Raw genomic sequence first — 71,509 nt, 5'->3', positions numbered from 1 at the left:
GGGGATGATAGGTATAGTAGTCTGAGGTTTCACGTCATTATATATATATAATGTGTGTGTGTGTGTGTGTATGTATATATATATATATATAAATAAATATCTCCAGACCTTATTCCTACTTAATAATAAGGTCATTAGGAAGTTAACTAATTGAAATCAAGGCCAGGCTTACCAAGGAACCATGAGAAGCTCAGCCACTGGACTCATGTAAAGAAACATCTCTTTGAAGGCAGTATCTTTATCTGGAAAAGAGAATGAGAGATGAACATGTTTATATACACTCTGAAATCTGATGTGATATGGGTGATAGAAAAAGATTTAAACTAAATTACATGTTCCAAAGATTGAAATCTACATGGTAGTTAGCCAGCTTCATTAAATGGATCGTGTCCTTTTTTAAAAAAATGGCTATTGTTTGTTGAGCCATTTTCCAAAACATGACACCCAAATGACACCTAGCCAAGCTTAACCAAGCTTTTCCTGTTAGAGACACTTTTTTGCCTTTAAATCAGAGTTGACTCCTGGCGATTGCCTAGACTAGTCCCTGCAGTTGCGCTTGGCAAGGCTTTTCAGCAGTGGTTTGCCCTGGCCTCCTTCATTCTAGGGCTGAGAGAGGGGGACTGGCCCAAGGTCCCCCAGCTGGCTTTGTGCCTAGGTGGGACTTGCACTCATAGTTCCCGGTTTCTAGCCTGATTCTTAACCCCTAGACCAAACTAGCTCTCTAGAGACACTTTATAAAAGAATAATATTTATAAGTCCTTACTTTCTAGTGTCAGTATAAGTCCTTACCTTCATATATCTGGAAAAGAGGAGAAAAACTGACAAGCAAAGAAAGCCTGCTCCAGATTTAGGGGGGGGGGTCATTTAGGTTCCTTTATCATCTATGCTGCTTTATTAGGGTGTTTTTTTCCTGATGGAAAAGGAATGGCTAGTATGAAGGGTATACCCTGGGGAGTTTTGTCCTCCGGCACCAGCTGCCTTGGACCTGTCTGCTGGGCCTGCTGCTGCACAGGGTGAGTTGATGTGAAAGGAAACAACAAATGCAGTAAATTCACAGGGGTTTTCGACAGCATACCTGTATCATTTGATGGAGGGGGAGCAAGTTTCTCTCTGAAGCGAATGCCTACCTTCAGAAGGCTTTTCTCCCTGCCAAACAAGTTTGATCTTTCAGTTCTGAAGAATCTCTCATGTCTTATTCCCTAAGAGAAACTCTGCCACCAGGGCAGCGGCTCTCTTTTCCCCAGGGGACCCACTTTTAACTACTTCATAAATCCATTGTTTTCTTATGTATGCTTGACCTGGGACACATGTCATACTAAGTCATGATTGTTTCATTGCACTCTTTACTAAATGTGCCACAGGGGCTCTGGTTATTTAACAGTCCAAACCAAAACCAACTCAACCCAGCCACATTGCAGCTAAGCAGAGGGTGTGAAGTCAGGCTTTGTAGTGCTTTCTGTCCATCCCACCATTCCAACATCCTTCTGTCCCCCTTAGAAGCAAAAGAAATGGAAATGAAGAGGGGAAGGATGGCTGGTTAGATTATTGGTAGAGAATCCATTCTGCATGCCCTATGCATCCTCAGTCGGGCTTTCCCAACCTGATGACCTCTAGAATTGTTGGTCATGAAGCATGCTAGCTGGGAAGGCTGGGAGATATAGTCCCAGCACTTGAAAACATATCATATTGAGGAAGGCTGATCCAAGCCCACTTAGTGACAATCTCTATGCAAAGTTCTTTTGCCCAAGGAAGACCTTCCTGAAAATTCATCATATATAATAATGATAATCAATATAGAGAGGAATTAACCAAAGAAGGAAGGTCCAACCATTAGTGTCAGTGTAACACAGATCAGGAGAAAATATTCTCAAATATGTCTGCTGATTAAGTCAATGTTGTCATTTCTGGTCAGGCCCTGGTAGCATGATGGCTATGGAAAAGTAGCTTAACTAGGCTGGCTGAAGAAATGAATGCCTGCACAGGCAATCAACACTGATGCATTATTTTCTGCAACCAGCCTACCTGGGTGACGAAAGGAAACTCAGGGCTGAGTCTCAATTTTTGAAATGTATTTGCTCAAGGGAGTCAAGTACCTATAGGATCTCCTTTTTTCACCTTTTCTTAGTTTCTTTCTCTTTCCTGCAGGATATGCCTGGCCCTTTGAGAAGAAGAGACTTGCTGGACAAGTACAATTGTTGGCTTTATATTCTATTTTCTCAGCATTCAGCAGTGTAGGCCACCGGAGAGACACTGGTTTGAATCTATTAAAATATTAACTATAAAGTAGACAGCACAAACAGGGGCTGGTGTGTGTTTGTGTGTGTGTGTGTGTGTGTGTGTGTGTGAGAGAGAGAGAGAGAGAGAGAGACCATCATTTGCATGCAGATAATTCCTGGTTCAACCTATGGCATTTCAGTTGAGTTAAAGAAGCTTTCTGGGATTTAATCCCAAGAAGACAGGATTTAGAAGGGGAAACTTACTGAGTTAGATAAAATAATTAATCTGGCATTGGTAGAGTTGGAGTCTTTCAGAAGGATAAGCCTGAGGCCTGGGGTTTATCCCCAATAGATTGCACTTTGGGGAAGTACAGGTAGTGCCAATAACTAGATTATCTTGTACCAATTCATCTGATTCCTCATTTGCAACTTTACCTAGGAAAAGCAGATTTGGTTTCAGTTGCACCTTCTCTAGCTGCAAACTGACTAGTCCAGTGTTTCTCAACCTTGGCCACTTGAAGAGGTGTGGTCTTCAACTCCCAGAAGGCTGGCTGGGGAATTCTGGAAGTTGAAGTCCACACCTCTTCAAGTGGCCAAGGTTGAGAAACACTGGACTAGACTTTTGTTATGAGTCCTACATGGGGCTGCATATATCCCAAAGGCATTTTTAGACAATAGAAGTGAAAGGAGACTGCAGCCCAGAGTCTTCTTTGGAACCCCATCCCACTTGTTGGGGAGTGTTTTGTGACTGGCCACACCTCTCATGACAGCCATCTTGGGAGAGAGAGCACCCCTAAGTAGCAGTTAAGATTCCCTAGGTATCCAGGGATTGAAAAATATGGATTCTTTGCTTTGGAAAAAAAAAATGTTTGGCTCCAGTTATTACAGGATTGCGTTCAACTATTTGAATCTGAGTTTTAAGATTCCCATTACTAAGGCTGGTATGGTTTCCTGGGATGAAGGAGAAGAGTCCTAGTGGTGGCCCTTTTAATCCCCTGCTGAAAGGACGAGCAGGTAGCTTGATCTCTAATTGAAAAGTGTAGCTCTAGACATTGCTGAGTGACATCCTTATCAGTGGCCATGTTGGATGCTTGTTGCTCAGCAGTACCTGAAAGGCCACAGGCTCCCTACCTGTGAGGAATAAGCTGCAAAATAGGGACCATCAGAGAAAAGCCTTCTTTCTCATAGTAGGGAAGCATGTAATGAGTATGGTTGGGCAGATTGAATCTCTATTTTGGTAGACTTTGATTTTAGCCCTCTGACTGACTTAGGACTTGAATCCAGAATTTATAGACTCTAAATCTGTTGGACCTAGACTGAAAAGGCCCTGGACCTTGTTAGGGAGGTTTTTTTCTTCTTACAATCAACATAGAGCAGTGAACTCAGTACTACAAAAACTTAGACTGTTTTTAAAAAGATAATACAAATGTATGGGACACTATTTGTACCTACTAATCAAATGAAACCTCCATGTTCAGAGTCTGTATTCCTTTGAGTAACAGTTGCTATAGGTCAGTAAATGGTGGAAGCCTAAAATTACCATAACGTTTGTGCTGATTGGGACATCCTGGTGATGGAAATGGAAAATAGACTAGATTCATTCTTGGTCTAATCAAATGTCATTCTTATGTTCTGCTAACTGAATGGCACTTTTCCTTCTAAGCTTCTCTTGGTCTGATGGGAAAAAAATCAGATACAAAACCATCTGAATGTGATGTGAAACTTCCCAGCAGCTAGATGTTGAGTAAGGAGAGACATGTCAGGTTAAATGTCCTGGGAGCTTCTCTGTGTGATGATGATGATGATGATGATGATGATGATGATGATGATGATGATGATGATGATAGAATTAAACTAGTATGTTGCCCAACTCTCAATGACTCTGGGCAGCTCACAACAATCAAAGGAATTACATAAATAATACATCAAAAATAAAGATAAAAGATGGCAAGTGCAATGAAGTGGAGGGTCTTCACGGCCCTTCTAAACACTAGCAGGGTGGGGGCCATCCGGATCTTGGGGGGAACCTTGTTCCAGAGGGCAGGTGCTGCTACTGAGAAGGTGTGCTTCCTGGGTCCTGATAGATGACATTGTTTAACTGAAGGAACCCGGAGTGCACCAACCATGCAGGATCAAATCAGCTGGGCAGATGTTGTCAGAGACAGGGGGTCCCTCAAGTAACCAGGCCGTATGCCATGTAGGGCCTTATAGGTAACAACCAACAGTTTGAATCACACCCAGAAGCAAATCTGCAACTATGACTTGAACTATCACATATGTCACATATGTCAAATGGAAAAGCAGTGGTGTAGCAGGCTGTACCAGCTGTATTTCAGCAACTTATACTTCAGCTAAAGGCACAATCTCTCTTAAGAAACAAACTGGCAAAGCTATTTGCGGTTGGCTGTAGTCTGAGTATGCTGACATCCAAACTAGCACACTCAGACTTACGAATGTAAGTAGTTCCTTAAATAATCCTCTGCATCTATTGAATCTAAGTTATCAGGTCACGTCTTTGTAGCATGTTTGATGCTTATATCAAATGGGGCATTTGAAGAAAGGACCAGGAGGGGAATACATTTGCCAATTTCTCTAGGCTTGGAAAGTGGTAGAGGGGGAGCAACATCTGCATCAGTCTATAAATAAATTACCCTCCCATGTAGTCCTTAGAAATATTGCTGCAGTTGGGCTGCTGTGCAGTTTGAGCATCAACTGAACCAATCTGGTCTGCTCTCTGTCCTGTGCCCCTTCCTGTATTTGGGGGGCAATTAGAACTACGGCACAGTGACATATGGACTTTCATTGCACTCTGGCACACTCTCAAGACTCGGAGTATGGTGGTTTGTAACGAATGGTCTTTCTCCTTCTATTTTTTCCCAAGTCCTAGTCTAGAATGAGAAAGGCTTTACCCTGTTGATATGTTTTTAATCCCCCAGGAAGATCAGAGATAGAAAAATATAAAATAATTTAGAAACTCTTAGAAAATTGGGAGGGGGGGGGTTCCTTTTTCATTATTGCAGAGGTTAAATTCTCAGCAAGATACAGGATGACCCTTCATTAGCTGGTGCTGCAAATCCCTTACAGTTTTGCAGCGAGCTGATATTAAGTCATCCGTTCTTCATAATCACTGGGTAAATTAGCCCAATCTTGTAATGGCATTAATAGTTAAAGAGTTATCACATTTCCCTTAATGAGATAAATAGCTGCTGTTGCCTCATTACCTACAATGCAAAATAGGTATAGCAGTGTAATTTTGTGCGCATTTACACTGTAAACACAGTGCACTGTGTTTAGTGGGGCTTGATTCCAGATAAGCATGCATAAGATTGAAGGTCAAATCAGAAGCAGCTACCAAGAAATTTTTTTCTCTCCTGCTCTTCATGCCAATAATAAGCTACCAGATATAAAATAAGAATTTATTGTGTGATTTCCAGGCTCACTGTGGCTTATATTTTGTCCTTGTCCATATGGCTTAAATTTATAAGTGTACATATCTCTCAACAATTGGAACAGTAGTTCTAGCCCTGGTTGTAGATTTGCCTAAAACTAGGAACACCAGAGCTACAGAGTTTACATAATCTCCAATTTCCATTTAATGAAATATAAAGGCTATGAACTGGTTTAGCACACTGATCGAGAAATTAAGCCATTAGGTGGCCTTAGAAAAGCTACTTCTTCTAAGTCTCATCCCCCACCTTACAGTGGTAGGGAAATTATAATGCTGAGGCCTTTTAGAGGTTTATTGTAAGAACAATAATGCATGCAAAGTGCTTTGAAAATGGAAAATTCTGCCGAAATCACTTCTTATTTGTGGAATTTTTTATGATGTAACTATAGAGGCATTCTTTATTATGATGTTTATAGAGATAGGGGATGACAGCCCTGGGGTAAGGGCGTCTATTGTGGGGATGAATGTTGCACAAAGGAAGTGTCTTCACAGGTCTGATAGCCTGAGGACACATTTCACTTTTTGTAGCATTTCTATCTGGAAACTGCATGTCTGTGTTACAGAGAGAGCACCCCTTCCCGGTTCTGCAGGGAAGGGATTGGGCTGTGTGCTGTCTGTTGTGGAAGGGCAATTGTCAGGGTGTGGAGACAGGCCTGGTTTCTCCATGGTGGCCCTCATTCTCTGGCTTCTCTGCTGGCTTTCTGGCATGAATGTGGAAATTTTTTTGCAGTGGCTGATGGCAGCAGAATGGCAAGTGGATCTCTCACTGACTATAATTGTTCAGTGGTACCTCTAGTTACGAACTTAATCCGTTCTGTGACTCTGGTTGCAACTCGAGTTGGTCGCAACTCGAGGTAAATTTTCCCATAAGGTTCAATGTAAATACATACGGTTAAACAGTTCTGAAACATATGCATTTTATTTTTAAACCACAAAAACATGAAAATAGTCGAGATGGTCGACTTCGCCATCTTGTACTCCAAGGCCAGATCAGTCACACGAATACCACGATCATGCTTTTCTATAATGTCCTTCTTAAGTTCGATCGTCACTTTTTTCTTCAAAGCCTTATTCTTGCCAAGCCTGCTCTGCATTTTCTTTGGAGCCATGCTGACAAGCACACCAAACACCTTCCAAATGCCACAAAACACACCACAAGCCTCACCGAACGTCTCCTTGCTACCACGATCTCGCCCACAGGAAGCCGCGATCGCGTGGCAGCAGGGAAAATGGCTGCGGATCCGGTTCGTAACTCAAGGCAGAGTTCGCAAGTTGAGGTAAATTTTTGGGGCCAGAGCTGGTCGTATCTTGAAAAGTTCGTAAGGAGGGGCGTTCATAACTCGAGGTACCACTGTACTTAAGAGAGCCAGTTTGGTGTAGTGGTTAAGGCATCAGGCTAGAAACCGGGAGACCATGAGTTCTAGTCCCACCTAGGCATAAAGCCAGCCGTTACTTGGGCCTGTCATTTTCTCTCAGCCCTAGGAAGGAAGCAATGGCAAGCCACTTCTGAAAAACCTTGCCAAGAAAACTGCAGGGACTTGTCCAGGCAGTCTCTGAGAACTGGACATAATTGAATGGATAAAATAATAATAATAATAATAATAATAATAATAATAATAATAATAATAATAGTACTTATATTGTGATTTGGGAGGAGAGAGCAGACACACAGAAATCTTTAAGTCTGTGTCTAATTCAACAGCTTGATGGATTTACTATTATGATTAGTTTTATTTCTTAATCATGTTCTACATGTGTTTTGGGTGCCATCAGGTTGGTGGAGAAAAGAACTTGTCATGAAGGGCTTGAAAGGGGGGGGGGATAACATGCTTGTCACCATTCACATTTAATGACATGAATGTATGACATCATAATAGAGTAATACAAAGTAGATACCTGTTGCTTCTAAAGAATTACATCTTGCATCTGCTGCTGAAAGGTGCCAGGGTGCCAAGTTTCAGAAACATCCTATCTGTAATTTCTTGCTGCTTCAGCATTCAAGAAGAGATACCAATTGCCCCTAAAGCAGAACAAGTCATAATCCACGAGTCATTTCAGCAACATTCCTGTACCCACTTATCTATAATGAAGCCCTGGATTGAACTGGATGGGACTAGGTTTGGAATAGATGTGCAAAGGATTGCATTGTTAGCATTGCTGGATGAGGATGGCTACACATAGTTCAGTGATATCCAAAAGAGCTTTGTGTGTATGTTAGGCAAATCTGCATATATTTTTTTTGAGTGTGTACTCAAGTCTGTTTCCAGAATGGCCTCTTTTGCTGAGTAGGGATGAATGCTTAAGCACACCCTTGGCGGGAAGCTTCCTGTAATTGTTTGGTGTGAAATGGCCACAGTCTTGGCCATTTGGAGTCAAATTTTATTTCCTATCTACAGCCCTGATTGTTCCTTCCACTGGAAAATATATTTTACCAGAGAAGGCTAGGGTCTCACATTGATTCCTGGGGGTGAGGGCATAGGAAGTGAGGCAAAGACACAAAGAGAGCGTTGCTGAATTGTACCTGTGGGTAGGCTGGGATTTTCCATTTTTTGAGGGTTTTTTTTTTCTTTATGTCTGTGTGTGTTTTTCTGGCAGCGTGATCAGAATAATTTAGGGATGGGAGACTGTTAAAATGCTTTGGGAGCTGCAGATTTCTTACTCCTGCCTGTGTTATAGGCTGCTTATAAATAGGGGGAAATGTTATAAATCAATTGGTCAAGAGCATTTTCTTTAAGAAGGCTAGAGGTCTGTATCTGAGCTATTCTAGGCTGTGTGTGGGAAGCTTACAGGGGTCCACCATTTCTCATATACAAATATTTTTTTAAAGTCCCTGCAAGTAGGAAAGTGCTACATCAGAGACAAGGCTAATGTAAAATGTGCATTTTCTATGTCCATGTATTATTTATTTTTTACATAGAGGAGCATTAAGTTCTGTGAGTCTACATCTGTTATGTGAAATTGTATAATTTGCAGGCAGGTTTGCCACCTGATCTGCTGTTAAGGTAAGGCTGAGCAGTTATGCTCTTTGTTCCCTTCCTTTCTCATGCTCTGGATCATCCCCATATCTGGTTCCAAGATAGCCTTTCCCTTTTGTTAGGTGAGCTGATGCCACTGAGAGTAGCTTGTTTTGCCTGCACTCCTGATATCTGGTACAGTTAACCTGCTTGAGAGCTGTCATGCTTTCAGCTGGTGCCTGCTGGGTGTTTAAAAAGCAAAAAATAACAACCCATATGGTTTCACTGATGTTCCCTATTACACAGAAGAGCAGCTTCTCTTCTTCTAAAAGTAAGGTTGTCAAGTGAGTCTTCCTGGAAGAGCTTGGACAGTTGCTCCCTCCAATGACTTACAGGGTCAGTCAGTTAGCATGTGGCTGACTATATTTAAGTGAGATATCAGTTAAAAGCCTATCCTTTGGCCCTTTCCACACGGCCCTGGCTTCATCTCCTGATTCTAAGCAGCAATCTCACAGTGCTTCACAATTGTCCTCTCCTTCTCCTCTTTCTTGGAACTGCCATGGGAAGGAGACCCAGAAACAGCAACTAACTGATGCCCCACCTCCTTCCTTGCTCTTCCCTTGCCGTCATTTTTATGGTGAAGGGGGAAAAAAATGAAATCCAATCCACCACTGTGCATATGAAGCAGCAAAGTTGCCTCTTGGTACGAGTGGAGAGAACGAGGAGATGGAGGCGCAGGGCGGAAATCCCAGAAGCTGTGGGTGTAGTGCCCTGGAATTGCAGAGGATGCCCCGCAAAACTGTCCACTCGTGTTCCTCTGAACATACTCAGCTTCCCAAGCCTACAGAAGCCCCCGTGGCTTCATGGGGACACTGAAAGGTGACACATCTGAGATTAGAGCCAATTCTCCATAATAGTTAGGTAGCAATACTGGAACGAATCACAGTGGGGCTGATTGCAGAGTCAACACATGTAAAAAGGGTAGTCTCCTTCAGGTTAAACTCAATTACTGGTAACTTCATAGACATGTCTTTCTTGGCAGTAATATGACAGGACTATAATTGTGCTCCTACGAAAGGGGCTTTTTCAGTGAAGGCTCCACTGTTTCAAAAAGCCCTTCCTAGGAAATATTATTAGTTTGTGTTAGTTTCTATCTTGTTGAAAAGCTTTAATAAAATTATATTAAAAACAAAAAACAAAAAGCTCTTCCTAGGAAAGTGGCCATTCACACGGTTATCCTTTTTGACACCATGCCAAGTTTTTAAAAAAGAAATCCTAGACTTTCTTCACCACCCCAGATTGGTTATTTAGTCCTGTAGTTTTTGCTTCTGTATCTGTTGATTATTTCTGCATTCTGCATTTTAATTTATTGTGCTATGTAGTCTTGCTTAATGGGGTTTTATTATGCTTTCCCAGATTTTAATGATTCTTTTAACTTGTATTGTTGTTAGGTTTTTCAGTTGTGTATGGTGTTGTGGGACCTTAACATTCTCATTCTAGGTTCTGCTCAAGTCTTACATCACAGAATGAGAATGCTAAGGTCCCACAACACCATACACAACTGAAAAACCTAACAATAATCCAATACAATTAGAAGAAATCACTAAAATCTGGGGAAACATGATAAAACATAATTCAATTCCCTAATTAGGAACCTGGGAACCAGCTACCTGTAATTCCCAACTTGGAACCTTCCAGTTGTCTTGAGATTCCAATTCACAGAACCTCTGCTATCTGGGAATTCTGGGATTTGCAGTCCTAACACATCTGGAGGGCTTCACTCTGGGAAAGGCGAAGCTAGATCAAAGGCATCTGAAGAGACTTTACCACAGTGACATCAGAGGATCAGCCACATAGCATTCAACACAAATTAACAGCATACTAATTGGCATTCTTTGTGGCTAGAGACTGTGTGTGTGTGTTAAGAATATATACTCCCCCAAAAGTCACAGTTTTGGAGTATGCATGCACCTCTACCTTTGCAGGTTTTCTGCAAAGATCTAAATACATATATGATATATTTCTGTAACAGAGTAGATTGTATTTGCTGTATTTAGATACTTTTAAGTTCAGCCAAATCCGTGGTACTGCATAAGTTTAAGTATTTCCCTCATGTAATTTTTCTGAAAGTCTTGCTAACTTGAATGAAGCTGGAAAAAATGTATGAATTTATTCATTTATTCACCACCATCATTATAGAATATCACAGCTTTGAATATATTGAATGAAAGCTTACCTCAGCCTTCTTCAACTTGACCATGGTGCTTGAAAATTATGGGGGTTGCAATCCAACATTTCTGGTGGAAGCAGTTTGGGGAAGACTGACTTTGAACATTAAGTGACAGACAAAACAAAGCTTTCCTATCATACCTTCCCTCCTCAGTCCTTTAACCACCAACATGAATACTGAGGGCTGAGTGTAACTCTAGAACAAAGTGGACATGATTACTGCTACAGGAAATGGGAGTTATTGAAAAATGGGGAATTTCAGGCACAAATATGTGTGCCTTTGAATCCAACCATAGCTATGTTGTGTGGTGTGTTCATGTTCAAGATGCTTTATATCACTATACAGTATGTGTGAATATATGCACATACTTCCATGTGACAGATTATTAAGACAGGGACTAAAATCCTGTCCAACGTTAATGGCTACTATCTCAGTTTTAACAATAATTCCTCAACAGTTATTCCAAGTCTCTAAGAGGCACCAATTCTGTTACGTGCAAGCTTTTTTAGTCTTCAGAATTCTTCATTAGGCAAGAAGGCAAATAAAGGGAAAGGGGAGAAGAAAAGTGGCTGATATTCAAGTGATGAGTTCTTCATTTAGTTACAACTATAAGATGGAATGTGGGAATAGGTTGCAGATGTTTAAATTAGACTTTCTTGGTTGCTGAAATGGTGTCAGGTTGCTTGCTGTTCATGCAGCTGAGGTTGCCTTCATTGTTAACAATGCACTGCTTATATTTTATTTTAAAAATGAATCTCTGTGAAAGGTGAGCTGCTTCGAGGAATAAAACCAGAAGTGTGAGAAAAGACATTTTCTTCCTGAATCAAACTTACGCAAAATTATCTTAGCTCAGTAAAGCGACAGTAACGCATTCAGGACCCTGGACAGCTCCACGCTGACATTAGAACTTGCCCTTGGGGAAGACGCAACGGAAAGACTGTTTTCACCACATTCTATTTTGCAAGTACTATTCACAATATAGAGTTAAGTTCTGGTGTTTTATAGAGTGTAAGAGATGACTATTAAGGTTAAATCAGTTAAGTCAGTACAATAATCAAATAAAACAAAAGCTGACTAAATTGGTAGAAGCCAATTTTAGTTGCGAAAGGGAATCTTAACTACTGGAGCTCACATTTAAGGCCACGCTTGCTTATTTCTGAGGCTATTTTGGTAACATAACGTTTGCTACAATATGGAGTGGAAAGGAAAAATGTTAAAGATTGTCTTTTTTTATTACTGAGCTTTCATGTGTTAAATGCAAGTTATTTTTGCATCCTTTACTATATGAAAAAACGCAGTGGTGTTGACTGTGGCAGTAGACTAGTATAAAACATTGTATAAAATAATATACATTCAATTAAATCCATTAAAAGGCAGATGATACAATATAATATTTAAATGTAATCAATTAAATAGCAGCTAAATTATTGTCCTAATCTTAAGGATCATCCTGACGACTCTTACCCTGGGAGTTAAGGACACTGATTCATTCCCCCATGATTCAGACATGTTAGCACATGTTGATACCCAGCAGTTGACATGTTTTGCATTGCTTTTGGTGGGCTGGGTGTTTTAAGAAAAAGTGATATCTACTTTTCCTGGCAATGCTTTCTACACTTTTATTGGTACAAATATTGTATCACTACCGTGGGAAGCAGTTATTTGGAAAAGTCTTTAGTGAAGACCCTTGTTCTTATGCATCTTCATGGAAATTGAGGCTTTAGGCTGTAATATTTACAGTGGTAAATGAATTGGGTTATGCTAAAAAAGTCATTTAGGTTATCCAATGGAATTTGTGGATAAATATTCTTTAATCAAAGTATCTCCACTGTTATTTCACATTTGCAAATGGGTCAGATAGCTAAAGAAATTTGCTATTTGGTTTTAACTTTTTTTTTCTGCATACAACTAAAAGCCTAGTATATTTGGGCTATGGCATCCCCAAAAGAACATTTCAGGAAAAAAAGCAGGGACTGCTGGTGATAAATATTTCATGATATTTTCACATTCTTTTTTTTTTCTTCATACACCACTGAGAAGATGACAGGGTATTAATACAAACACTCTCTCTCTCTCTCTCTCTCTCTCTCTGTGTGTGTGTGTGTGTTTGTGTGAGCAAGCACCCTGTCTCTGCCAATTGGATGGGGGAAATTTATCATGATCTAGGCAGTCAGAGTTCTCTAAAGGGTTTCTTAATTAGTGGTAGTGTGGCAAGCTACCTCAAATATTTTCTGTATGTCATTTAGAGGAATTATAATACTAACTAATGGCAGTAGTTTAACCTAAAAGGAGAAACCTTCATTTACTTCAGACACTGTTAATGGCAGTAGAAGATGTGCACAGATAAATTAATGTGCTGCATGGAGTTTGTTCATGCAGCTTACCAATGCATTTGTGTAAAGCACTTTATTCCTCTATAATTTTAAGACACAATGCACTTAATAAACTAAAATTAGCAGACCTAAAGTTATCGTGTGATATGTTTGTTGAGGAAATATACTAATTTGTATATCCTACAATGTGAATCTGAATTTGAATCCAACTAACATTTGTCCCAGTGTTTTATTCAAGCTTGAGACACTTTCAGACAAGGAAGGCACATCCCTACACTGTGTTACAGCCAAGCCTTAATGCTGAAATTGACTTCCAGGTTTGAGACTTTGACCATCTAATACTCTGCTCACACCTCTTTTGAAGCATAGGATGCGTGCTCTGTTTCGTGCTCCTCAGTGGTGTGCCTCCCTCCCTTAGCAGTGCTGAGATGTGCCCATCTCTTCTGGCTGGCCCCAAAGCCATATCCTCCCCCACCTTCCCTACGCTGAGCTCAGGGCACTCCGGTGCTCTGACATGTACATTCCCTTCTTGCACAACCACAGCCCAACCCACCAGTGGCAACTGCTCCTTTGAGTTGCACCCTCAGTCTGATTACTTTTCCTGAGTAGGCGAAAGGAGCCAAAGTGCTAGGCAGGAGCACACAGTGTCCTGGTGTATAAATAACTCCAGCCGTGAGTTGTAACAATAGCTGTGCCACCAGCGGTGGGAATAAGTTGCCTGTTTTTGGCAGGGGGATTAGTCTTGGTTCTCCCTATCTAACTGATGTGGACTTACCCCCCAGTTTATTGAGGGGGCTCAGAAGGAATGCTTTTTCTTTCCCTTCCAAGTTGCATAGTTCTGCATTGCCCATTATGCCCACTACTTGGGATCCTGCCCAGAGTACACCTAAAGGGCAATGACCTGAGATGGACTCTGCTTTCTGGAGTCTAGAGCATTTAGCAGAAGGTACTATGTCTGGAAAACAGAGCGAGGAAACACTAACTGCCAGCCCAGCACCAAATACTGTAGCTGCACTTACCAGCAACGCAAATACAATTAGTCACCCTTCTTCTTAAAGCCTATTGCTGCCCTAAGGCTGTGCCTGGACTTCAGTTAAATGGGCTTATCCTGCTCCTTCCATTGCATCCTTTGAAATCTTCCTATAACTCCAAATATGGTGACTTCTTCCTTCTTCATCAGGCTATTTTAAAAAACAAACAAACATTAAGGTGGAAAGGGATGTCCTGAATGGAAACTGATAGATAGAGAGAAAGTTGGCAATTTACCACCTCCAGTCTCTCACCATATTTCAAAGAAATTCCAGGTAGCATATAACGATTGTGTAACTTGACAGATATACAGCATTAGACTTCCTTACATAGGCATTACTTTTAAAATGTATTTGTTAAATGTTCATCTCACCTTTCTCCAGACACTAAAATCAGTGTACCTAATACTCCTTCCAACTGTCCTCTGAGGTAACAACACCTTGAGGTCCAGAGGGAATTCTTTGATCCACTGGGAACTTGAACCCTGGTTCTTGTCCAATGCCTGAGTCTCTACACCACACTGGCTCTCTAAAACCGTTTCCCTGTGATAGCTTACATTCCTTAGCTTTTGCCCTGAACTCACTCTTTGACTCCAGTAGTAATGTATGGCTGTGAGAGCTGGATCATAAAGAAGGCTGAGCGCCGAAGAATTGATGCCTTTGAACTGTGGTCCTGGAGAAGACTCTTAAGACTGGACTGCTAGGAGGTCAAACCAGTCAATCTTAAAGGAAATCAACCCTGATTGCTCATTGGAAGGACTGATAATGAAGCTCAAGCTCAGATACTTTGGTCACCTAATGCGAAGAGAGGAGTCTTTGGAAAAGACCCTGATGCTGGGAAAGATTGAAGGCAAAAGGAGAAGAGGACGGCAGAGGATGAGATGGTTAGATAGCATCACTGAAGCAATGACCATGAAACTGAGCAAACTCAGGGAGGCAGTGAAGGACAGGAAGGCCTGGCGCAATATGGTTTATGGGGTCACGAAGAGTCGGACACGACTTAGCGACTGAACAACAACAACAACACTCTTTGACAAATCTGTACAGTATAATCGGTTGTATTTAAAGGTTGTTAGATGTGTGTGTGATGGCTGCTCTAAAAGTGGCTCTTATACAACATATTTCTTTATCTGATTAGAAGCTTCCCTTGAAAAAGAGTAGAGTTTCCATCCTTCGGTTTCTATGATAGATGTGTGATGTATGACTGTTGGGGCTAACAGATTTTATATTCCAATTGAATAGCTTTGAATGCAGAATCAAAATCTCCAATTGATGTATTAACAGTCCTTCTACACCAGTTTCATGCTACATGATGCAAATAATGTTGATGTATTCATTTGTGCAGATGTGATTATAAAGTAGCATGGTGCATAGAGTTGTGGCAGGGTAGAGAAAAATCAAGGCTTAGACTGAAGCTTGACAAATGAGGCAGTGTACTAGAAGAGAACCAGGGAACAAAAGTCAGCCATTGTGGAGACTGAGAGTCAGAGAGGAGCAGCAGAGAAGGACGTGACTTCATATGTAAGGGTTGGGGGGATAGAGGATAGCGTAACAGAAACTAGACAAGACTGGGCTGTCAGCTCTGCATGCAGCCATGTTTTTGACTCTCCAAGGCTACAGGCCACTAATTTTCTCTTGCCATTTTGTTGCCTACTGTGCCTGGGTCTGCAAAAATGAGGATTGTCGAGCACATGGCAAACAGGCTCCCATACCTGGCCAGCTGATTGGCTTGGGGACCTGCCCAGGAAGATGCAGGCCTGCGTGACCCACCTTTGTCCCTTTGCCTCTTTCTCTCCTGCATTTAGCCAGATGACTTCACAAGGATCCCACCAGCAATCGGCTGCTCTATAAATACCTAACCCACCCCACATTGCTAATAGTGAGTAACAGCAGCAGGCAAATTACAGAGCAGGTCTCAGAGCTCTCGTAGGCACCAAGTCAAGCAGATCTAACGGATGCACGCAGAGCCTGAAAGCTGCTGTCACCCTGGGTATAATTAGAGGGTAGTGAGGAGCTGGGAAGTGCAGTTTAAACAGGCAGCAGAAAGCGGGGGCTTCTGCCTACCCCCCATATTTTAATTGCCTTTTAATTTCAACGAGCTGCATCATGGCTCAGAATGATGTACAACAAAGCAGTGGGGAGCAAGGGCTTCAAGACAGCTTGGCTCAAACTAGACTTTCTTTGGGGGAGTGGCCTGTTTGTAGGGTCAGTTCTGCAATTAAGAACTCAGAGATGGATGGGAAGGAAGGAAGGAAGGAAGGAAGGAAGGAAGGAAGGAAGGAAGGAAGGAAGGAAGGAAGGGCTTGAAAAGAGCAGCTGCAGGACTGCTGCTACCATAGCAAGCTAACTTGGTTTGGGGAGATATCCTTTCACCTGAAGAAAAGGCTCCTTCCTGGCTTACACTACTGTTGCCCTTTCATTTGGAAGGCTGTTTGCAAGTACAGAAAATGCATTCAGTGATGTTGGGCATAGACCTTCCTCCCTTCCTCCCGCTTAGTTTGAAAAATGCATGGGTAACACCTGCCTAAATGTCTAGAAGTGGAGCAAATTTTCCATTAGTTCAGGAGGTGGAATTTCCATCCTTCTTGTCCCCTTCCTCTAACTGGTAGAAGGGGAACAAATGATTGAGAACAGGCATCTTTTTGTGACTGTTCTTTCGCTTGATCAGTGTAAGTCACATGGGTTGCAAACTGCAGCTTTTCCTGGCACAATTTCAGGTTTGGGAGGGCATTAAACACCAATAGCAACCCAGACTGCAGGTAACCCTGTCAGTGAACTAAAGCAACCTGTGAATGTAGTGCAGGATCTCTGGGTATAAGATATGGCCTAGGAAGGAGGAACAGCTATTTATAGAGTATTTCCTCATCTGATGCTCTGATTACCATTTCAGCCTTAAGCATGTAGGTAATTATAGGTAGTTGCCTGCAGCAATCTTTTGTAAGTTAGCACTTCTGTGGCAGAAGCAGATGGAATGGCTTTTCTCTACCCAGTGCCACTTTGATGCAAAGCAACAAAAGGAGGGAAAGATTTCTACAACATAGGGCAGGTCCCAGCAGAACTGTATAAGTGAATTGGCAAGAAAAAATAAGGCAACTGAGGACCAGGAAAATTAATTGCTATTGACACCTCAGCTTAGCCCCTCTGTGTGTTCAGTAGGCCCGATTTCCCCAGCTACAGGTGTTGGACTATGATCCCATCACCGACAACTAGGTCATGTTGGTTGGGGATTTGGAAGGGGTATTCCAGTACATGTAGTTGGCACGAGGTCAGGGAAGGTTGCAGTAGGCAAAGGACAAAGACTGATTTTAAAAAATCTGTCTTTCACTTTCACATTTTAAGTTCCCTCTATGGTAATTGGTACAAAAGCTGGCTGAGGCATCTCCCTGCCCTTTAAAAATGGGCAGTGTGTTTTGGAGTATAAGCTAGGTGTTATCACAGGAAAAAAAAACGAAAATAACTGGATGTCTGAAATATAGTATACAAAGTACAAGTCCTGGTTACACAGTTGAGGCTGCAAATATGGGCTTCAGCTTTGTTTTGATTTTGTGTGGCTTTACCACACCTGGAACTAAAAGCCAGAGAAGCAGAGAAGTATGGGGGATCTTCCAGCAGAAAGGGCTTGACTTCTGTGATCTGACAAAGGGTGGGATCCTTTAGGAATTCTGTGCAATCCTTTAGAAAACCCCTGGAGCAATTTCTCTGACAGTTTTCAAATACCGAGAACCTTCCTGTGATTTACAAAAGTGCTGAACTGGCAGGGACCAGCTTGAAATGAATGCCTGGCAAAAGCTATTTTTAGATTCCTGCTTTCTCTTGCTCTTCTTGTCACTGAGTTTTTTTGGGGGGGAAAGTGTATCTTGTTTGAAGGGTCTGGATGTTATATGTACCCGGTGATAAATTAATGGGAAATCTCTTTTGGCTCCTAAAGGAGCTGCCATGTTGAACTGAAGGCCGTTAAGAACAGTGATGACAAAAGGTGACTGTTGAAATAGGCACATTTCTGAGGGAGTCCTTTAGAACTTAAGTGAAGTGAAAAGGTGGTTTTGCAGCAGGTGAGCAACGTCTTTTATTGAATCAAGTGGCCTGTATAATGAAGAATATGCATTTTGAGTTCCTTAAAATGGGCATTTGCTGTATGAGATGAGATATTCAGGATTTTGGGGTGAAGTGGGTCCCTGTGATATGTATTTTGAGATCAGGGCCTCTTGCCTTAGGAAGCTGGCACATCCTTCCAAAAGTGGGTGGGTGGATGAGAATATGGCTAGGTGGTAGGCAGTTGGGATCTGGAGGCCACATCCACTGACCAACAATGGCATCATCAGTGAGGCAAACGCATTTTGTGTAAACTCAGAGGCGTTAAGTCCTCCAGCCAACCTTCACTCAGAATGAGAGAGGGGAAAAAACCCCTCTGCTAACTAAGATAGAGGTTGACAACCACTTCCAGCTAGCCTGAGCAACGATCAGCAATTACAGGACTAGTAATCCAAAACATTTGGAAAACATGCTAATTTTTGCTAATTAATATAAAAACCCACTGTGCAGCCTTGAGCAAGTCTCATGTCTCCTGCAGAGTTGATGATGGGATAAAATGGGTTAAGCCCCCAGCTAGCGAACTCTAGAACCAAGATGGGGAACTTATAGCTATCTGGGTGGTGTTGGAATCTATTATCATCATCATCATCATCATCATCCTCCTCATCCGTGGCTGAATTGTTGGGAGTTAGAATCCAACAGCTTCTTCGGACATACAGTGGAAGACATTTCACTTCTATATTTGTTTTTAATGATGAAGAGAAGACTACTTTTTGAATAAATAATGCAGCCAAGATGCATTGCACTGTCAGGCTGGAATCATGCAATAATGGGCTGTATGTAAGGCTCAGGCTGATGGATTTGAGACTCAGCATTGGTAAGTTCCAGTTCAAATTAAGTCCTAGTTGAAGCTCCATTTGATGGTGGCCTATATTTTAAGGGTTCTTTGTAACTGATGGTCCACTTCTTCATAAGTTATTTTATCTGCATATTCTTCCAGAAGAAAAAGTTGAGCTAAATATGCAGAAGTATTTTTTTTAGATATTCTTTCATTCATTGTGCAATTGACCAATGGACTAACTGACAAACAGTGCTGGGGAGGTGGCATGAAGGAACTCACTAAGAGAATAGGGGGTTACAGACTGTAAGTTTCATTTCTTCAGATGATCAGGAAGAGCATTCCTAAATCTTAACCCACATCATGGAGTTGAGAAATGAATGGAGAAGAGAAAATGATTGGAACAGCTTCATTCTTCCCAAGCACACTTGATCATTTGTCAGGAACTTGCTTTTGCCATCAATACACTGCAGCTGCCATACTTAATTTGATTTAAATTCCTATGAAAAATTAAGCATTTCTCCTTATATATGGGCTACAGATATAAATTTAGTCACAGGATTGCAGAGATCTCAAAATATACTTCTACTAAATAAGACTACTATAGAAATCTAGAAGAAAGAGCAAATAAATGGATGTTTTACCGGGAGAGTTCCATTTTAAAGTACTTTGAATTGCTTTCTAAATGTTTCAGTTGTATTGTGAATGTTTTGACTTTATGACCATTTTTAAGTCACCTTGCTAGCTTTTTCTTCCCTTAATATGATTTATATAGAGAGATAATTATGTTAAGAAATCTTCTGAGAGCCAAACTGAAACATACCCCAGTCTTACTGGAGCTTTTCTACCCCTGAATTGTCTATCAGGGGAGAGTAGAAGATTTTATAGTAATCTTTCAGAGGACCATCATGCTTGGAGACAGGACGATGCATGAACTTAAGGACTGCTGCAGTAGAACTCTGTTTCTAAAATTAATATTTTTTAAATGTCATGTTCAGTAGGTATCCTTATTTTGTAATGTCAGAATCTGGGTTAATAAATCAATATTATGTTAAATGAGGCTTCCCCCACCAAAATTTGCCTGAGTGAGAGAAAGGACTGATTTGAAATATAAAATCAGAAGGTGCCACTTCTTTGCGTCTCTGGATCTTTTCTTTTTTTCCCCCCTTTCTACTTCCTGATGCCAATTTGTCCCCAACTAAGTTTTGACCGGACAAAAAGCCCCTTCTGTCTCTCCCCCACCCCATTCCACATTTGTGGGTGGGGCATGCTTTCCCAACTTTATTTTTTATTTCTTAGATTTGTATCCTGTCCTTTCTCCAGGAGATCAAGGCAACATACATGGCACTCCCTCCTCCCATTTTCCCTACAACAGCCCTGTGAGGTGGGTTTGGGTGTGAGGAAATAACTGCCCCAAAGTTACCCAGTGAGGTTCAGTGGATAAAAGTGGACTTGAACTTGGATCTCCCTAGTTTAGCTGAACATCCTAACCTTTATGCTGCACTGATTCTTTACAACCTCTCTATTCAGGTCTTTTGGCTGTAAATAACAATTATTATATTACGATCTCTCCAATATGCACACAGGCAAAATAGCCAGATCTATCGGTCTTCTGGGAGTTCAGTATTCAGTGTGAGGAGCAAAAGACCAGGTGTCTGGTCATTCTCAGCCAAAGCCCAAATGACTAGGGATGGAGAGTGCCTATGACTGGATGGGGAGGGGCGTTTCTGCCGCAGGCGGGCCAGGCCGATGGGAGCTAAGCAGGTTGCTTTCTCTGACCATCTCATCTCCCAGCTGGTCTCCAAGGCATCCTGATGGGAACTGTTGAGTAGGGAGAAGAGGGCAAATATGACTGCTGAGCTGGAATATTAAAGATTACTCCAGGCTGCCTCAGCTTGGGCTGGGGATACAATGGTGATGTCATGAGGACATGTTAGTAAAAGGTTAACAAAGTTTTGTGTCATGGCAAGCAGGATGTGAGGATAATCTTTTAGTTTGCTCTGCAGAGAAGAAACTGCTAAGATAAGGATGATGGAATCCGGCTTCATTTCTGCTAGGTTTTTCTTTGTTTTTCCCAACTATTCAGCTATCAGATTCTAACTCAGTATCTTCCATATCAATGGCACCAACTCACTCTGTTCCCTTAGTAAAGGGCTATTTAATCCTGATCTGAGTGCTTTCTAAGAGGCTGATGCCTTCACCTGCCCCATTTGAAATTGCAACTTCAACCAATGAAGCAAGAACATCAGCTTAACCTGGAAATCACCCCAGTCCCTGAGGACATCTCCATTTGACAGACAGTCATGCTCAAGAGATATCAATGCTATCTACCAGTTGAACTGTCTGTGTCCTTCCTGAAGAATCCTGGGTGTTGTAGCTCTGATGGTGAGAACGGAGGAGCGTTCTTAACAGGCGTTCCCTTCACGGGTTCTCAGTGTTACCTGATGGTACAAGTTCACTATTTCAACCCAGTTTAAGTCTGTAGTGTTGGCGTGTGGCTGTAGGGTTTGTTGCAGGAGGTTTTGCCACTCCCAGCTCCACATGTGTATTGCTGAAAGCCGTTCCGTTGCACTGCGTCACCACTGCTCACAGGGCTATTTCCCTGGCGTCTCATTGCCTTGGCACCCACACACCATTTCTCTTGCAGGTTGAGAGACTCTCTTCCCTGCAGGCTTGGACACCAGCCCTCCCTTTGGGGTGGAGGAGAAGGAAAGGCTTAGTTTTTGACAAACATAGAGATGACTTCTGCCCTGGGTTGGACAAAAGAGAGAGGCAGTGGTGAAATCAGGGGCTTTTAGAGAGGGACACTGAGCAGCTTCTGCAGAAAGGGTGGGTGGAGGCAAAGCTCTTTGGGTCTGACAAATCTGGCTCTGAGCCACAGAGATGCGAGTCTTTTGGAACTGAATCTATTGGGTCTTTGAGGCATTTGTTACTACTGAATTTTAAATGGGATGCCAGCTGTGTCTCTCAATATTTAGACAATTAGCCGAAAATATGTCAGTTAGAACAAGGCTCTCTTCAAGTTCTCTGTTTTGAAAATACAGTATTTTACTGTATATATAAGGTTCTGACTATTGCTTTAATGGTAGCAGCTTGATTACATGTATGTTTGTGACAAGAGCTGCTATTTTAAAACAGTAGTCAGAACCTACAAATAATACTGTATTTTCAAAATATCTCGCAGGAAGCAGTCTTTAGAAATAATTGGTTCCAATAGAAGAGAATTTATGTAGCTTGGGGTTGGGTGGTTAAGGAGTTTTCATTGTGTCTTCTGACTGCTGGCTGGTATTCATGGATGCGCTGTGCTAGTCTTCTGCCTGTCTGTCCTACATAGCGCATTCTAGAACTTCAACATGCCTTCCTGTTTCAGGTGGCCGCAAAGGAGCTGCCAGTTGTGGTCACTTGGCTGCAGAGGCCAGGCAGCTAGGCTCTCAGCAGTATCCCCACTGCCACTGAAGATGGAGCAGCTGCCTCGCGAAAGCCATCTGCACCAGCAGTAGGAGGGCGCTCGTTCGCACATGATGAAAACTCCTTAATCTCCCAACACATGGACAGACTCAACCATAGTTTCAACTGGGAAACTGTCAGCATTCTAGACCAAGCTAAATCCAAAAACACTAGAGAATTCCTGGAAGCTTGGCACTCAGACAAATCATCCATCAATAGACACATAGAGATAAACCACATTTACACACCATTCAAAAGAGACAATAAAAAAGCTAAGAAACAAAAGATCAGAACACATCCTCTTCAGCAGCCAACACCTAGATAAGCAAGGACTAACACCAGACAAACAATCAAGCACAAAACAATACCCTAATCAAGGACCTACCAAGGAGAAAACCACACCCCCACCAACACCGCCAGGGCAAGCTACTGTATATAAACAGGCAGCAGACTCCACACTCATTAGCACTGATGATGTTACCTAGCTGGGTAATGAAACGTCTGCAAACAACCATGCTCAGAGAGCACCAAGGACTCCACAAATAACTGGTTACTTAAGGTTGAATGGGAAGCAAAATACTGCAAAAATTTGAGTTTCTCTTTCAGATTCTTTTCTTTACTTTTGTAACATGAGGATTTTACCAATCAACTGTAACAAGTTCTCAGAATGGGAAATTCTGGTTCAATCTATTTCTGTTTTGGCAGATTCTTGTTGTAGTTCCTTTTTAATCATTCTTCTGCACTCTTAGCCACAGACATACACGCATACAACCCAGGTGAACCTTTCCCAAATTTAATATTCACACCATGAAAGACTTCCTCTGTTCTTCTTACCTGAAAGCAGCCTAGTTCCATTTGTGGATACAGTGGGGCAAAAAAGTATTTAGTCAGCCGCCAATTGTGCAAGTTCTCCCACTTAAAAAGATGAGAGAGGCCTGTAATTTTCATCATAGGTATACCTCAACTATGAGAGACAAAATGGGGGAAAAAATCCAGAAAATCACATTGTCTGATTTTTAAAGAATTTATTTGCAAATCATGGTGGAAAATAAGTATTTGGTCACCTACAAACAAGCAAGATGTCTGGCTCTCACAGACCTGTAACTACTTCTTTAAGAGGCTCCTCTGTCCTCCACTCGTTACCTGTAGTAATGGCACCTGTTTGACCTTGTTGTCAGTATAAAAGACCCCTGTCCACAACCTCAAACAGTCACACTCCAAACTCCATTATGGTCAAGACCAAAGAGCTGTCGAAGGACACCAGAAACAAAATTGTAGACCTGCACCAGGCTGGGAAGACTGAATCTGCAATAGACAAGCAGCTTGGTGCGAAGAAATCAACTGTGGGAGCAATAATTAGAAAATGGAAGACATACAAGACCACTGATAATCTCCCTCGATCTGGGGCTCCACGCAAGATCTCACCCCGTGGGGTCAAAATGATCACAAGAACGGTGAGCAAAAATCCCAGAACCACACGGGGGGACCTAGTGAATGACCTGCAGAGAGCTGGGACCAAAGTAACAAAGGCTACCATCAGTAACACACTATGCCGTCAGGGACTCAAATCCTGCAGTGCCAGGCGTGTCCCCCTGCTTAAGCCAGTACATGTCCGGGCCCGTCTGAAGTTTGCTAGAGAGCATTTGGATGATCCAGAAGAGGATTGGGAGAATGTCATATGGTCAGAAGAAACCAAAGTAGAATGTTTTGGTCTAAACTCAACTCATTGTGTTTGGAGGAGAGAGAATGCTGAGTTGCATCCAAAGAACACCATACCTACTGTGAAGCATGGGGGTGGAAACATTATGCTTTGGGGCTGTTTGTCTGCAAAGGTGAAAAACATCAGGACAACTGATCTGTATAAAGGAAAGAATGAATGGGGCCATGTATCGTGAGATTTTGAGTGAACACCTCCTTCCATCAGCAAGGGCATTGAAGATGAAACATGGCTGGGTCTTTCAGCATGACAATGATCCCAAACACACCGCCCGGGCAACGAAGGAGTGGCTTCGTAAGAAGCATTTCAAGGTCCTGGAGTGGCCTAGCCAGTCTCCAGATCTCAACCCCATGGAAAGGAACCCCTTTGGAGGGAGTTGAAAGTCCGTGTTGCCCAGCGACAGCCCCAAAACATCACTGCTCTAGAGGAGATCTGCATGGAGGAATGGGCCAAAATACCAGCAACAGTGTGTGAAAACCTTGTGAAGACTTACAGAAAACGTTTGACCTCTGTCATTGCCAACAAAGGATATATAACAAAGTATTGAGAAGAACTTTTGATATTGACCAAATACTTATTTTCCACCATGATTTGCAAATAAATTTTTTAAAAATCAGACAATGTGATTTTCTGGATTTTTTCCCCCATTTTGTGTCTCATAGTTGAGGTATACCTATGATGAAAATTACAGGCCTCTCTCATCTTTTAAGTGGGAGAACTTGCACAATTGGTGGCTCACTAAATACTTTTTTACCCCACTTTATATTAAAAGGCCCTAGGAACTTGTTGGTGCTCCAAGATCTTCTAGAAGCTAGAAAAGGAAGGCCAGCTCCTTTTTCCTTTCAGGCCCTGTCTTCTCCCTGTAATTTTTCTTGGTTAGGAGAAAATATTGTACAACCTTCTTTGCTCTTGAGATGTTTTCATAGGGGGGGTTGGAATCTTTTGTTGTAGGCAGGGGATTCTGTAAAATTCTGCATAAGGACTGGACTCCTAGTCCTTGCACACCACAAAAAAGCTTGGTGTGTATATGTGAGAGAGATCTTCTGATTACTGCACCAGCACAATTCTGTGATCAACTCTTTATCTGCTACTAATCAGTATATCCCCCTGCTGTAGAAATGGTTTTCAGTACTCTTAAATCTAACAAACATAACAAATCTCTTTTGCTTAAACCTGAACATTTGTTACCTTCCATTCATAACATGAGAAAGCTCTGCGTCTTCCTTGTGTCATGGCTTTTTGGACCATTTTAATGCTGACTGCAATTTCAACAAGTTACTAGCTAGACAAATGGAAGTATTGGCCAGCTTTTTAGGTATGATCAGGAAGGGTGTGTACGTGTCCAACTTTCCTGGAATTTCTAAGGAATCCTAACAGGAACTCTATTCTATCCACCATCCAGCTTTCGTCACGAGATCATGCTCTTCTGCGCCATTTCATTCTCCCTCCACTATTCTTCTTTGGAGCCAATTTGGTTGTTTTTCCTTCTTTGTCAGGATATGGAAATGTCCCTCCAGTGTTTCTCGGCACCCTGTTTTTCCTATTCAAATCTATGCAAATGAATCAGGCAGGGCTGGGGGTGGGCTTTGGCTTTTTCTGCCTGGTGAGAAGTTGGGGGTTTGAGTCCAGCTGCCGCAGGCGATGACTAAACTCTGCACAGAACAAACAGGGTAAAAATAGTCAGAAACTGGAGATGTACCAGATGGTGCCAACTCCTGGGAAGAATGTGGGGAAGGAGTTAGGAGTGTGGCTTCCCTCCCTCCCTGTGAGGCATCTGGGGAATCAAGCATGCTAGAGCATCCTAAGACCCCACCTCTAGCCCCATGTCCCTTTTCACATTTCCCCCCAGTCTGTAGCTGATGGCCGCTCTCCTTGGAGAATTGTGTTTCTAACCCCTACATCAATCCCAGCAAAGCCTTTACAGGAGTTTAGCACATTTTAAAGATTAACAAATTTAATATGTTATAGACTATCAGGGATTACAATCTGCCTCTTTGTCCTTGTCTGTCCCTCAAAAGTATCCACATTCCTCTACTCCCATTCTTCCATGCATCTCGCTCAGACATGCATTCCAGTCCTTTCCTATCCTCCCTTCCTATCATACCCTGTTGTTTCAATCCTGTTGTACAAACTCAGGCTGATTCATAGTAGTAAAGGTAACAACCTACCCCAAGATAGTGCTGTTGAGATGTGAAGGGGCTACAGTGATCTGAGTTTACTACCTTGCTAGCAGTTCTTGGTTTTAATAGTCCCAATATATCTGGAGGACACCAGAAGGCTGATAAACTATTGAATATACAAGGTATGCGTATAGTGGTCATTTCCCTGCTAGTGACTTAAATCATCTTCATAGCATCATTCAGGCATTGTTGGAGTGACATAAATCTTATTGCTGTTATTTTGGCACAACAGTGATTGGATGACTCTAGAAGACACTATAAATTGCTTTGAGGAAAGGACTATGAGGAAAGGACCTACATAAAGAGAGATACATAATATCTCTCATTTTTACTGTTGTTATTCTTTTTTACCATATTGGGGGCAATGTATAGCCATGAGAGGAAAGATTTCTCCTAGCTAATTGCAGTTTGGGGGAGATGGGTAAAATGTTCATTGGGATCACAACGAAAGTGGTGAAATGAGGTTGTTGCCTTCTGTCATCCCAATCCTGGTGGATGATTGTGTTCAGTAGCAGCAGCTGTTTACACTGTAAACATTAAGTATGCTAATAACATTCATGTCATTAATAAATATGTAGTTTGTTTACAAATACCCCAGAAAGCTAAGAAATGTGACGTTCAGTGCAATCTAATATATATTAAAGGCTAAGTCAATCCTATTGATTTCAGTGGGACTTCCTCCTAAATCAGTGTATACAGGATTACTGGCTAAGACTCTAATCCGAATTGTGCTTGGTAATTGCAATGCTTGCTTCCAACTAAGACCTTTCAAAATGTTTAGTTGTAATTAACTCAAGCATTGACTGTAATGCATCCTAGTGAATACACTACACCGGTGCTTTTCAATAGTGACAAATCAATGTCAACATTTAGGTAAGAGTCTTGAGAGTTTGGTGGCTCATGGATGAAAGCTGTTGGCTAAGGAATTTTCTCAGAGACCTAGGAGGACTGGCATTGCTCAGACAGGTCCTAGAATTCCACTCTTGCTGAGCCAGCGACAAGTCTTTCTTCTCTTTTTCTCTTCAGACAGTAATTTTGTCCTGGGCAATGCCCAGGTCCGGGGAGCCTTCCCTGTGGTGTACTGTTCTGACGGCTTCTGCGAACTGACCGGCTTCTCCCGGGCTGAGGTCATGCAACGTTGCTGTGCCTGCAACTTCCTCTATGGGCCTGACACCAGTGAACTGGTGCGTACCCAGATCCGCAAGGCCCTCGATGAGCGCAAGGAATTTAAAGCTGAGCTCATCCTCTACAGGAAAAGTGGTGAGTCTGGTTTCTGAGACCATGATTTGAACTGGCCAAGGAACTGTAAGGGGATAGTTTGTACAAGGGAGTGGAAAATTGAAGTCTAAGTAGATATCATATAAAATGGTTGGGGCTGTGTGTGTGTGTGTGTGTGTGTGCTATGAATATTGCTTGAATATGATTATATATATATATATATATATATATATATATATATATATATATATATTTCTTGCCTGAAAATGCCTGGTGGGTACCTGAGACAAAGTTTGTCTGGCTTTGGCCAAGGAGGCCCAAGGCAGGATAGCAGAAAATTAGCTGGAAAAGAGGAACTTTAGTAATGATGTAGTAAATTTTAGTGGCTTGGGCTGGTTAAGCAAGTTGTATTGCTCTACTTCCCTGTTCTACACAACTTTGAAAACTGTAGAACTCTGGCCATCTTTTCCATCTGGACCCCCTACAGCAGAGATCCTTCTGGAGGTACTCCACATTGGAAGAACAGAGAATGTTACCTTAGATCAACTCGGACGATTTGTCCTTTTATTCAAGCCTAGCATGAACAGGAGCAGCTTTCTAGGACTTTTGCCTGCTCTCTGATTTTTTCAGCTGAAAGTGTGTGGGATTCAGATGCAGCCTCTGCACACCAAACCAGTTCCTGGGGTGAACTGTCAGTCTCCCCTATATAGCCTTGATCTGTGACTCCCACCATTGCCAAGGAGGAAGCAGTTGGAAAGAGGGCTGCTGTTTTTATTTTGCATGCTTAGGGATGCCTGGATTCATATACCTACATGCATGCTGAGATTTGCTCACTCCACTCATCTGACTTCTGCATGAACACTGAAGATGTTTTAAGAGTAGATTGTGAGTGCAATATTGTGGAATAACAATTCTATGCCCAATGAGTAAAGGAGGCCAACAGATAAAAGGAGAAGTTTATTCAGTAACAGTAAGAAGCAGATACCAGCATTGGGGGGGGAGGGGGGGTTCACCATGCTAATAAACATGCATATCACACTGGGTCCATTTATTTATTTATACACACACACATATTTACAGTACTGTGCAAAAGTTTTAGGCAGGTGTGAAAAAATCCTGTAAAGTAAGAATGCTTTCAAAAATATATATTGTAATTGTTTATGTTTATCAATTTACAAAATGCAAAGGGAGCAAACAGAAGAGAAATCCAAATCAAATCAATATTTGGTGTGACTACCCTTTGGCTTCAAAACAGCATCAATTCTTACACCTGCACACTTTGTACATTTGCACAAAGTCAGGGATCTTGTAGGATTAGAGTCAGGTGTATGATTAGCCAATTATACCAAGCAGGTGCTAATGATCATCAATTTCATATGTAGGTTGAAACACAGTCATTAACTGTGACAGAAACAGCTGTGTAGGAGGCTTAAAACTGGGTGAGGAACAGCCAAACTCTGCTACTAAGGTGAGGTTGTGGAAGACAGTTTCATGTCACAGGTCATCCACCATGGCAAGACTGAGCACAGCAACAAGACACAAGGTAGTTAGACTGCATCAGCAAGGTCTCTCCCAGGCAAAAATTTCAAAGCAGACTGGGCTTTCAAGATGTGCTGTTCAAGCTCTTTTGAAGAAGCACAAAGAAATGGGCGACATTGAGGACTGTAGACACAGTGGTCGGCCAAGGAAACTTAATGCAGCAGATGAAAGACACATCATGCTTACTTCCCTTCAACATAGGAAGATGTCCAGCAGTGCCATCGGCACAGAACTGTTGGAAACCGAAGGGACCCAGGTACACCCATCTACTGTCCAGAGAAGTCTGGCCAGAAGTGGTTTTCATGGAAGAATTGTGCCCAAAAAGCCATACCTCCGATGTGGAAACAAGGCTAAGCGACTCAACTATGCATGAAAACATAGGAGCTGGGGTGCAGAAAAATGGCAGCAGGTGCTCTGGACTGATGAATCAAAATTTGAAATGTTTGGTTGTAGCAGGAGGCAGTTTGTTCGCTGAAGGGCTGGAGAGCGGTACAATAATGAGTGTCTGCAGGCAACGGTGAAGCGTGGTGGAGGTTCCTTGCAAGTTTGGGGCTGCATTTCTGCAAATGGAATTGGAGATTTGGTCAGGATCAATGGTGTCCTCAGTGCTGAGAAATACAGGCAGATACTTATCCATCATGCCATACCATCAGGGAGGCGTGTGATTGGCCCCAAATTTATTCTGCAGCAGGACAACGACCCCAAACATACAGCCAATGTCATTAAGAACTATCTTCAGCGTAAAGAAGAACAAGGAGTCCTGGAAGTGATGGTTTGGCCCCCACAGAGCCCTGATCTCAACATCATTGAGTCTGTCTGGGATTACTTGAAGAGACAGAAGGATTTGAGGCAGCCTACATTCGCAGGAGATCTGTGGTTAGTTCTCCAAGATGTTTGGAACAACTGACCTGCTGAGTTTCTTCAAAAAGTCTGTGCAAGTTTACCTAGAAGAATTGATGCTGTTTTGAAGGCAAAGGGTAGTCACACCAAATATTGATTTGATTTGGGTTTTTCTTCTGTTTGCTCACTTTGCATTTTGTAAATTGATAAACATAAACAATTACAATATATATTTTTGAAAGCATTCTTTCTTTACAGCATTTTTTCACACCTGCCTAAAACTTTTGCACAGCACTGTATATATACATACACAGACATATACCTACACATATACACACATACATACACTTTTATTAAAGAAATTTTTAACAGAATAAAAACAATACAAATTTTGAAAAAAAGAGTAAAGTGAATAAAGAAAAGTACTAAATAAGTGAAAAAGGTACAAAGTAAGAAAGAGACAAAAAGAGGGGAAAAAAGAGTTATAAAGAAGCAGCTTCCGATCTTCTTAACAGTTACAAAAGAACATTTCTATTTTACCCTCTCTCTCTAAGGTTACAACATCATTCACAATGGATCCATTTCTCATTGGTTTAAGGAATGCTTTTGCCTTGGAAGGTGAAACTTTACATTTTTTGCACATGCAAAGGCATTTTGTTCCCTACATGATAGTTTAACAAGCTGACTGTTCACTTCCCCATCCTAGAATATCTTGACATGCATACTGATTGATGACCCTAGTTTCCCTGTATGTGACCTATCAGTTTAGAGATCATGGAGAAGGGCCTTTATTTTGTCCTACGGCCGCAGGAGCAGAGATGTTTTTACAAGCAACGCATCAAGCAGGGCCTAGTGAAGTTCCTTGCTGGGAGGGCTCTAGGCATGGAAGCAGAACTTAAGAGGTTAGAAAGCAAGATGCCGTCACGCTTGGGACTCTGGGACTGAAGTAAGCAGGGAGGTGCAGCCAGTTTCTTTTTCTTTTTTTTTAATATTTTTCTTAGAATTTTGCAATACAATAAAAGTATAAAAATTAAAGAAAAAAGGGAGTGAAAAAAGAAAGAAAACATAGAATGATGACTTCCGCCCTTCTTTCTATTGAGTAATTGCCATCTTATTCTTTCCCCTTCCTCTTTGACCTTTTTTAATCCCCAAATCCATAAATCATCCATTCAGTCTTTTCTTCTTTCAACAAAAAGTCCATATAAGGCTTCCAGTCTTTTAAAAAAAGTCTCTATCATTTTTTCCTTGACCAAACTGGTCAGCTTTGCCATTTCCTCAAGCTCTGTCAATTTTATAATCCAATCTTCTACTGTGGGCATTTCATAATTCTTCCATTTTTGTGTGTACAATAATCTTGCCACAATTACCATATATAATATTAATTTCCCATATTTCTTTTCTAGTTCAATGGCCATAAAACCCAATAGAAATGAAACCAGAATTATTTCTAGGAGGTGCAACCAGTTTCAGTGCTGATTGTTTCATTCAATTCCTGCCTCTCCTTCCCACTGAAACAGACTATAATGCAACTAACAATGGAAGTAAAGATAAAAATGCAGTTATGATTAAAGCTCACCACAAGTCAGCTAACAAGGCATTGATAATGTGCAACCCATCATATTAAAAACACATAAGTAAAAGGATGCAGACAGCACCCATTCAGTTAGAGCCCAGCGCAGCACATATCAGCTTGATGGTCCAAAGCCAGGCTGAATAGAATGGTCCTTGCTTGCTAGAAGAAGTGTAGCAAAGCAGGAGGAAAGTTGGCCTCCCCTGGTGGGAACTTTCAGAGCCTGGGAACAGCCCTCTCTTCACTCAGTAAAGCAACATCTTTTACACTGAGCCTTCTGTGAAAAGTTGCTGGCCTTCTTTTCTTTCCTGGCATTTCCTAGGTCTCCAGAAAGAGTCTGGAACAGCAGAAAAGGGTGATGTTGGGGATGGTAGTGGAGAAGATCATTCCCTGACACACACACCCCGAGATCATCAACTCACACGCCTCCTTATCTTTTAGGTGTCCCCTTCTGGTGTCTCTTGGATGTGGTGCCTATCAAGAATGAGAAGGGAGAAGTGGCTCTTTTTCTAGTCTCCCACAAAGACATCACAGAGACCAAAAGCAGAGCATCTGCAGAAAACTGGAAGGAAGGAGGTGAGATAAAGCTAGGGATGGAGATGAGGGGTGGGGCAAAGGAAAAATTTGCAAGCTATGGTAGCTTCTCCAATTAGTGCCCTCCAGATGTCTTGGAATACAACTTCCACATTGACCATTGTCCATGCTGGCTATGGAATGATGGGAGTTGTATTGCCACACACCTGCAAGGCTGGGCTGCTGGATCACAGAGGCTTAAGAATCCTCAAGAGGTTGTGAAATCAGTAAGGAAGCGTCCCCCTTCAATGTTGGACTTACATGATGATGATGATGATGATGATGATGATGATGATGATGATGGCAGCAGTTTCCCCCCCTCTCCCTGGCTACCAAAAATATCCTGTGATTTTTAGTCCATGGCTCTCAAAACGAGAGTTAAGCATGCTGCAAGCAAATGTTCAGTGGTGTAAATACTGTAAGTATAGATGAAGTGGAGGTAAGAGAGCATGCAAATAAAACTGCTTCAGATGCCAAGTAAATACTTGTAGGACCTCATGGTAACACAGCTGAAGACTCAGCCTCCTGGCAAGGATCCCATTCCTTTTCCAATTGTATTACAGAACTCTGACAGATGAAGCTTCATCATCTCAATGCTGATGAAACTGTTGACATGTCATGCATTGTTACCGACACAGGAGATCTGCCAGAAGCAACAGTGGCAAAGCTGTTCTTTGGCATATCACTGTACATTGCTCACCAAACACCATGTGAATTTACTAGTGGAACTTGAGCTTCCGTTAATTAGCTGTTCATGCAGCTAATTCAAACCATTTTCACTTTTCTTCATTTCTTTGTACAACATGAAAAGGATGTGAAAGTGTTATACTTTCTGTTCTCCCTTTTTTTTCCACTGTCATTTCTTTTAGTATTCTGATTGCATCCATTAATACTCATGTAGGATCAGACTTTGCAGAGTTACCCTTTGGTAATGTTGGTATCTCCTGCCCATGATCGTTCTGGTGCAGCAGTGGTTATATGGTAGTAGCTTTAGAAGGGCAAGAGCGGTTCATAATTGATCTGACCCCCACTTCTGGAAAATCCATAGATATCCGTACCTCCAAGGATAGGTATTCTGCATTTCGTATGGTTGAAGGAGCTACTGCACTGGTTAAAAATTCCACAGTAAAACATGGGTGTCCCAAACAAACATAGCACTAATGCAATTTTGCAGTAAGATTTATGGAATACTGTTCAATCCTATTCACCTAGGAGAAACCTTAGATAGAAAAATAAATCCACTCAGTGGATCTTACTTCTGGTTGCTAAGATTCAGTTTGTGCATGGAATCTTTAGGTTTTAGTTAGGAAAGCAAACAGTTATTTTGAATGTGACTATTCTATCAAGCAGTGATTAAGGAAGATGTTACCATGCCCTGTGTTCTATTTTGATCTCTGTTGCAAACAATAACAGAGCTTCTCTGTTTACAGCAGTGTTTTAGGCGCATGGCTCCTGCTTCCTATTCCAGCCCCTATATTGACTGTCAAATTTATGAACAACTGCTATTTCCACCTTACTCCTTTTTAATTAGAACAGGGTGAAAAGGAGTCCAGGGAATGCATAGGGCCACATGGCATTAAAAAAAAAAAAATCCATGATGGATAAAAGCTAGCAAGCAGGAAATCATATGAAAAAAACCCACAGACCTGACTGCAAAGCCCTTTCTCATGCATGTACAAACTTTATGACTGCATATTTTTGGTTGTTGGATGACTACACACAAAAGGAATCATGCAATTAATATCAGGATTATTTTGGCTAGGGGGGGATGCTACAAGAAGTGTCAAAGGCTTGAATCATAGATGCCTTGTGTGCGGTTTGGATATGGCACCTAGAAAACTGTAATACTGTATCAGGCATTGATCACAAGGAGCAGTAGACAGCCTCCTCCTCCTAGGTGTCCTCCAAAAGGGTTGGGCTGCAGCAGGATTGTAGGACATGTTTATGACTGAGGGCCCCCATAGCCTTGGAGAGACTGGTTAAGGGCATAACTTGAAAAGATGGGCAGGCCCAGGCCCAAGAAGTGGGTGAAACTAAGGCAAGAATGACACTGGATGTAACTGAATGTACATGTCAAATCATTTCCATAAAATTTAATTAGTTTTAATACCCCCTGTATTTAATCATTCCAGTTGCATACATACACGGTTGTCTCATGAAATGGAACAGTTCAATAGCAACTTTTGGAGGGGCTATGAGGACTAAACGGTAGACCCTATGCAATCCTGGCTCCTTAAGTTGTGGACCTCTGGATAATGACTTCCATCATTCTGACCAAGAGGTTGGGAAGCCTGTTTTGTATTGTCTGGCAGTGTCCCTCTTGGGTTTGGGACAGTAACTTTCCCAGCTGTTTATCTCCCAGAGGTACAATTTTGAAGTTGGGTCTTTCTGTCCTCAGAACAAAAAGCTCTGACATTGAGTTGTGACTTCTGTCTGGGTCTTCCAGGTAATCTCTTGGTTTGAGCCTCTAAATTGCACCTGTGGTGCACAACTTCGTGGTTTTGTGGTGTGAAAGGAGTGTTCCCTTCCTTCTCCCAGATTTGGAGATGCATGTGCAACACACCATATTATTCTTGTCTTGAGCAATGATGCCACATGGAAGATGAGTTTACAGCCAATTACTTCTGCTAGCCATGAAGACCTGCTCTGCTAGATGAAATTTCTGACAACAATTTGTCTGTGCAAAATTACCATTGTTGCCTGTAAATGATCATCACAAATCAACAAAGAAGAGGGTATTTATGCCAGAGCAGAAAGCAGGCCTAGAGAGGAGGGTGTGCAACAAGAGAACACAGAATTTTTGACACAGAAAGAATTTCAGTTGTACTCAGAATCCAGCAAAATTAAGCAAGGGCTTTTTCTCCAATTATATTTCTGCTGATGTAAGAAAATAATGGCATCTAGTATAGTATTCAAAAGAAAAACAAAACACAAATAGCTGAAGTGGGTCTTCCGGGACCCACATCAGCCATTGTATTCCGGCTGTGAAAGCCTTCGACAATACATTGAAACACAAATACTTACTCTTGGGTGCCAATTCTATCCCAAATTTCCTAGGAGTGAAGCTCATTAAATTTAAGTTTTTCTTCTGAAGTGGCAGCTATAGGACTACATATACCTTAAGTTTCTCGTTATGACCAGTTTCCTAGTCATGTTAATGAATAGGTACATGTTGATAAAATGTACCTATTTGTTTTCACTGTTTCTGGCTACAGGGGAAGGCAGTTAAGGCTTCATCTCTAAAAGATAAGCGTTGAATATATAAAAGGTTCCGTAAAAATAGAAGTCTTCTCCAAGCAAGGATGAAAACATTGCTCCAAAACTCAGGTTTTGAGATATTTTCTCCTATCCGCATACACGTCTGAGAGTTGGTAACTTCTGAAAGAGCACATACAAATCCTCCTTGCTCTAACCTACCAAACGCCATCAAGCATTTGTCCTTTGCTAGGTGGACGGCGACGCTACAGCCGAGCGGGAGCTAAAGGCTTTAATGCCAATCGTCGGAGAAGCCGGGCTGTGCTCTATCACCTCTCAGGACATCTCCAGAAGCAGGGCAAAGGAAAGCGCAAACTCCACAAGGTACGTGGTATGGTCAAGGCCAGGAGGAGGAAAGACCAAAGTGCAGCTTCCAGAAGCTCAGTGGGCAGAAGTGCAGAGACCATACAGGATCCCAGTTTGTTGAGTGAGGGGAAAGAGCTAAATGTTGACTTAGTTACCGCAGGGGACAAGGAATACAAAACATTTTCACACAGCGCTCCAAACCTTTTGTACACAATTCAAAAAATTAAAACAAAATATTCCATTCAATCTCCAAGACTAAGAGATAAAATCAAGATCATACATACTGAAAAGCAGAAATAAAAAGCCACTCAACCTTGGAAAAAAATAATTGGAAATATGTCTCACAAGCACCTTAAAATGAAATGCCTTCACTTATCAGCACAATTACATGAATATGGGGTGACTTGAACAACCCGAGGAAAAGAGCCTCACAGACCTTCAAGGCCACTAAACATGATGTTGCTCTGTCATCTAGATAAGGTGAGGCTTGAAGCAGGGCCTCAGAATTGGTTGATTTCACATGGGAGGAGGCCCTGTCTCAGATCATCAGGATGAGCAAGCCCATTCAAAATCAAAACCAATACCTTGAATTGGGCTCAGAAGCAAATGAGCAATCAATATGCAGGTATGACAGGCATCCTCTAGTTTGCATTGGTCAATATTTAACAGCCTTCCATAACAATGGAAGTTTCCATCTTTCTTCATGGACAGAGCAGCAGAGAATCTGTTTATAACAGGTTCATATGGAAGTCATGAATGATTGTGTCCAGGTCTTTTTTATGAAGAGACGCAAATGACTTAAAACCGGTAGTGGTGAGAGACTAAGAGAGACCATGATGACTATCTAGGAATCTATAAACAGAGATCTAAATCCAAGATCTTTCCTGAGCCACTGGGCTCCAGTTTTGAGATTGCCAATGTGGAGCAGTTCCCGATCGCTTAATTTCTCAAGAGCCCCCCATCAGTCCTGTCAATACAAAATGGCCATGGCCTCCCACAGGTTCAAGTGTTGGCCAAAAAGTTGCTGGAAAATCAGCAATTGTCAATAGTGCTAACTATTTTACCTCCCTAACAATTTGCTCTTGCTATTTATTTACTTTTAGTTTAATTTTAGAGCCACTAAAGTATGTATTTAAAAAAGCAGGAATTCCAACTTTTGGAGTGCTTGGTGCTCTCTGAGCTTGGTTATTTGCAGTCGTTTCATTACCCAACTAGGTAACATCATCAGTGCTAGTTGAGTGTGGGGTTTGCTCCCTGTTTATATACGGTAGTTGCCCTGCCAATGTTGGTGGGGGTGTGGTTTTCTCCTTGATAGTTCCACAATTAGGGTATTGTTTTCTGTTTGATTGTTGGTTTCCAACTTTTATTATGGTGTCCATTTCTCCCTCTCTGTTTTGTCTCTGTTGCTGACCAAGATAATTTGTACAAGAGCTTACAAGCAAACCAAGTGAGCATCTTTAATATGTTCACTCCAAGTCTCCAAGAGGGAAAATGGTCTTATTGGAGAAGTCTTCCATCTCTCTGTAGAGAGCTTCTACACACTTGTCTATCTCCTTTTTTTAAGAACCACAAGCCCTCATTTTACATAATCCTATGATTGTGTAGACATTAATTTCTGTTAACGAAGACCAGCCTAAAGTGATTTTGCCCCTTCTATTCCATATACAGAAGCCAACCAATTGGCAATTGATTCTCACTTCAGTGTTGGCAATGTGTGAGTGTCCTCTATTACATCTTAGGATACAGCAAGGCTAATTTAAGGATGACGGATAGGTCATGCAGCATACACAGCTCTGTCTTCCAAGAGAAGTGTATGGGTACGAATTTTATAAATAACCCTCAAAATCTACTGTCCAAGGCAATTCTTCTCCCTGCCTAATGAAACGGCTGGCCCGTTTTTAAAAGCAAATCAACATTTCTCTATTAAACATGCACTAAATATGGAATAGGTTCATTTAATGCAGAAGTTAAAACATATATTTCCTGGAACAAAAATTGGCAGCATGGAAAAGCACTAAAAGTATCCAAAATCTTAGCCAGCCCTAATTGAATACAGTCGCACTTGGTTTAGTTGTGGCGGCGTGAAGTTATCTGTGCGTGCAACCCAACACAGGGCCCCTTCCCTCCTGAGGCTACGGATGGGTGATAGTCACATTTAACCAGTTGCCCTGCTTAAGCCCATGGTTTTTGATCCAGTAAAGAAGATCTGTACCCAAAGACTGACGTGTATGTTTCTGAGCTTTACTGGATCAGGGCAAAATAATCCTGGAAAATATTTAAGATTTTAAAATTGCCTGGCCCACCCTGGCCCCCTCCCGATATGCAAAGACTGCAACTCCTAGAATTCCCTGGTTAGCATCGCGATGGTACAGCGCTGGGTTGGAGACCTGAGACTGTCACTTTCGGCCAGAGTGGACAAGACATTTTTAAGGGTAAAGGGGGTGGGTGGGGTGTCAAATAGACATTCTTTAACTTACTACCCAAGGACAGGACAAAAAGCTGGCAGATCCAACAGTGGGACTCCAGAGACCCATCAGATGCAAAAGTACCCACTCGCTCTTATCTTCCTCCTTCCCTGCTTGATGGGTTCCTGGGGTTCTCCCCACCACACAACCAATACGTGCGGGGTTGAGGGGCTCTGCTCAGTCCTGGGCCGCCCGCTTTGCCATTGTCGCCAGTGGTCTTCTAGCCTTGCAGTTCTGAGCATTTACCTTCCTTATTGGTTTTTCTCCAGGGTGTCTTTGGTGAGAAGCCCGCCTTGCCTGAATACAAAGTGGCTGCAGCTCGCAAGTCCCCATTCATCCTGCTGCATTACGGTACCTTCAAGGCTGGCTGGGATGGACTGATTCTCCTGGCCACACTGTACGTGGCTGTCACAGTGCCCTATAGTGTCTGCTTCAATGGCACCAAGGATGAAGGGCTTCCAGAGGCTTCTCGTGCACCCCCCAGTGTCTGTGATCTCTCTGTTGAAATCCTTTTTATCTTAGGTATGGGGACAGGTATCAGCACCTGAGAGGGGCTTAATGGCAATATTCATGATTAAGATACAAACAGTCCCACGTTTAGTTCCTGACATTCCCAGATAGAAGGGGATCGGGGAGCAGCTCTGAAGCTCTGGAGAGCTGTTGCTAGTCAGCATAAATAATACCGAGCTTGATGGGCAAGCATTCAGGCCTACTGTAAAGCCCTAAGTGCCTAATTGTTTTTGGAGTGCAGGAACTGTTAGAGAGAAAGTCTATGCTGCCCCCTCATTTCTCCATTTGGGAATTGGTACCTGGGATCAGAGACTGCTTGGTTCTGGTTTTGAAGAGGGCCTGTGGAGATTTGTGATGGCATCTGCCTGAACCTTTGTTTGCTTCCAAAGTCAAAGATTGCTAAGGAACTGGCAACAGCAGCCCCAGAACTAAATTGGGGCATGGACCAGGCCCCTGCTTGACCAGCTCAGAACATTCCATGCTCATAGCTGGCTTTAGGGGATCCTTTTCTGCCCCCCTCCCCGGCCTTCTGATTCACTTCTAGCAAGCTATGCCCTCCCAGCAGGTGATCTCCTTCCACTGGTGAAGGAGTCGTTTGGGGTGAGTTCACACATATGGGAGCTTCACTCAATGGCTTGCAATCAAGTGACAATTTGCATAGTAAGAAAAATGAACGATGGCAGGCACAGCTTGAAAGCATCAGCTGGTGAGAGTATTAAGTAGAGTGGCCTTTCCTACCAGATACCTTTGAACTGTGTCATTCTACAACTTCCACAGTTCCCAGGTGGCATGACAGGGAATTCTAAGATTTATTATCTCAGGATATTGGGGAGACACCAGGTGAGTGCAGGTTTGCATAATGGTTGCAAACTGCCATTCTTTTGTTCTTCTTGTTTGCATTGTTTTCTAGACATTGTGCTGAACTTTCGCACCACGTTTGTCAGCAAATCAGGGCAGGTGGTCTTTGATCCTCATGCTATATTCCTACACTACTTGACCCGCTGGTTTGTGCTGGACCTCTTAGCAGCATTACCCTTCGATCTTCTCTATGCCTTCAAGGTCAATGTGGTGAGTTGGGTTCAGATGCTACATGACAGGATGCATAGGAGGTAGAGACGGGTTGGCTGTTCAAGGCTATTCCATGCAGCCGGAAGTGCGACTTTGTAGACAAAGTTGAAGTTGCAACTTATTTATTTATTTAAAAGATTTGTATGGCCGCCCATCTTAAACAACTTAGTTGATTTTAAAAGCGAGCTCAGGTACCCCTTGGCTAAGGCCCCAGTGAGTTTGCCTTACCTCTTCCCTTTGGCCAGCACTGCATTCTCCCTCTACCCAAGGGGTGTGTGTAGGCAGATCTGTCTTCTCTTTCCCACCCAGTACTTCGGGGCTCACCTGCTCAAGACCGTGAGGCTCCTGCGGTTACTGCGGCTGCTGCCCAACCTGGATCGGTACTCCCAGTACAGCGCTGTGGTGCTCACCCTGCTCATGACTGTCTTCGCTCTTCTGGCTCACTGGGTCGCCTGCGTCTGGTACTTCATCGGCCAGCGGGAGGTTGAGAGCAGCCCCTCCCAGCTGCCCGGGATAGGTGCGTGCCGGGTGCTCCCTTCCTTGGGGTGGGGCTTGGGTGCAGCTCAGGGGGGTTATTTTCTTCTCCCAGATTAGAGTTGGAGCTCCCCAGACCACTGGATGCTGCACCTTGGGAGAAGCTGCACTGTGTAGGGCCAACCAGAAGCAGAGAAGGACATTTGAATGGCTGGAGTCACCTCCATTCAAACGCAGGAATAATCCGCACATTCTCTCTTTTGCTTGGGGGCCATGAGCTCTTCCATAATTACTGTTGTCTAGCAGGCTCTAGGGACTGCATGGCGACAAATTAACAAGTAACTGCTGTGTTGGCTTTGAGATAGGGCTGCCAAATCCTTGGGGGAGTGGGGAGAGAATCTATGCTCAAGGGTAATATCTGTTACAACTTAGAGAAGGTTTTTTTTTTCTTTTAAATCAGAGTCTGGGAGATCTCCAGTCCCTCTGAATTTATGTTTGCTTTAGTGATGGATCTCTTTCCTCCATGCTTTCAAATCATATTCATGGTGCAGCCATCCTCCAATATGGTGCCTTTCAGATATGTTGGATTTCAACTTGTACTAATTCCTAATCTGTGCTACTACCTTTGGGCATGCTGGATGAAATGATGGGAATTGACATCCAACACATCCAGATGGCCCTTCCTTGAGGAATGGGGTTTTAATCCTTCATAAATGCTGCCTCTGGGTCACCATCTCCCATAGAAAAGAGAGAGAGAGACAAAGGTGCTGATGCTGGGAGAATGCCCTGGAGAGAGAATGGGATAAATTTCACGTTGGACGTGGGGCCTCTATAAAAGAGCGTGCCTTGCTCTTCTGGCTTCTGAAACTCCTATCTGACTCCTTTCTCTGGGATCTGTGAGAACAGGAACGGTAAAGGAATCCTGAAACCCTAAATCAACGCTTGAGACTTCACTGTCCAACTTCCATGCGTCTCTGAAAGCAGTTAGGATACTCCTGTTCTCTAACTTGGCTTTAACCACTCCCAGATTTACTGATCTGGGACAATTCTTCCATTCTGCACTTTGATGGAAACACACAATGATTAGCTCTTTTCAGAAGAGCCACTCAGACATGCCGTACGTGGATCAGTGTCTAAGTGGAAGACTTTGCTGATTACATTCATTCCCAGCATTGCGCACAGCCACTTGGCTTGGTCTCTGGCACCCCTCTCTACAGCACAAATGTCTGCAATAGGGAAGCCTTGGAAAATGCATGTGAAGATTTCAATGCAGTCTGGAACCTTGACTACCTTTATGCATGGATTTTCCCCATGCAAACATTCACTTAGATGCCAGTGGGTATGACAGGGTTAAATGTACAATGTCAGGGGACAAATAGTGCTGCTTGGCTGAAGCAAGGGGTCAGGGTGGGAGTGATTTGTGCAAAGAAAGCTTATGACGTGTGTAGTCTATGCCAGGATTTTTCAACCGTCCTGCAGAACCCTAGGGTGCCAGGAGAACCTGATGGGGTTCTGTGAGAGGCAAAGGGTTAAAAAAAAAAAGTTAACTCAAACCAAGTTTCGAATCAGTTTTTTACCAACAAGAGCTTCATCACTTGATCAGGGGTTCCAGGAACTAATTAATCAATTTTTGTGAACTAAGAGGTTCCATGGCTTGAAAAAATTTGAAAACCACTGATCTATAGATTGGCAGGTGATCATGAACTTAGAGAATTTGTGCCCTCAGTGTGTGATTGAAAGGCATTACATTTATAGAAGGATCGGACACATCCACAGAGTATCTCTAAAGCCAGGCAGAAAAACTGTGACATCTAAAAGTTGTTGAGCTCTGATTCCTGTCACTCCCAGGCAGTATGACCAGTGGGAAAAATGCTAGGAATTATGGTTCAACAATGTTTGGATTGCTATAGGTTGTGTATCCCATTTTATTCGTGTTAAAAAAGATTCAGATGGAACCTCATAGGACAAGACGGATCAGATACTTTAGACAAGTAACAGGGGGAGGCAATTGCTTGCATGCCCTGGTTGTCCAAAGCCATCTGTCGGACCAGAAAGTTGGAACTTCTATCTCCTGACCCACAAGGTTTTACTACTTAGGCACTTCTGCAGGACATTGGAGCAGACCAGGCCTGCTGTCTCTGCAGCTGGCATGTTCTTGGGAAAGGAACTCAATCTATAGGGTGAGGGAGTAGCATTCAGGGGAAGCAGCTTAGCTTGGGCTGTTGTTCTAGCTTAGCTTCCTTCTTCCCCATCCTCCCAGGTTGGCTGCAGGAACTGGCTCGACGCCTGGAGACTCCCTATTACCTGGCTCAGAGGAACAGCAGTGGTGAAGAAGAACCTGCCAACCAGACCACTTCTTCCCTGAATGGCACAACTTGGGAACTCTTAGGGGGACCCTCCCTGCGCAGTGCCTACATCACCTCTCTATACTTTGCCCTCAGCAGCCTGACCAGTGTGGGTTTTGGCAACGTATCAGCAAACACTGACTCGGAGAAGATTTTCTCCATCTGCACCATGCTGGTGGGGGGTGAGTTGGGCTCTGTCCCTGGGTGGGATATCAAGGAGGAGATCCAGCAAGACATCCCCAGCATCTTTCCTCCTCCTCCTCCTCCTCCTCCTCTCAGCTTCTAACTCAGGTTCCTGGGCAATCTAGTTCTCATGACAACGGGCCAAGCACCTTCTATTATTGTGAGTTTTATTTTGGTACATCACCAACAACCAGCAAGGTGGTTCTTACGTCCTTAGCCCCCTTCTGATGGTAAGAAAAGAAAACCAGATGGCCGGTCTCTGTTCTTCTCAGATTGTGGAGCAAATTAGTGGTGGAAATTGAAAGCTGCCTGTTTAAATTTAGACTAACTTTAACCGTTAGACAAGGGAAGTCAAAAAAAAATGAGGGGGGGATGGGTGCACAAAGTTCCTATCATTCATATGCTCTGTGGCTAACCTTCAGCAAGGGTACTGAAAGAGAGCAGAGGGCTTCCATAAGCAAGAACACCTCTCAGCATAGGAGAGACCTGGCTTCCTGCCCGTTTGTGGCAATGAAGGTACATCCAGAATTCTGCTCCCTGATTCAGTTTTGCTGCTGCTGCTTCAACCTGGTATTTTCTGGATGTGTGAGGATAGCAGCTCCCCGAATTCTTGGCTGCCATGTTTGTAGACCCAACATAGCTAGAGGTTGCTAGATTGGGAAGGATTAGTCTGAGGCTTAATTGCAGAATTATGGAATTGTGGCTACAACTACAGTTATGGGGCGGGGGTGGGGGAGTCAGAGACCAGTCTTTTCAGGATATACAGTGGGGCAAAGAAGTATTTAGTCAGCCACCAATTGTGCAAGTTCTCCCACTTAAAAAGATGAGAGAGGCCTGTAATTTTCATCATAGGTATACCTCAACTATGAGAGACAAAATGAGAAAAAATATCCAGAAAATCACATTGTCTGATTTTTAAAGAATTTATTTGCAAATCATGGTGGAAAATAAGTATTTGGTCACCTACAAACAAGCAAGATGTCTGGCTCTCACAGACCTGTAACTACTTCTTTAAGAGGCTCCTCTGTCCTCCACTCGTTACCTGTAGTAATGGCACCTGTTTGACCTTGTTATCAGTATAAAAGACACCTGTCCACAACCTCAAACAGTCACACTCCAAACTCCACTATGGCCAAGACCAAAGAGCTGTCGAAGGATACCAGAAACAAAATTGTAGACCTGCACTAGGCTGGGAAGACTGAATCTCCAATAGGCAAGCAGCTTGGTGTGAAGAAATCAACTGTGGGAGCCATCATTAGAAAATGGAAGACATACAAGACCACTGATAATCTCCCTTGATCTGGGGCTCCACGCAAGATCTCACCCCGTGGGGTCAAAATGATCACAAGAATGGTGAGCAAAAATCCCAGAACCACACGGGGGGACCTAGTGAATGACCTGCAGAGAGCTAGGACCAAAGTAACAAAGGCTACCATCAGTAACACACTACGCTGCCAGGGACTCAAATCCTGCAGTGCCAGATGTGTCCCCCTGCTTAAGCCAGTACATGTCCAGGCCCGTCTGAAGTTTGCTAGAGAGCATTTGGATGATCCAGAAGAGGATTGGGAGAATGTCATATGGTCAGATGAAACCAAAGTAGAACGTTTTGGTCTAAACTCAACTCGTCGTGTTTGGAGGAGAGAGAATGCTGAGTTGCATCCAAAGAACACCATACCTACTGTGAAGCTGGGGGTGGAAACATCATGCTTTGGGGCTGTTTTTCTGCAAAAGGACCAGGACGACTGATCCGTGTAAAGGAAAGAATGAATGGGGCCATGTATCGTGAGATTTTGAGTGAACACCTCCTTCCATCAGCAAGGGCACTGAAGATGAAACGTGGCTGGGTCTTTCAGCATGACAATGATCCCAAACACACCACCCGGGCAACGAAGGAGTGGCTTCGTAAGAAGCATTTCAAGGTCCTGGAGTGGCCTAGCCAGTCTCCAGATCTCAACCCCATGGAAAAGAACCCCTTTGGAGGGAGTTGAAAGTCCGTGTTGCCCAGCGACAGCCCCAAAACATCACTGCTCTAGAGGAGATCTGCATGGAGGAATGGGCCAAAATACCAGCAACAGTGTGTGAAAACCTTGTGAAGACTTACAGAAAACGTTTGCCCTCTGTCACTGCCAACAAAGGATATATAACAAAGTATTGAGAAGAACTTTTGATATTGACCAAATACTTATTTTCCACCATGATTTGCAAATAAATTCTTTAAAAATCAGACAATGTGATTTTCTGGATTTTTTTTCCCACTTTGTCTCTCATAGTTGAGGTATACCTATGATGAAAATTACAGGCCTCTCTCATCTTTTTAAGTGGGAGAACTTGCACAATTGGTGGCTGACTAAATACTTTTTTGCCCCACTGTAATTCTTTGGAGAAAGAGGCGGTGGCTGGGGGGAGGTGTCTCATTTATATATTCAGAAATGTAATAAATAATAAACTGACCTCTCAAATGAGCAACTTCATCTTAGGCCAGTACATGCAGAAACATGTCCATAGAATGAGATAATATAAGTTCTGAATTGGACTACTATGTCCTATAGACTGACCATCTGTAATGCTCTCTTCTACAAAAAAACACCTTGCCAAATAGAAAACTAGTATCACAGGGAGCAGGCTGGGTCAGAGGACTTCTCCTGTGGCTTTTTTTTTTTTTTTAACATGCATAAAACATTTCATATAAACTGAGTGCCCCAAAACTTGATCTGCTTCTTGTATCTGAAATACTGCAGGCCACTCCATTCTACCCAGTTGCCCCCTCATTCTCCTACCTGCCCAAAGCTTATGTCCAGGATTTTTGGTCCCAACACCTCCTTCGTTCTTTTCAATTTGCCAGTGAAGTTTGTCCTATTCCTTCAATCCGAGGCATCGTCGCCATCTCTCACCCCACAAAATCAGGTGGTGCTACTGCTGTTCACCTTCTCCTTGGCCATCTCAGCCAGACTAGCCTTGGTCTGTTCTCTTTCTCCCCCACCCCCAGCGCTGATGCATGCTGTCGTCTTTGGCAACGTAACGGCCATCATTCAGCGCATGTATGCCCGGCGCTTCCTCTATCACAGCCGCACGCGTGACCTGCGCGACTACATCCGTATCCATCGGATCCCTCCGCCGCTAAAGCAGCGCATGCTGGAATACTTCCAAGCCACCTGGAGTGCCAGCAATGGCATTGATACACGGGAGGTGAGATCCAGCCCTGGCAAGGGCAAGAGCTGGGCAGGAAGAGTGGACAAGTAGGAGTCTACCCATGGCCATCTGACTCTTCACCTCTGAGAGAGCAGCTGGGGAGAAAATACATAGATTGCCTTCTAGATGCATTGGATTACAGTTCCCATCATCCCCAGCCAGCACAGCTGATGGGTATGCTGGTATGTATTACAGGAGTTGTAGCCCAATGCATTTGGGGCATTCCAGATTGGAGAAAACTTGAGTAGCTAGTAGAGCATGATCTGTGCACAATTCTTTCCAAATTTGGAGTGTAGGATTTTAGCCATTCTGTCAAAAGCTATTTGTTATGAGGTATGCAAATCATGGGAGATTTCTAGGCCCAATTTCTTTCTCTCCCCCCTTAAGCAGCCTCCCAGGATTATTATGAAGGTTAAGTGGGTTTGACTGGGAAAATATGCATCACCCTGAAGTCCTTGGAAGGAGAGTGGAATCATCTTTATGATGATGATTTTGCCCAGAAGGGCAGAGACAAAGATCAGGAGGCTGACAGATGAGTAGAAGGAATAAGCTACCTTGTCTCAGCTGAGAGAGTGAAGATGTAAGTAGCCCAGCCAGCAGGGGGAAATAAAGCCAAACAGAAAAGCAGAGTATAAGCATACAGAATACTTGGTTAACAAAGGTGGGTGCTCCTCTTCCATCTCACTGAAATTGGCCTTGTCCTGTACCCAGTTGCCTTAACTGTAACCTTCTGGTCACTGTTCCTCACTCTGTGTTATATTTTCATGAATGGAATCAGCCCATCAGAGCTGGGGCTGGCGGGGGGAGGGCACAAATCTGGCTTAACTTCAGTTGTAAGGCCATCTGTCTCGCCAACTCAGGGGTATGGGCAAAACTATGTGACCATTAAACAGATAATGGTGGAAAAATAAAAATGTTGCATAGAAACAGCTGGGCAAATGATTGAAATAAAGCAATACGTCCCTCTGTAAGCTTGACCCATATGTTGTGACACTGTTTCTTCTGGGTGGGAAGAGGACTAAGGGATAGTAAGGTGACCTGACCAATGGAGGTTTTTTCAGCCTCCTCTCTAGGTGATGAGAACCTGTTCTTGCAGTAATAAGAATTAGAAGCAAAATTCTACCGATAACAGAATTAATATTGCTAAAGCGTTGGATTCCGTGCCCAAAGCAAATTCTAGATGTTCTAGATGCCAACTGAAACATTCACATCCTTTTATCCATTCAAGGTGGAATGAAACAGCAAGTTCATTTTACACCAGTATCCACCTTTTCCTCCAAGAAGCTCAGAAACGTTTCCAGAAATCTATCGTTATTATTTTATCTTTTGGAGATAACAACAGATCCTAATACGCTTGCAGCGTTTGCTACAGCTTACTCCGGTTCACCCAGCTTTGGAAAACATTGCTATTACTCAGTGAAGCCTTTTTGGGAAGCTGAGTTCTAGAGGCTATCAGGTTCTGGAGCCAGGGCAGTTGTAATAATTGGGGGTGTTAGGAATTACGGAAGACGACCGTCCTGCTTGAGATGCTCCTTTGCTATTTATCCTGAGGGCGGTTCCTTCAACCCATTTCTGACTGATTCTTTGCTCTGGCATGGAGAAGCCGCCTAACCCTGGTGCTGTGTCTGTCTTTTCACCCAGCTGCTGCACAGCCTCCCGGACGAGCTGCGTGCTGATATCGCCCTGCACCTTCACAAGGAACTGCTCCAGCTGCCCCTCTTTGAGGGGGCAAGCCGGGGCTGCCGGCGCTCCCTTTCACTTAGTGTCCGGACCTCTTTTTGCACGCCTGGGGAATACCTGATCCGGCAGGGGGATGCGCTCCAGGCCCTCTACCTCATCTGCTCAGGCTCCATGGAGGTGCTGAAAGATGGCACCGTGCTTGCCATCCTAGGTAGTCCATGCTTTGTCCCTGCTCTTACCCCTTCCAACGTCATAAGTCTGGGAGATTGGGAAGTTGGAAAAAGTTCAGGCTGGCTGGGTTTGAAAGCACCTGTACCCTAAAGCTTGGTTAACCCAACACAGGCACTGTGTTATGCCCAGACTAGTAAACCATATTCTAGCTTAGTCTTAAGAGCCGGTTTCTTATAGCAAGTAAAACAAGGGCAATTCCCATGACATAGTGAACCACTAACTACCCAAGCCCATTTTAACCTAGACTTAGTATGGCGTGTGAATCCAGGGTTAATGGGGAAAGTTCTAAAAGACTGCTGTTTGGAAGGTGGGAAAAGAGGCTGGAGCTTTCATCTTGGCGTGTTAAGTTTTTTTCCCATGGAGTAAGACTTGAAATGTCTAGTCCTATTATTGCTTTCTTAGATGAGCTGTTTCCAAGAGCGCTGTCCCACTTTCTTTTTCTATCCCACCCTGCTCTTCCTGATGCTGCCTTCAATCTGGGACTTTTGCTGAGCCTCTTTTCAGAACAAGCCTAGGAAACTGGGCCATACAGCTCCTGCCAAGCCACGTCTGCAGGGCCACTTCAAGCCCAGGCCCGCAGGAGCCTTTTGATTCAGAAGGGCAAGACCTCCCTGGCTGGGGCTTCCATTCTGCTCCCCTTCAGGAGGGATTCACCTGTCACCTTGGCTCTTTTCCTTTCAGGGAAGGGGGACCTGATTGGCTGCCACATCTCGTCCAAGGAGCAGGGGGTCCAGGCCAATGCGGATGTGCGGGGCCTCACCTACTGTGACCTGCAGTGCCTGAGCTTGCCTGGCCTCCTGGCCAGTCTGGAGCTCTACCCAGAATTTGCCAGCAAATTCCGCCGCGAACTTCCCTGTGAGCTCAGCTACAACCTGGGTGGAGGCAGCATTTTCCAGGTGAGTGGAGCAGGGCGATAGGGAGAAAACCTCACAACTGTTGGGTAGCAATGGCTGTTGTAACACTGGGTGATCCATGCAGTTACTGTGCCAGGCCTCTGGTGGTTTAAAAATGGTAAGTCAAGGTACAAAACGCAGTCTGGGAGAACAAGAGTCAAACCAAAAAAGAGTTGTTTACAGGTAGCCCCCAGTTTAAGAACGAGTTTCGTTCCCAAGGCCTATCCCTAAGTTGAATTTGTATGTAAGCTGGAACAGTATTACTTATAATACTGTATAGAAGTATTGTGTAGTGAACTTGAATCACTGTGTATTTAACTCAAATTTTGCTACAACAGGCTCTGTTCTTAACAAAGGGTCATCTGTAAACTGGGCGTTCTTAACCCTGGGACTACCTGTACTTGAAATTAATAAAAGATGATAATATAAACCTGTACAAAGCCAACATACAACCCACAAAGAAGGCTAAAGAAGCAGAGGAGAATAACTCTGTACTGTAGCTTGCTTTTCTTGGGCTTCCAACCTGCCATTAAAAAGAAAGGGGTAGCTATACAGCTTCAGGTGAGGCTCCAGCTTCAGGTGAGTCTTCAGCATTTGCTCCAGAATCACTCAAGGTCAAACAAGAACATTTGGGGTAAGTCTGCTGACCAATCAAAATCCTAACCCACATAACTGGGGTTGGGGAAACTGGCGACTAATGAGCTTCTGTGCCTTTCCAGCTACTCCAGTGCATCAGTTTGAGTTATATCCCACCTTTTGTTCAGGAACTTGTGACAGTCCATGAACAGCTTGCCCAGGATGTCCTACTGAGGCTGTTAATTCCCAATGTCTATAGAAATGATTCCAGATCCAAACCAGCCTTAGTCCAAGAAAAAAAATCAAGTGGATTCTGAACCCTTGTTTCTAAAAAGCCTGAGATGGAAAAAAGAAAGGTAATCACAATAAGGACTCTCTTCTACAGACATTGTCTTTGAAAGGGATCTGGCAAAGAGAATCATTTACCAATGAGATGGAGAATCCAATTGGAAGAATATATGTTACCCATTTTCCATTATAGAGAGGAAGGCAGCTGTAATGGACAAGGCAAGAGTTCCTTCAGTGTTTCCTTCCACCACAGGCAGAGTCACCGCCACCGAGCAGCAGGGAACCGGCCACTTTGCTTTCAGTGGTGAAGGACACAGAGATTTCATTTCCCCCACGCCGCAGAACACCCTGCTTGCCTACAGAAGTAGTGGATGAGCCCGCCAGCCCCTTGCTCCCCTCTTCCTCGGGGGGCCACAGCCATCCGTCCACACGGTCGGAAATTCCACGCCACCTGGCCTCAGAAACATCCTCGCGTCCCACAGCATTGCGGCTGCACAGTGTGCCCTGCAGCGGTCCTCCAGATCTCAGCCCCAGGTAAGGTCCCAGGATGGAAAGAAGGGGAAAACCAGCTTTGGGAATGGGGACACCCGTCAAAATGTCTTTTCCCATGTTGGCAATCAAGAGGTTGCAGTTGAAGCACATGTATGCAACTTTCTCTATGCATATCTCCGTTTTCCCAACTCTTACTGATTTTTCACCCCTCCTCTTCTTCTCTAAGAGTTGTAGATGGAATTGAGGATGGGTCCAGTTCAGACAAACCTATTTTCAATTTCCGCCTTGGCCCTTCAGGACCGGACTACAGCAGCCCTTCACCTGGGACAGGTAACATTCTGCATCATGCTTCCTCAAAGTGGGGAAGGAGTTGATAAGAAGGCTGAATGTGAGGCCTTCATCAACTCTGCCTGTTTCTCCTCCTCCAGATAGCGGCCTGCTCACTATCCCTCCTGAGTTATCTAGTGCAGACACGATCGAGAAACTGCGCCAAGCGGTAAGGCTTTCTTTTTTTTTTGCTCAAAGAATCAGTTTTTACATTTGATAGCATTATTCTACCACTCTGGCCTCCAGCATATCAAGGACATATGGCTGCTTGCCATGAGCAGCTTGCTTTAAAAAACAGCCTTGTACAGAGACAACCCTTTAGAGAGATGTTTAGCTGGAACGCTTCCTTGCTTTTTGTTCAACAGGAAGGCAGACTACATATGCACAAGCTGCCCTTGGAAGTCCAAAACAGTAGCCTAGAAAACATTCTCTACCACTTAAATCTTATGAAAGCACAAACTCCTGATTTATTCTTTGATCCCACAGGAGAGGGACCGAGCCTCTTCAGACCCAACTGACTGAGCCTTCTTTTACTTACATAATTTATCTCTTGCCCAATTTCACAAACTCCAGACAGCTTACATAAAACTATGATATATATATCATTTTTTAAAAATAATAAAATCAGCATCTTTAAAAAGCAACAATGTGATAGGCATCTTAAACCCTCTCCCTCACCTCGAGACTGCCAAAATAACTTCTTCACTGCTTTCCTCAATTCTAAGAGCAAGGGCGGCCTGGCCCTTGGAGCTAGAGTATTCCTGAATGATGAGGCCATCATAGAAAAAGCTTGCTTCCAACCCCTCCCCCCCCTTATCCTCAGGCATCGCTTCCTGGGCTGATTGTAGTGCGGGCACATTTTACTTGGACAAGGCAGTCCTGTAGACAAACATGGACTCAAGCCATACAGAGTTTAATTGGTCAAGATCAGCACTTAGATTTATTTATTTATTTGTTTGTTTGTTTGTTTGCCTTGTATGCCGCCCATCTCCCCCACGGGTGACTCTGGGCGGCTCACAATAAATTTGCACTTGGAAATCTAGTGGCGACCAACGCAAGGTGAGGTCTTGGCTTTGGCTGAAGTTTCTGGGTAGTCTTCAAAGGCAGCCCCAAGCTGGGCAAAGGCTTCCCTGCTGCTGATCAAGTAGAAGCCGTGAATCCAGAAGCCACAAATTGCAGATCTGCTTTCAGGGAGAACACCACTCCATCTAGAGCCAGATCAGGGGTGACCACCAAACCTCGTGGCTTCTGAACAGAAAGCAACTGTCTTGCTAGGAATTAGTTTTAATTCCCACCCTACCCCCACCCCCAGTCTGGAAAAAGGGTGGTGGGGATATATAATTGTTAGGATGATACCTCAATCCAAACCACCCAGTGGTTTCATGTAGATATGAAACCATTTAGGAAAGGAGTGAGCACTACAGCATCACACAGAATGCCCATGAGCTCAATTGCTCATCTCCCATTATCAGACTGGAACCAAGGCCAAACAGTGCTTCCCACTCCCAACCCTTGCAGGCAGTCCAGAAAGATACCACGGCTGATGGTACTGAACACCACTGACAGCTCCTCCCAGCCTGGTCCCAATGAAAGCATCCTCAGAACCAACTAGTGCTGTTTCAGTCCCCTTTGAAGCCTGACTGAAACGGATGTCGATCAGCCGCTTCATCCAACATTCTTTGCCCCTCCAGCTGGGCAGTCCTACCACCTTCTCCAATACCTTCCCCAAGAAGGCAGCCTAGATAGGACTCTCTTCTGAGCCAACAGGGCTTTTATTTTCTCTTCTGCCATGCAACAATCAAAAGTGTTTGAAGAGTGTGTTTCCTGCTGTTGATATCTGTGATGGAATGGAATTATGAAGGCCAGGCTCAGGGAGAAAAACATTTTCTCACATCTCCTGAGGAGTGTGGGAGATACAAGAGGATGAGACTGGCACCTCCCTGAGGAATTCACAATGTTGTGGCTGGCATTACTTGGGAACTGGGGTTTCAGTCTGGGAAGATTCTTGCTAGAGGTTGTAGCTAATAAACATAGCTGGACTGAATTTACATGGTCTCTTGGAGTTCCTTGGGCTAGGCTGACATCAATCTTCCCAGACTGAAACCCCAGTTCCCAAGTAATGCCAGCCACAACATTGTGAATTCCTCAGGGAGGTGCCAGTCTCATCCTCTTGTATCTCCCACGCTCCTCAGGAGATGTAAGAAAATGTTTTTCTCCCTGAGCCTGGCCTTCATAATTCCATTCCATCACAATATCCTTTCAGATGAAAAGAGAATTCTCCCCCGCCTAAAGTCCAAGGGGACATTAGGAAAAGAGATCAAACTGTTCAATGGCCAAAGATGGAAGTGAGAAAAAGTATACCACCTCCTTCTTTTCTCCCCAACTCCCAAATTGTTTCCAGAGACCCAGTGATCTACTGCCATAACTATTAAGGGAAGCACATTACATCAGCACTAGGGAAGATTCTATATATTACAGTAGTTACAAAGCAACTTTGTAAGCAAGGAGGGTTCCAATCTAAGAAGAAATGTAAGCAAATGACCTCACCTAATTTCCCTTGCATCATTTCCCAGGTGGCTGAGCTCTCTGGGCAAGTTCAGCAAATGCGTGAAGGTCTGCACTCTCTGCGCCAGGCTGTCCAGCTCTTCCTTCTCTCCCAGACACCAGCCCAGCAGCGAGTCGACCCTTCTACCTGTGGGTCTTTCCCCCATGCGGACGCTCCTACTACGCCTCTGCTGAGTCCCCTCCGGGTCGACACAGGACTTTCACCAGCTTTCTGTTCCCATAGTGCACCACCAGCACCGTGCCCTAATGGGGCCTGTGGCAGAGTTCAGTGGATGTGGGCCCCTCCAGCTGGGCAGAGCTCACCCTGGCCTGGTGCGTTTTGGACCCTGGGACGCCGAGCGAGGGATTCCGAGACAGGAATGCTTTCACCCACTGGTCATGGTCCCAAGGACCAGGGGAGCAACACACTGATGCCAAACCTGAGCCAAAGAGAGAGCTCTCTGCCCCAAGCTTGCTCCGCCACAGATCCAGCATGCCATACAAGCTCCCCAGAAACCAAATCTTCCAGGACTCAAGCCTGTGATTCCTCAAGCCTTGAGATGGTGCTGATTGGTGCTGGGGATGATGGTTCTACATGCAGTGGGCCCTGCTGGCTAGAGGAAGAAGGAACAGGGATATGAGTGTGCCGAGCACAACTGATTACACAAAGATCAGGCACTGGGATTTTTCTGGCCTGGGAATATCAAGGACTAGTCCTTGTCTTATGGGACTGGATGTTCTTCCATGTTAGGGAACAGAACACAATAGAGAAAGGCTAGAAACAGCTCTTCCAGGGTTCGGAGAGCTGCAGTTGTTCTCATAATGGAGACAGAAGAAAAAGAGCAAACACCATGAAACATCATGGGAGAGTAAGGTACCGTTTGCCTGGGCAAAAACAGGAAATTGGAAGCTGCTGTAAGAGCCTCTACTGTCAAAAGCCAGACCCGGCCCATCTGAGTGGTTATGTGGGTTAGGGAATACATCAGTGCACCACAGCTTGAAATATGCAAACGTACCCATATTTGCACATGATTCAATTTTAGCTACTCTTCCTTCAGGCAGCTGGATTGTTAGGCATTGCTGTGGGGATAGCAGGTGGACTTGGAGTGGAAATTCCCCCCGAGCATGTAATTTTCAAATAGGAAGGCAGGTCCAAGAAGATTTTTCTCAGCCCTATGAAATACTGGGGCTGGGTACCCTTTTTATAAAATAAAAAGTACATTTTGAACTCTGAGTGCTTAATTTATGAACTGCTATTGCTCAGGTGTTGTGCTTACAAGGCTCATGAGTGACCTTTCCCACACTAAATCACAATATGTACAACCACTACCAAAAGTTAAATGAAAACCACAAACTTCAGTTGTAAAATTGGTTATACTGGGAAAGGACATGCCTAACCATCTACCATAAACTTCACTGCTAATTCAACTGAGGCCACTACGACAGACTGCACTGTTGCATCAGAAACTTTAATGGAGACAAAAGTTAGATATTTAAAAGCTGGCAATGCAAAGGTTGCATCTTAAATAATTAGGTTTACCTCCATTTTTGCCATTACTTTTAAAACCCCAAACAACCAAATTATGACAACACTCTTGTAAGCTCATTCTACCATTCCGTTACTTACAGGCAAGGATGTACGTGGACTTGGGAGGCAGGTACCAATAGATAAAGTAGAACATTAGTCTATCAACCCCCCTGAAAAGTAGTAATATTCTTGTACAACAAACAGATAGGAACAGATGAACTCCATTTTTGTAATCATCTTTCCTTGGAATTTATCACTCAATTTTTTTTCATACACAGGGAACTGAGATTCTATTGGACAATACCTGAAAAACTGACATCTAGAAATGGTACTAATACAGTGCAGACGAGAGAACTGATAACTATAGTAGCTTGACACTGGCTCTGCCCACATCCCCTCCTCAAAAATGTTGTCACTCTGTCCCAAAGAGAGTGAAGCACAATAGTCAATAGAAGCAGCAAGCCATTTCCCATACAACCCAGGACAATCAGTAAAGAGCTTCGGTTAGCCAAAGGGCTCTGTTTAAGCCTGAGTCTCTCTCTCTCTCTCTCTCTACCTCCCTCTCCAGTGGGTGAGCGTGTGCCCACACACACACACACACACACACACACACACAGAGGAGCTGCTCCTAGAGGAAGCAGAGCTTCTCCATGCTGAAAGAAAAGGCCCATGACAGCTTTGTGTCCTAACCTCAAAGGAGGCAAACTGGAGGAAACGGCATTAGCAGCAAAGAAAACAGCAGTCCTTGCTGGAAGAGGTATGGGGTCCTTTGGTTTGATCCAAGCCTCAGGGCTGGGCAATTTTGGCAGCTTCTGCCTTGATAAGAGCAATCAGGTCTTGGTTGATGAGGAAAACAAAGCGCAAGCTGGCAATCTGAAAAGAGAGAGGGGGGGGGGAGAACTAAATCGGTTTAGTTGTGCATATTCCGTTTTCTCACCCCATTAAGGCACGACCCACCTTGAGCAGCTTTCCTACCAGTGCAGAGGTCTGCAATGGCAGCTAGCTAGAGGGCTCTTGGGCTAAAGCGACTCACATCTCCTCCTTCCTGGCTAGCACCAGGCTCTCGCTAAGAGCTGCTTCATTTAAGGCAGCCTCCCTAGTCTGGGGGCTGCGGCCCAAGCCCTTCCGAAGGGAGCCGAGCCGGTGAAGACTTACAGCCTCTGGACTCAACCGAATCCATGCAGAGAGGCTGTTAGCGTCCATGGGATGGACCTACTGGTCAGCTGCCCTGGATATTACCATGACGATTACAGCAACATATATATTCTGCCTACTTCAAGCGATTCTAAGCAGTTCGACGTTAAAAATACACAGGCAAAGCAGAAAAAAACCCAGCATAAAGTTCTAAATACTATTCCACAAAACCAAGTTAAAAAAATACCATGGCAATAGAAATTACCCATCCAGCATTAATTAGCAAGAAATGCTATTTAATTTCATCTAAGCTCTGAATGCCCAGTCTTCTCACACGCCAAAAAGAAAACACAACTAGAACAGGAATGATACACCCTACAGGCAAGAAGACAATATCTAACTCAAACTCTTTCTTCTACCAAGCACAGCCAGCCCCTGCTCACCTCAACCACTGAGTTATTGCTGAGTTTCCACTTGCTGCCACAAAGCACCGGTCGCCCGTCAACATAAATGGGCCGTCGGCCTTCATTTGCCAAGAAGAAGTCGCCATTGTTCTTCAGCTTGATGACACCTGGGTGCATTTAGGAAGAGATTAAGGTGACTTGGACTTTCCCAAGAGGAAGAGAATAGAAAAGAGCTACAAGGGAATGTAATTGTGGCCTAAGCCACATGCATTTAGGCCACAGCCACCATGACATTGCCTTTAAGGGAGATGTTGTCCTTCCTTGAGAAACAGTTACCTTCAAAAGTTAAAGCGCCAATCTCCCACTTACAGAAGGCTATTGAATTGTGCAGCCTGAAAAAAGGCCACTGAATATGTACCTTTCACATTTGGATAGTAAATATGAGAGAAACTAGAGAGTTGCCTGGGGTTCACAGAATTCCAACAAATGCCTCAAAGATTGCATGTGGTCATCAGGATGGAAAATACTATCCTACTTTCGTCTTCCTTTCAATTTTTAAAGGTAGCTGTTTCTCCTAGCAACACTTTCTCAAGCATCTTGCATTGTGAAGCCAGTGTATCAGGAACCACAAAGAGAAACAAGACTCTGGGATCTGGTTCCTGATGCTAACTCTATCTTACCATGGCTGTACACATCTTGCCCAATAATTTTTTTTTCTCAGTAATTCTGAGGCAAGAATCACTTCCAGTACCTTGTTTGCGGGAGATTTTCCAAGCAGGGCCCTCCAGTGCCAGATCTACATCAATCTGATTGTCTTTGGTGGCTCTGCCAAGTGTGATCTAGAAAAGGAAATTAGACAAAGAATTCACTCTGCATATCTAGTGAACCAGTGTTTTGCTGGCCTCAGCAATCCAAATGAATCAGGTGAACTGACACAGTACACAGTTTCTTATTTTGCAAAAGCTAACTGACTTTTCTAAAATGAGCAAACATGATGGGATGGAGACAAGCAAAGCTAAGTGAAAAAAAAAGCACAGGCCATCACTGGATTGAGAAATACACTTTAAAAACTTGGGGTTCTCAGAATGTTACCTTTTGCACAAAGTAAATTACATACAAATGGTTTAATAGTAAAGGTAACGGTAATCAGAAACCAATGTTGATTCTCAACTCCAGTGCCAGTACAGTTTTGTCTTCAGCTGTCTGGAGAGATAATAAAAAATTACCAGTACCTCTCAAATTAAAAACTATTCTTCTATCAAAATGTTCTTACTGAAACAGCCCAGAGTCTTCAACCTTTCAGAATATGCAGATATGCCATGTATCTCAAAATCAAATCATACTTTAAGAAATACCTGCAGCTTGATCCTGATGTCATATCTGGGTCACTGAAAAAGGATTCAACTTCCTCTCCTTGATCCAACTTGGTAATAAGGAGTTCACCTCCTTAGTTTTGGGCACTGCTGAATGAAAAACAGAACTCACCTCCCGGGAGCGCATGAGGTAGCGCACCATCCGTCCACGCAGCACAGCCAATGTCTGGTTATCAAAATCAGGGGAGCTCATTCCTAGGAGAAAGAAAAGAGAAGGTAGGCTGGCAAGGTTTTGGAAGAAGGGGCTGACCAGTAGCCAAAGCATGCCTGGGTGTTATTTATACCACTGATTTCAAAGCCTGGCTCCCACCTCCATCCTTCCTCTCCTACTTCCAAGATTCTCAGGTAGTTCTTTGCATTACAAGAGGCTGCAACAGACTTCTCTCACCTGTTATACTATCCACCAGCACTTGCCATTTGTGCAGCTCTTGCTCTAGCTGCCGAATTTCACGCTTCTGCCTCCGGTCTGCCACAGTCAGTTCTGCAAGGAGAAAAGCAATAACCACAGTGAATGCAGAGAAGTGCCACAGTATTATTTTATAATAACACTGTACATAAGTCTTAGGTTTTCCTTAGATTCCCACCACCATTCAATCCGTGCAGCTCTTTCCTCCCCCCCCCCCTTTTTGGAGGAAAACCAAGGGAAGGATCAAGAGTACAGCAGAGATCAACTGAGGAAAACTAGCATTTTAAGCTCTCACCTCTCTCCAACAAGGCTTCTTCCTTCTTTAGACTCCGCTGCTGTCAGGCTTCTGACATCAGAGGTTCTTACCAAAAGGAGGAAGAATGCCCTGTATCTTTCCTTACACCTCAGGCACATAAAGTTCAGCCCTGCTTTTCTTCCACAGCTTTCCAACACAGATTCTAACCCTTTGAGTCAGTATTTCCCTCTCCAAGAAGGCCAATGTTTTGACAAAACAAAAAACAGTCAGAACCACACAGAGGCGATAATGTGGAAACATGGCCATCTAAAAAGGAAGCTTCTTTTTGTTCCGTGCTTTGCTTCACATTATCAAACCAAACCTAACTCACCATGTTCCAACACCTCATCCCGTACATCCCTATAATAAAAGGGGAAAGGGGCAGGGGTAGAGAAAGAGAGACAGAGACAGGAGGTTAAGCAGATCACTCCAGGGTCAGTTTGGCATTTGTTTCCATTCTGCTGCAATTTCATTATTAAACACACGTATATAGACTTTTGGTCAGATTAAGACTTCTGCCACTGGCACAACGCAGTAGCTATAGTAACACTCACAACTGCAAAAAGGAAATGACCAACAGTTTGTTGTATGCCACCCAGAGTCGCTTTGTGTGAGATGGGCAGCTATATAAACTTGACAAATAAATAAATAAATACATTTCCAGCTGGAATTCCCTAGGAAAGCCAGGATGCTGGCTGCCGAATGACGAGAAATGAAAGGTGCTGTAAAAGCCAGTCAATAACTGTCATCAGGTCTAAGCTCTATTGTAATACAACTCCTGGACATTCAATCACTCCTCTGTGGAAGGAAACAGGAGTGACCTTAAGCTGTCACTCTAAACACTGAAGGAATGTTGGCCCACCACCAAGCCAGCACAGCAACACTGGTGGCACAATGCTCTATGGCTACAAGGAGAGGAGAGGTGGATTATCTACCAGTTTCTCACTTACTTCAGCTTGCTGTCGTCTATCATATCTTCAGCATCTGAGAAGTTGAGCACCTGGTCTCCTTTGGGCAGTGGCTGCACTGCAGAGAGGGCACACAGTAGTTTAGAATTCAGACCCCAGGCTCAGCCTCAACATCAGCCAGGGAACCAGCAAGTGACCTTACCTGTCTGGTCATCCAGGAGGTAGTACTGCTTCATGAGCTGCCAGTGTGTCTGCAAGACTTTAGCAGTGCGGGAAGGGTAGAAAACCTCCGGGTGTTTGTGCAGCAGATCCTGGAATGTATCTAGAGTAGGCTGACTGGTCTAGGCAAAGAGCAGGAAGAGGGTGAAAGCAGGAGTCATCATTACACAGGGTGATGTTTATTGTTATTATCGTTTCCACTACTAGGGATCTTAATCAGGCTTAAGGGTAACTCAAGCCCGGCTGTGCATGCAATGCTTTTGCTAACTTCAGATTCCCTGAAAGACCACAGGAGTGAGATGTGCAATGGCACCAGCTCTAAAATGGCTCTAACATTGTCTATTATATTATATATATTCATTACATAAACAAAGAATAACTCTCATAAAAAGGCCAACTGGGCACTGAGAAGAGGAAATTGCCACGAGCTGTGGGAAAATGCAGAACTTGTGAGGGCCTTAAGGACGGATACCAAAGGGGCTCTCAGAAACCCAAGTTCGCTTTATGTCAGGGCTACTAGGGCTGGGGGTATGATACCCAGAGGTATTGCTCCTTACCGATCCCACTTTGCTTAGCAGCTGTTCCTCTGCTTTGCTGAATAGCACTTTGCTCTGCATAGATGCAATGGCTTCAGGATGCAGCTGCCTCATTGCTTGGCAAGACAGCCTGGTGGAGAATGGAAAGAAGGGAATAAAAAATGCTTAAGACTCAGTGGGAATGTCTGTTTCTCAAAGAGTCTCTGGCAGCATTCAACTAATGGGAAAAGAAGGAAAGAGAAAAACAAGGCTGTAAACTGAATGTAGGGTTGAGCTGTATCTCTCTCTTCATTAATATGAAAACAGATCCTGTGCATTTAAGCTCTGAATAGTCAATATATGCATCCTACCTTTTTAAAAAGGAGATATAAGTCAGGATTTTTAAACTTTTAGAAAGCCACCCTGATATTTACTCCAAAGAAATGCATGATGACTTTCTCAGAAAAAGTTGGAGATGCCAGAATAAACATTTCACATTAATTCCAGCACTGATGAACTGGAAACTAGTTCTTTCAACTTAAAGCCATCTCTCCCTCAGTCATTTTTGAGAACGTTTATTATTTCTCTAGTGAAAGGATTCCAGTCTTTAATGCTACATGACTAGCAAATCCTTCTTTACCTAAGAAAAAGTAAACGAAATAGTCACTGGGAAGTAAAATATCAAATTAGCTTTTAAAATGGTTGGAAATCAATATTTATCTCTACTTTGAAGACACAATTATCTAGAACAAGCATAATTGTATCAATATTTAAGCTGGACTACCTTGTGTTAACCCTCTGGAAATCTGGAATCTGTGCTACTTTCATGTTTCTTCTACTTGTGGTTCTATCAGGCCATCAATGCTATAGTAAAATCTACTTTTCTGCTTTTGCTACTTTGTGTGCTGTCTCTTGCACCTAAGAACTGTGGGAGAAATGGATGAATTGCATGCAGGGATATTATCTAAATTAGGCAACAACCAGTTTCAATGGTAACAACCAGTTCCGCCCCAGCTTTTCCTCCTCCTCCAGCTTGGCCAGCCTGCTGGACTTGTCCTGGACACTCTGTCTAGTGGGGAACCAGACTGACACAGCCATGGACCAGCAGATGCCACGGTTGCAGAGGAAGCAGCCAGCAGGAGCACAGGCAGGAAGGGCACTGGTGTGAGCAGACCAGGCCTGCTGCTGGAGACTCTTAACTCTCTTCTCAGTTTGAACTGACTGAGCTTGCTTCTTTCTCAAAGAAAGAGGAAAAATTGCAAGAACTGGATCAAAGCAGCTAGATAACATCCCTGTGGTATGGAAGAAAGGAGCCTGGCTGGCAGTGGCATCTGCAGCAAGCTGCAAGGACACCAAAATGATGACATACATGCAGTTACATTCATTTGTCATCTGTTCTCCCTACAGACAGTCATGAGAGTTGGTAGTCACCATTGTTTTTCAACAGCTGTGAAACTGCACATAAAGTGGGAGAAGGGATGGGAATCCTGATGAGTCACTTATCCCCCCCCTAGTAATCATTAGTGTTTCAATGGCTTACTAAGGAAAGAGGCCCATTAGTGTTTCAAAGGGGCCTCTTTCCTACCAAGAGAAGCTAAAGAAGGAACAGTACCCAGCTACACTGAAAGGAATGGAGAAATCCTCACCAGACAATTGCTTCCATAAAGCAAGGGTGGCAGGGAGAGACCTAATATATACTTTGCCACATCCATGGCCACACACAACCCTTTATTCCAAGATTCTGCTTGAAAGTAGGATCCATTAAGTCAAAATAATTTACTTCCAAATAAGAACATAAAGGATCTCTGCACAGGAAGCCTCTCTGGAAACCAGAACACCACACACTTCTCTTCCAGTACACCAGGAGGCTTACCTCCCCTAAGACTGTGATCTGCTTCTAGCCCTCAGCTAGCGATGGCCCAAGCTGCCACCTGCCTAATCTTAGAAACAAGAGAGTGGGAGCCTTCACCACAGCTCTATTCTCCTATTTCCACTTCTGACAATCAGGATTGTGTGAATGACAGGACTTACTTGGAAATCACAGGGTCATAGAGGAGAGCATACCACCGCTCCTGGATTTCTCGCAGATTAAAGCGACAGCTGAACTTCACTCCCAGGTGGACAGAAGTCAGATCATTGGTCTTCAAAGAGAAAGAGAAAGAACTCTCAGTTCTAGGATGGGCAAAACAGAGTCAGGTTTGGGGCAAGTAGGCTTTTTTTTTTAAAAAAGAAAGGAGCAACTATACTGGTTTCAAGCACTTTGAGCTTAAATGGAACAGAATCCACTGGAGAATTAAGCAGTCAAAAACTGATTAGAGAAAACTGCTGAGGAGGAATGAATGGTATTAGAGAATGAACGTACTTCTGCAGCTGCCTTGGACTAAGTCAGGCCACTGACTCACCAGCTTCAATACTGGTGATATTGACTGGTAGAGGCACACATTAAAGAGGTCCAGGAAGAGGGTGAGAATGGTCTCAAGACATGTTTTGAAGAGAACTGCTTAGGAGCCTCATGTAAGCTACTCTAGTTTTCTTGAAGAAAGAATGGCATCTAAAGGATTTAAATACCGTTTCTGGGATAATATGAATAAATATCTGGAACATGTATCCTAACAGTAAGCCCATTCCATTACCTGAAGCACAGCATTGATCAGCAACAGATCATCAGTGGGTTTCCAGCGGCCCAAATCCTTGGTGACCTGCAAGGGCTGCTTGCTCTTCTTCATCCGCTTGGTGAGGCTGGGATTTGGAGCGGGGCTTGGAGTGACAGGGGCTGAGATGGACTTGGACACCTGAAGAGGCAGAGCAGGAAAGTGATAGAGAACCACAACAGACACAGCAGCAAGGGAAGCCAAAATACTCCAGGCAGCTGAATAATCAAATAGCTAAATTTCATAGTGGGTTAAGAGACCTTTACCCTAGGCCAGTATTTCTTAAAGTGTGGTCCTAAGGCCCCTGAGGGTCCCTCAAGACCTTCTCAGGGGTCTACAAAATCAAAATTATTTGCCAGCCTATGCTGAACTATAATACAATATTAAAATCCCATCAAACAATTGTGAGAAGCAGTAGCGGCAGTGAATGCATCAATTTTAATTTTTAATATGGTAAATATTGATAAATATAACCCATACAAACAAAAGCTCTTTTGGGGTCCTCCATAATTTTTAAAATTGGAAAGGGGTCAGGAGAGAAAAAAGTTTAAGAAACACTGCCCTAGGCAGAAAGAAACCAGTTCTAGCCAAGGCAGGCTGTGATGTTTTAAAAGTATGGCATTCTAAACCAGATTCTCCTGGCTTACACCTCAGCTTTCTACACAGTTTGAACACTCAAGGTGGCCATCAACCTTCAATTAAAGTCTAATTGCCCATCTGAACCAGCTGCAACATATCTATCAGGGTCACTGACAGGGCCAGTTTGACCTGTCATAGTAATCAAGACCATCTTGACATGCCCTTTCCTCCACCCCATCTCTCAGAAATACACCATTGCAACCAAGCAAAAGATGGCAGGCATTAATCCAGGAAGTCAGGCTGTTTGCAGCAAGATGGTGGTGGTGGAGGAGGAAAAGGGAAAGAGTATTTCATCCACCCAAAGAGTCTCCTGCAGGCCTTGAATTTGGAAGGCAGCAGAGGTGACAGGAAGTGAAATCCCCTGGATTTCTGCTTTCCTACAAGGACACAGGAACAGATTCCCAACCTTGCCTGGCAGGATTTGCTTACTCCATGAAATAGGGTTTCAAACCAGCCTAGCTTTTAGAATGTATTGTCAGTTATAGAGCAACAAAAGAAGCTGCTTCTAAACAAACTGCCAGTCAGACTTGCAGAGGACCAAACATCAGTTAAAAGGTTGGGCACCACTGTTTCTCAATTAAATAAGGTGTTTAACTTCTCAGGGAAGATTCACTGCTGTGATGTACAATATGTATCTATGTATATAAGTTATGCATGGCTATTCTGTAGTGGAATGTGGATTCAACAAGAGTCACAGTTATGTTTGCAGTAAAACTTGTCTTATGTGCTGCATAGAAAACAATAGGAGGATTTCTGAAGGTCCTTTCCCAGTGAAACAGGATGATGCAGATCAGTCACTGACTCACCTTCTTCTTTTCACTAGAAGACGGCTCACTGCCAGAGCAGCGTCCTGGCTCTACCCCGCTAGGGCCTTTGGCCCGGCTGGATGATTTGGCAAGGCTGCTTTCTACCAGCTCATCATCAAACTTCTTCCGCTTGATGAACCTAGAATGGTGAACATCCACATTGCCATAATCTCAAGGAAACAGATATCCCTTTCACTACTCTCTTTAGAACTTCAGCAAACAGCAGCAAGTCATGGGTGACTTCAGTGGAAATTCTTTCATTTAAAGGACTTGATCCACACTTCTGCTAAGAAAAGCCTGAGCTGTATGTGAATAGGACACAATTGCCTTTTAAGTCAACCAGCATCGTAACAGCAGTACTTGGAGGGCAGATTTGCACAATATCCTCAGTCACTCAGGCTGGTTAATATGCAATCACATGCAATTATTTTACTGCCACGTTTTTGCAGTAATTAAGAGCAACCATTATTTCCAGTTAGCTCTAATAAGAATTTGAGACTAAGATTAATTGTTGATGTAGAATTCTGGTTAGTGCTGACTGGAAGTAGCAACTGTTTCAAGTTTAGACAATACACTTAATCATGGGAAAGCTATCAATTGTGGTTAAGAATCTGCACAGGATATGGGATAAGATGATCTGAGTGACTTAATGTATTACATGAACATGTCTGTGTAGAAGCAATTTTACAGGGTAAAGATCTTGTCCCTCAAAGCAGTAGTATCTAGGCCATTGGACCTTGGTGGAATGGGTAGAAGCTCATCAGAGGGAGATCCAACCTGGAAATAAGGAGGAATTTCCTGACAGTGAGAACTATTAAGCAGTGGAACAGCTTGTCCCCTGGAGTTGTGGGTGCACCATCGCTGGAGGTTTTCAAGAAAAGATTGGACAACCTTTTGTCTAAGATGGTATGAGGACTCCTGCCTTGGGCAGGGGGTTGGACTAGAAGACCTCCAAGGTCCCTTCCAATCCTATGATCTATGATTCTATGACCACAAACACTGAAATGTACTGAAAAAAATCAAACACTGTTCTCTGAGCAGAAAGAATATTGCACGATTCTTTTCTTTGCTTTTATGTTCAAGAGGGGCACAAATATGGTCACTTTTGGTGTATTTTGTAACTCCCAAGACTCCATCCTTTCTCTCAATTAAGGGAGTATCAAGGGAAACTACCAAATTTGGCGGGGATAACAAACATGAGACCATTTAATTAAATAGCCCTCTTGCCAACCACCTTACTTAATCAGTGCAAACTGGGAGAAGGAAAAAAAGGTTTGTGATTGTTCCAAAAGAAGCAACTTCAATAAGTTTTACTCAGAAGGAACATCCATTTTTGAGCTTCCTCTTTGAAAACAATGGCCACATTACATCTGCATATGGAAAGAATCCAGCCTATTTAGCTATACTTCAGCACTCGTTTCCAACAAGCACCATAATTCTATATTCTATATTCCTTTTTGTAACTCAACTCTCCAAATTAAAGATATGCTTGGAAGCCAGATGTCCTCCTTTCCCTGAACCACCTTCCCAGCCATGTCCATCACGGTACCTGGATGAACTACGTCGTTTTGGAATGGCACCCGATACTTGCGATGAGCTCCTTTTTTGTCCTGCTAGAGACTCTTCGTCTTCAGAGCGGCTAGCTGTACCCGACGCCATCAGTCTGGAATCCCAAGTGTCTGCCACAGAGATAGGAGCACAGATTCAGTGCCTTGGGCTACAATAGTTCTGACTGGATCCCATGTTGCAGCAATGTTTATTATGTGGATGCAGAGGGAAGCAAAGGAAAGCACTTTTGCACAAACTGATTATGGGTCCACCTGTATCTTACAATCCCAGAAGTCTAAATGAAATTCTATACTTAGAATATATAACTTAAGAACAAGTTAAGCACCTGCTTTATTCTAATATATTTTTGCTTGGGAATGTACTATCTTACTGATTTCAGAAGATACTATTTTAAACAATGTGCTCTGCTACTATAATTAGTATTACATAGAAGGCATTTTCCATCATAGTAGTTTTCAAGGAGGAACAGAATTTATAGTCATGGACATAACCATTTTGGTCATTGTTCTGTTTGGTTGTTAGAAGCAACTACAGGGAGTCCTCATTTAGCGACCACAATTGGTTCCAGCGACTTGGTCATTAAACAAAGCAGTCACTAAGTGAAAACCGCATTACCACGACTGTGCTTACAGTTTTACTTCAGCTTTCCTTTGCTTTACAGAGTCAGAAGGATAAGACCCCAAACAGCCTGGTGAGCCAAACAGCAGGGAAGGTATCCGGAACTCAGCTCATGTGGAAGCCAGGTAAAAGGACAAATCTTATAGGCCTTTTTCCCACTCCCTGCCCTTTGGAATGCTCACCCTGGTGCTGGGATAATTAGCAAGAAGAGAATTGATGTTTGTATTTACATTCATTGGAGAGGAAGGGATTACAAGAGAGTAAGCAGGCACACAATGGGGAATACACATAAAAAGGAATGTGCTAGTACAGGCTGTTTCCCTAGGATGCTCAGCACCTCCTTTTGCTTAGGAGGCAAAAGAAAGCCTTTAGTGTGAAACTGATTAGGGTCTTGTCAGTGTCAGGCAGCAGGTGGAGGGTTCTAATCAACTAATTAAGGTCACAGAGCTGAGCTTGTTAACTTGCAGTGGTACAATGGCTAGTCATACTCCTTCCTCGCAGTTTCAAATGTACTGATCTAGTTTTGGGATGACTCCCACCTTTTGTTATATTGGTGCAGCCTTCTTCAACCTGGAGCCCTCCAGATGTGTCAGACATCAATTTATGTGACCAAAGATTATAAGAATTCATTTGGAGGACATCAGGTTATGAAAAGGAATGAGTGGTATAATGAAGATAGAAAACCCAAATTAAAGAATCTTGTTCCAAATTTAGCAGCCTTCCCTAATCTAATGCCTTCCAGAAGTTTGGCCTTATGGGAGTTGTGACCCAACGTATCTGGACGAAGACGGAAAACCGCCTCACAGGAAATGCAGGATGATGTACAATTAATGAAACCTCACGCAAACAAGGCGAATTAAATCAGCGCAAGCGAACCAGGCTGGTGGAATTTCGCCCCAGTACTACAGAACCCCGAGAAGGGAAGAGAGGAAAGGGGAAGCATAAAGCGCGTGCGCGGTTCTACTCCCCCAGCCTTTTTGCGCATGCGTCCCCATCCGCCTCAGCCGTTTTTCTTAACCAAGAACCGAAGCTGTTCCCTCTGCCTAATCTTAGCCGATCTCCAAGATGTTATAAGGTCTGTAGCGTCAATGCCTCACCATTCCCAATCGTTACGACACCGACGACGACAATTTCCGCCTCTCTCTCCAGCGTCCATCTCGGAGACGCGAGAGAAATCCCAATAACTTCCGGGGAAAGAAGAGAAAAAAAAAACAAGTGCAAGATCAGTTCCGGTTCATTTTTGCGTAGCCCGAGAGCCGAGTAGGGGAGTAGCCATCTTGGTTAAGGGCACCATTCCAGTCTTTCGACTTGGGCAGAAAAATGTACAAACGTTATCACCCTCGCAAAGTCCTTTTCCGGGCTTCGCGATTTCAATTTATATCATTCATGTCTTGATGTATCTGCACATTTTCTGGTTGGCGTGAGGTTTCGATCAGCCACAGATATTTAGATTTAAAAAAAACTTCTCAGACTGCACGTGAAATTTGTTGTTTAGTCGTTAAGTCGTGTCCGACTCTTCGTGACCCCATGAACCATATCGCGCCAGGCCTTCCTGTCCTTCACTGCCTCCCTGAGTTGTCATAAATGGGGCAGCGAGGGCAGTGGCTTGAATTGCTTAAAATGGATTAAACAAATTCGTGGGTTTGTTTTTGGCTTGGCAGGGATGTGGAATAGTTAACAGAAGCTCGGTGTTTCTTTGAATATTAGTTGCTGAGGAGAAATAACGGGACAGCTCTGGCCTTGCTTTTGGGACTCCCTGAGAAAGTAGCAGTTGGGAGCCAGACGACATTGCATTGGTTAGTATTGGCTGTGTATGTATTATTTGGGATTAAACCGTCATCAAATCTCAGTCCTATCATTGGGTGGGGGAAATGGCTGATTCTGGGATAATTGGAAGCAAACTGTTCATATTTCTAGTGTAAACATAATTAGCTATCACAGCATCTGCTTGGGTTAGATGGATCATTAAGTCTTGGAAATAGTGATGGTTAAGCAAGAAATATGATTCTGAGTCACATTTTATATCATGAACCTATAAAATCCTACATTAAAGTGTGAGACTTTGCAACTCACTCGATGGATGTCCCTTGGCTCTGGAGCAGTCCTCATGGCATGGTAATGTGGGTATATCTCAGTCACCAAAACAGTCTTTTTTAACCTTATCTTGATTACAGAAGGTTACGATGGTATAGGAATTGGAGATGGTAGCAAAGATGTTGATGCTACAGCAAGAGTAGGATGTTCTTCCTATTTGTATTATTGTTTATGAAGAGTAGGTTATAACTTGTTATGAATAAATCATTATGAAAGAGTCCCAATTTTCCAGCCACAGCCCCTTTTATGAATAAGAGAAGACCTGAAGTAATCTCTAATTCACTGCAGATCTGCACCACACAAGCTGATTTACAGTGCATTCGGAAAGTATTCAGACCCCCTTCACTTTTTTCAATTTTGTTATGTTGCAGCCTGATATTACAATCGTTCAAATTCCATTTTTTCCTCATTAATCTACACTCAGTACCCCATAATGACAAAGTGAAAACAGAGTTTTAGAAATGTCTGTAAATTTATTAAAAAGGAAAAACTGAAATATCACATTGGCATAAGTATTCAGACCCTTTGCAACAACACTTGAAATTGAGCTCAGGTGCCTCCCATTTCTCTTGATAGTTGCTGAGCTGTTTCTACACCTTGACTGGAGTCCACCTGTGGTAAATTAAATTGATTGGACATGACTTGGAAAGGCACACACCTCTCTACAGAAGGCCTCACAGCTGACAATGCATACTCTGTCAGAGCAAAGGCCATGAGGTCAAAGGAACTGCCCGCAGAGCTCAGAGACAGGATTATTGCAAGGCACAGATCTGGGGAAGGCTACAAAAAAAAATTCTGCTGCACTGAAGGTTCCCAAGAGCACAGTGGCCTCCATAATTCTCAAATGGAAGAAGTTTGGCACAACCAGGACTCTTCCAAGAGCTGGTCATCCAGCCAAACTGAGCAATCGGGGGAGAAGAGCCTTAGTAAGAGAGGTGACTGAGAACCAGATGGTCACTCTGATTGAGCTCCAGAGATCCTGTGTGGAGATGGGACAAAGTCCCAGAAGGACAACCATCACTGCAGCCCTCCACCAATCTGGACTTTCTGGCAGAGTGGCTAGACGGAAGCTTCTCCTCAGTGTAAAACACATGAAAGCCCACTTGGAGTTTGCAAAAAAGCACCTGAAGGACTCTCAGACTGCAAGGAACAAGATTCTCTGGTCTGATGAAACCAAGATTGAACTGTTTGGCCTCAATTCTAAATGTTATGTCTGGAGGAAACCAGGCACTGCTCATCGCCTGCCCAATACTATCCCAACAGTGAAGCATGGTGGTGGCAGCATCATGCTGTGGGGGTGTTTTTCAGCAGCAGGGCCTGGGAGACTGGTCAGGGTTGAGGGAAAGCTGAATGGAGCAAAGGACAGAGATCTCCTCAATGAAAACCTGTTCCACAGCGTTCAGGACCTCAGACTGGGCCGAAGGTTCACCTTCCAACATGACAACAATCCTAAGCACACAGCCAAGACAACACAGGAATGGCTTAGGGACAACTCTGTGAATGTCCTAGAGTGGCCCAGCCAGACCCCTGACTTGAACTCTATTGAACATCTCTGGAGAGACCTGGAAATGGCTGCCCACTGACCGTCCCCATCCAACCTGATTGAGCTTGAGAGGATTTGCAAAGAAGAATGGCAGAAATCCCCCAATCCAGGTGTGCAAAGTGTCATACCGAAAAAGACTCGAGGCTGTAATTGCTACCAAAGGTGCTTCAACGAAGTACTGAGTAAAGGGTCTGAATACTTAAGTACATGTGATATTTCAGTTTTTTCTTTTTAATAAATTTACAGACATTTCTAAAATTCTGTTTTCACTTTGTCATTATGGGGTACTGAGTGTAGATTAATGAGAAAAAAAAATGAATTTGAATGATTGTAGTATCAGGCTGCAACATAACAAAATTGAATAAAGTGAAGGGGGTCTGAATACTTTCTGAATGCACTGTATATGCCAAGACTCAACATGTTAGTCAATCTGATTTGAATGCCTACCTCAACTTTTTAAAACACAGGGTTTGTTAACCATCTCATCGGCAGCAAAACTGATGTCAGCTTAATAGTTCTTACATTATGCAAGGCTGTTTAGTAGCAACTGGGTTCACGTATTGTGCAGAGCCATGTTACGTTTTGTTGCTAACAGAAAAAAAATTAGTTTTAATTTCCATAAACCGCCTAGAGTCACTCGTGAGATGACCGGTGACAAATTTGAAATATAAATAAGTAAAATAAAGTTCTTCAAATGTAGATATTAAAAGTGTTCACTCACACTGGAATTAAACCAGTACATTTTGATATTCTTTAATGCTGGGCTGGGGAATCTGGGCACCTTCAGACATTCCAAGACTCCCAATATCCATGACTGTTGGCAGTGTGGGCCAGAGCTGATGGGAACTAGGCTCAACAGCTTCTGGAGATTAACAGACTAGAATGCTTAAACATACACTATAGTTTAGAGAATGCTGTAATGGTTCTTTGGTTATATACTATCTAAGAAAGGCATGCCTATTCCAGCTTTCTCCACTTTCACGTCCTCTAGAAGTTTTGGAACTTCAGTTTCAATTGAGTGGAATTTCTCACTCAATGCTACATTTGACCATATTGCTAGGAATTATGGAAGCTATAGTCCCAACACTTTTTGGAAGGGAAGAGTGTCTTATAATAATGAGTCATCAGTCATCATTATTTACCCATTGAAATCCTAGTTAAATCAGGACAACATCCAAATAGTTTCATGTTGTTTCATGTCATTTTTTTTTCTTTTTGTATATATGCAAGATCATTTTGGCTGATACATATAATTTAGGACTTAATTATTGACTAACGCATATATAAAATTGCTTTGTTAAACAGTTATAAATATGTAGTGTGAATGTTGGAGTCTTTTAAAAATGTGATGGAATGTATCTACGAGGAGGAGAGTGATGTGGGAGATCAAGGCTATCAGGAGGGAGGGGGTGCCTTCCAGAAGGGGAAAGGAGACAAGAGACAATACAGTCCTCAAGGGGAGCGTGGGAAGCAAGAGGTTCAGGGTAGCCACTCCCTAGAATCTCCCAGGGTATATCCACTAGTTGCAGGAGTATAGATTTAGTTTGGCAAGATTCTGTCTATAAGGTGTAAGCAAATAAAGGAACTGTATTGGACTGGACTGTTTCACCATTGTTCTTGGGCTGGGCCTGACAAAAAAGGATTTTAAAACCATTTTATTTCATCTTTTCTCTCTATATAAGCAAGGTGGTTAATTAAAAATAGATTTTGTTTATGTCTTGTCCATATGCTGCTGTGATTTAGTCTTTATTATATTTATTTCTTCACAGCTTCCTTTAGGACTGCTGCCATTAAACCTCCCTCAATGCTTATGGTTTT

At 43.3% G+C, this 71,509-nt stretch overlaps 2 protein-coding genes across 2 annotated transcripts; one reads left to right on the top strand and one right to left on the bottom strand.

Annotated features, from left to right (window-relative positions):
• The first annotated feature begins 26,840 nt into the window (after positions 1 to 26,840).
• Positions 26,841 to 53,630, top strand: KCNH3 (potassium voltage-gated channel subfamily H member 3). Its single transcript, XM_088138497.1, has 16 exons — positions 26,841 to 26,844; positions 27,450 to 27,683; positions 30,790 to 30,922; positions 32,000 to 32,166; positions 35,612 to 35,742; positions 38,459 to 38,711; positions 39,610 to 39,767; positions 40,077 to 40,284; positions 42,502 to 42,768; positions 45,756 to 45,955; positions 47,600 to 47,849; positions 48,551 to 48,765; positions 49,880 to 50,160; positions 50,345 to 50,448; positions 50,547 to 50,614; positions 53,019 to 53,630. The coding sequence occupies exons 1-16, from the start codon at positions 26,841 to 26,843 to the stop codon at positions 53,628 to 53,630; spliced, it is 3,285 nt and encodes a 1,094-aa protein (XP_087994623.1).
• MCRS1 (microspherule protein 1) lies at positions 53,531 to 67,293 on the bottom strand. The gene is made up of 14 exons (XM_025171317.2): positions 67,152 to 67,293; positions 65,417 to 65,546; positions 63,868 to 64,006; positions 62,405 to 62,563; positions 61,803 to 61,912; positions 59,814 to 59,922; positions 59,240 to 59,378; positions 59,080 to 59,155; positions 58,461 to 58,489; positions 57,817 to 57,909; positions 57,541 to 57,623; positions 56,807 to 56,894; positions 56,095 to 56,222; positions 53,531 to 55,390 (listed from the first exon to the last, which is right to left on the bottom strand). Exons 2-14 carry the CDS (start codon positions 65,524 to 65,526, stop codon positions 55,304 to 55,306), a joined length of 1,350 nt encoding a protein of 449 aa, XP_025027085.2. The 5' UTR covers positions 65,527 to 65,546; positions 67,152 to 67,293; the 3' UTR covers positions 53,531 to 55,303.
• Positions 67,294 to 71,509: the final 4,216 nt, after the last annotated feature.

The sequence above is a fragment of the Python bivittatus genome, unplaced genomic scaffold (genome assembly GCF_059951505.1).
Source record: "Python bivittatus isolate LINGU-HERP-01145 unplaced genomic scaffold, Pbiv_v1 ctg000220_np1212, whole genome shotgun sequence".
Lineage (NCBI taxonomy): Eukaryota > Metazoa > Chordata > Lepidosauria > Squamata > Pythonidae > Python > Python bivittatus.
Note: the sequence above shows the minus strand (reverse complement) of the source record. Positions and strands in the feature narration are given on the sequence as shown.

What these genes read in the sequence shown, in the direction of transcription:
- MCRS1 (XM_025171317.2), bottom strand. Translation starts at nt 65,526, where the DNA reads ATGGCGTCGGGTACAGCTAGCCGCTCTGAAGACGAAGAGTCTCTAGCA. An exon ending in CTTCTAGTGAAAAGAAGAAG is followed by an intron (nt 62,564 to 63,867) that starts GTGAGTCAGTGA and finishes CTGCCTCTTCAG; the next exon opens with GTGTCCAAGTCCATCTCAGC. An exon ending in GCAATAACTCAGTGGTTGAG is followed by an intron (nt 55,391 to 56,094) that starts GTGAGCAGGGGC and finishes CTCTCTTTTCAG; the next exon opens with ATTGCCAGCTTGCGCTTTGT.
- KCNH3 (XM_088138497.1), top strand. An exon ending in ATGGAAGCAGAACTTAAGAG is followed by an intron (nt 30,923 to 31,999) that starts GTTAGAAAGCAA and finishes ACACACCCCGAG; the next exon opens with ATCATCAACTCACACGCCTC. An exon ending in AGAAAACTGGAAGGAAGGAG is followed by an intron (nt 32,167 to 35,611) that starts GTGAGATAAAGC and finishes GTCCTTTGCTAG; the next exon opens with GTGGACGGCGACGCTACAGC.